Source organism: Eucyclogobius newberryi, unplaced genomic scaffold, assembly GCF_026437365.1.
Source record: "Eucyclogobius newberryi isolate DKJ021-1_F unplaced genomic scaffold, fEucNew1.0.hap1 SCAF_17, whole genome shotgun sequence".
In the NCBI taxonomy this organism is placed as follows: domain Eukaryota; kingdom Metazoa; phylum Chordata; class Actinopteri; order Gobiiformes; family Gobiidae; genus Eucyclogobius; species Eucyclogobius newberryi.
The window spans coordinates 1-72,089 of record NW_027315801.1 but is presented as its reverse complement, the minus strand read 5'-3'; the positions used below and the strand labels follow the sequence as shown (position 1 = coordinate 72,089).

Below are 72,089 nucleotides of genomic sequence, written 5' to 3'. Positions count from 1 at the left end.
TGCTCCTTCTGAGCCGCCGTTTGTACAATCGTTGCTTTCCACTGCTCACGATGCAGCTTTAAGTGAAGGAAGAAGATCGCTAAGTCCCCATTGGACCACGAAGCATCTAAAAACAGTTGTTTTAAATGCTGAAACGGGACAGTGATCACCTGACCTGCAACACTACAACCTGTCACTTAGATTGCCTCTATTTCAAAATCTATATTCCAGCTGGTAACCGGATTACTAACGCCAACGCATCGATTACTGACCATTTTAAAGGGGAAAAAAGTACATTTTAAAGTGACTAATGCTCGGCTATTCATGAATGTTTTTGTTAAAATCATGCATAAACTTAGAATAATGATGCAAATGTCTCTGTGAATACATTTGTGTATAAACCTGTACAGACACTAAAGCCATAATAACTAAAGGCTCGGGGGGAGAGTGACTGACCTCACAACGACAGTAAAGAGCAGTGGACCGTTTTAGAACAGCAGTAGAAACAAAAAAATGAATGTTTATTGGTTGGTTTGGATCACTCAAAGTCAGAATATTTCCATTTATTAATTATTTATTTTAATTCAAGGTAGGTGTGAAAAAATCTCACCATAACTGACAAATTTCGACACAATTGTAATGTCTTAAAGCATAATTTCATCCATCTGCGTTCTGATTGGCCGGCCAATGCTTATTAAAGGAGATCTGTTCTACAAAATTAACTTTAATAATGTATTGACCTCGTTACAACAGTGTTTCCTCACCATTCATTTACTCTAAGTTGTATTTAATCCTGTATTGTCCTGGAACTGCGACTCGAGTGCTCAGAAAAGTCCTGTTTTCTCCTGTCCCCGCCCACATCCCTGTACTTAGTGATGATTATTCAAAAAACACCTAAATAAATTGACTCTGATACCTGTAGAAAATTAAAAACATGTAATGACGATGAAATGCCACTGTGAAGAGGCGGGGCTTATCAGTTCCGCAGTTTTGTACAGGAAGTCAATAAACCTGCTTCTAATACTAAGCCGTTTTAGATGAATATTGCGGTTTAAAATGAACAAAGTGTAAAATCATGATCTACTTGTGTAATAGTGTAATACTGCGTAGCTCGAAAAAAGTACAGTACGTCTCCTTTAACGACCTCCAGCGTCATTTTAAACCCATAAATACTCAAATACCCAACTGCATATTACAGTATTTATCAAGCACAGAATACACATCCTTATATATATATATTTATGCTACATTTTAATTCTGGATTATCCCAAACTATAATGGCATTGTTGAAATCTTTACATTTACTCATCCACCGCTGTCTACTGTCCTGGACCGTCCTGGACCGTCCCATTATTCTGAACTCTCATCACGTGTAAAATATTGTACAGAATGGACCAATGGCAACGCGGCGTTAACTCTACTTCTATGAATGAACGTCGGGGCTAATGGCGCGTCTGTAACGTGCAGCTTCAGTCACTCCAGATGGCGCTGGCTTCACTGAGCGGGACTCGTGTTTCAGAATATACTCCATAAAAACCTTTCCTCGTCTCGTTATGTCATTTGTATTTGTCATTTGTGTGTTTGAATGTATTCGTTTACAAAGCCCTGAAGGTGTAAAATGGAAAGAAGAAGAAGTATGTTCTGTGGAGGCGATTGATGAGTAAAAGGCTAAATTAAGCTCGCTAGAGATGATTTTTTATTTTTTATTTGAGGAAATTGCATATGTGTGGACAAAGTATTACAATTATGTCTTTGGAATATTTTGATCCTGCAGAATTGTGTTACAACTTAAAATGTGCCTAATATTGTGGTCCAGGTTCATGTATGGCACAAAAAGTGAACGGTCTTGAATAATGAATACAAAAGTACTGCTAAAGTACTGCTTCCCTCACATGTTTAACAATATATAAATATTCACAAACCGCCGTTATCAGCTTTTGTTTTTGTCTCTCAATCCTATAATTCCACATTAATTTCAGTCGCCATTTTGTTTCCTTTTAAAATCAAGATTAACAAAAATAAATATCTCGATCTGAGAATATTATGTCAATTCAACAGAAACGTGTCTTTAAACATTTTAGTTGAGGTTTAATCGTCAGACAAATGTGAAATGTCTCTAAAACTAATCACAAAAGTGCAGCAATATCAATTTATACCCTTGAAGGTTGGAGCAGAAAATTGTTCAAAGTAAAAAACGCAAGGAAAAAAAGGCAATTAAAAATAAAAATGAACAATATTTTGTAAACTTTCATAATGAAAGTTTACAAAATATTGTTCATTTTTATTTTTAATTGCCTTTTTTTCCTTGCGTTTTTTACTTTGAACAATTTTCTGCTCCAACCTTCAAAACGACATTCACAATATTCTCTACATTGTGATATACTTCTATTTCTACAGCGGAGTTCATAGCAAGACTTTGTGTAAAATTTAACAAAAACAGTAACAAATATAGATAGAAATTTCCTTTTCTTCAGCAACGTATTTGAATAATGGTGTTTCATAGTCGTCCCTGTTGCTCTAAACTTTAAACTCTAAAACTAAATCATTGGAAAACATAAAAATGTGCAGCAGATGGCCTCAAAACATATCTATTCTGAGTGAAAATGTGATTTGAAAATTGCCTAAATTGGCCTAAAATGTGAACAAAACAACACTAATGTATCTATTGCTCTATGACCACATGTACGTACTTAAATTCAGTCATTCCTGTGCAGTAAAAATGACCGTTTAACTTGTCGTGGCAACAATTCCACAGAAAATGCCCTTAAAACGTATGAATTATCAGTTCATTTTTTGTCATGTATTCATCTGAATGTCACTAAATGGTTTCTATGCAACCGTCTTGACGCTGTAGCCTCACGACCTGTTCCAATCCCACAAATGTCCACGTCTGCCACGCCCAAACGTGCCTGTTTTACCACCACTTTCTGCCATTTTCAATCCGATGTCTATTATTTATAAGGTTTTATTAATAAGATGAGTGTTCTTTTTTCTTTGACGATGTCTTAAAACGTCAAAATAATTTAAAGAAAATGTTCAAACGTGCTTCGTAACACATTCGGATTTAATTGTGAGAAAACGAGCTGTTAATTAGTTTCCAGCCTCTTCACGTTAATCCAAATACTCGTGGAATACAAACTCTGAAATATTTGGCGTAATTTAGTTTAATTACCGTAATATCCGGACTATAAGTCGTGCCATAAATGCATAATAGCGAAGAAAAGAACATAATACAAGTAGCACTGGAGTATGAAATGCAGTGCAAGTGTCGCTCCGGAGTATAAGTATAAATATAAGTCGCCTAAAACTATGAAAAAAGGTGCAACTTATAGTCTGTAAAATACGGTAACACAAATCAAAGAGGCACTGCGTTACCTTTCTGATGTTCTCGCTCTTCCTAGTCAAAGTCGAGGTTTAACATCTCCATGGAGACGAGCGAGTGCACCCTGAACACCGGAAAGGTTTTGTAGTGCGACTTTATTAAAAACAAATGGAAAACGCAGCCGTAAACATAGTGAAAACACGTTGTGGGTTTGTCCATGTGTGAATGTGGATGTTCAGGTAATCACATGTGAAATAACATATTCTATTGTGCAATTGATTTATTTTTATAGTATTTAAAACATTGTACCAGTTGTGTAATTTGGAGGTGGGGCCTGGACTCCGGACGGCTTAGTAGTTCAAATGAATGGAAAAATGTCTACTAATAAAAAATAATAATTCACTTTTTTATTTTGTGTATGTGTTTTTATTTTTATGATGAGCCACAGGAAAAATCCGTTTTCACAATATTTTTTTTTAAAATTGATATTTGTGAACTCTGGATGGTTTATCTTTGACCACAAGGGGGCGGTATAGGATCATGATCTAATAATGACCAGTTCCTGTTAGTTTTTAAATGTATTTGATTTTATTATGCAAAACAATCATTATTTCTATAATACTAATAATAATCTTTGTTTTTTTCTAAATTTAAGAAGTATGACTGGTAATAATAACCATAATAATGTGTGATGACGCTTCCATTGTGTAAATAAACCAAAAATAAATAAGTAGAATCATTTGTAGAACTCGACTGCGTTATACTTATTTTAGCTCAAAGACTCATCTATTCTTGATCTAATTTTGACTTTGCAGCAGATGAGACAAAAACACTAAAGCATTTTGTAGAAGTTGTCGAAAGTCATTATTGTTCTACAAATATCACTGTTGTTTCTAGCTTCTCACATGGGGCCCTCTGATTGGCTGCTAGGTTTAAGGGCCAATATATCAGGAGGAGCTGGGAGCTCTTAAGTCTTTAAAAAAAGAAAGAAAAAAGTGCATATTTTGGCATTAAGATTACAAATAGTACACATTTCTAATTCGTTTTGACAAAAAAGATTGTATCTAAGTGTAATAATAATAATGTTAAACTTTGTAGAATTAATTATACTGTATTTGTAAACATTTGCCTCATTAACTTCACATTTATTAACTCTATACTATAACGAAACTACATTTAACAATAGCAGTAACATATTTGCAGCCTGTATGAATGAATAAATGTAAAAACCTTAATATCCGGCTCAGGCCTCGGTTTATATTTAAATATGACTGGATGAGCTGCACTTTATTGCCCTGTAGGGGACATGGTCTTCTGCATTTGACCCATCCTTCCATGTCCTTGAGGCCCCCGGTCAGGAGGGGGGGGGCCGCGGTGGCACAGAAAGAACATGCAAACTCTGCATTAAATCAAACCAGATGTTCCTCTTTCTTCACAGCTGGAAAGCAACCGACTCAACCAAGATCGATAGTGTTGTTGTTATGACGATATTACATTAGTTTATGCTACATTTATATCCAGGAAAAAGAAAAACTGCCCGTGAAATCTTCAGATAAAGCCAATTATGACATTATGGAACTACTCAACAGCTAAAACATACTCGTTGTAACCGATAATGTGATAGAGCCTTATTATCACAGTTATTACCATATCGGCCTGTTATTAAATATTTGGCCTATTACATTTAGAATGAGCTAAAATGATGACGTTATTCGCTGTTACGTTATTTGTTGGCCGCTATTACATTTTTGGCTTTTTACATTTTTGGCTTGTTACATCTAAATTGGCCGTTAGTACATTACTGTTTGCAACACATATTGCTTTAAAATGGGACATGGTTTTCTCTTATTAAAACCAATATCTTACACCATTATTACACATTAATACACAATTGTTTACATTGACGTCTCCAAAAACCATATATTACCAGTTGCTACAAGTCGCCGGTTCAACAGGAAAAACCGAGTAACAGCAGCAGCGGGACCTTCTGAATGACAAGTACACACGCTGTTGCTTTCTGTATATGTCTTTTATTTTCCTGATTGAAATGTATTGTCATATTTGTCATTCGTCACATTACATGATGCACCAGGTCTACTACACCCACAGGATACACAGAACATACACGAGGTTACCATGGGACAGGGAGTTAGCTCATTGCACTTACAACAGTGAATGGAACATCACTTGGAACTCTTATATTTTCACCCCATATTAAGCCCAAAGGGTCAATATATATATATATATATATATATATATATATATATATATATGCATCATATATATATATATATATATATATATATATATGCATCATATATATATATATATATATATATATATATATATATATATATATATATATATATATATATATATATATATTAAATTTGTACACGTCATCATTGTGCGAATCACCCCTTCTCTCCCCCTGACCATTCTCCAGGATAACGTTACAACACCGCCCCCCAGAGGAATTTGGTGGAAATGTCCCGCATTTTTGTTATTTTCTTCCAATTGTACAAACACAACAATAGAATCTCTACACAATATGACCCATATCTTTTCATGATTTTTATAATATATGTTTTGCCCACGTACGTTTCCAATTCATTTCATCCACAAAAAAACGGGATCCTTGTGCACTATGTGTGTGTTTATGACGTATATTCTTTACATTTTTGTTATTCAAAGTGGACTTATTATTTGGACGAGTTTTGGTATTTACACTGGAGGAAAATCAAAACGTTGCCCCCCGAAATGTTTTGGAAATAGGGCGAGGAATTTTGTCATGCATTTGCAGTACGAGTAAAGAATGGGACACCACCTCCCAATGGGCGACATAGAAACATAAACATTATATAGATTTTCTTTTCGTTCTTTTTTTTTTTCTAAAGTGGATTTGTTTTAGCATTCTCTCTTTTATACAACCTCTCACCTAAAAACACTTACTTTAAATATACTTTATGACATATTTATAGACTTGTGTGTAAAATCCCACAGCGGCAGGTTTGGCTATAGAATGAGCTGTCAGTGTGACCGATAGCATTAGCCACATTAGCCCGCGCTAACTACATGACGCGCTACCACGTTCTTCATACACAGCCTGGATTCAAATATTTCTGCAAAAAAACAAACAAAACGACTAAAACTGCGAGGTAATAGAAGGCGTGGGATTTATTGTGGCTGTAAGTTACTTTAAAAAGGTTCATCTTTTGGAAATTAAAATGGTACGTGTTTGTAGAACGTTCCATCGTCGCTCCTTTATCGTTTTTTAATGTCGTTGCCGTTCTATTTCCTTGCTGTTCCTCAGGGATCGAACTTGCCTCCGTTAAAGTTTACAGGAACAAACTTTTACTTCTTTGCAACAAAAGGTCCAATCTAACTTTACGCCTTGTTTCGCGATCAACAACGTTAAACAGTCTAGAATTTATTACACTGTATTTGTAAATGTCTCTTACACATTTACTTTATTAACTTATACTTTAGATTGCAATTAACCAGGGCAAACGTTAACGACACAATTGCAACCTGTATTATTTACAATTTGAAAGTAAAAACCGACTTGCTCGAGCCTAAAATAAAAAACTAACTAATAATAATTTTTTGCAATAATGAATGTACATTTCAAGCTACATATGCTAATTCTTTACTCCGTTTTTAAAAAAGGATCAACTTTGTACACGTTTGTGCTTAACCCTCGTAACCAGGCTGTGCACGGGCTGCTCCTCTGCTAAGGCCCAGACTGACAGCTTTGTTCCAGGAAGTAGAGCGAGACTCTCCAGCTCGACGGCGACGGTGAGCGAGGGCAGTAACGATGGCTTTCTTCACACACCAGTCTATTAGATTGGAAAGCCCTTGCTGCGATGCATATTTGTCTCATTGGCTCCGTTAACATCGAAAGGAAACACAAGATTGTAGAATGCATTTGAACACAGGCTTATTTAGAAATGACTGCAGCTGTGCTAGTTACACGCTCCCTCACACAGATTATTGCACCTTTTATTGTTCCTATCTTCTTATTCTTATGAGCTTCACCATCTTTTCTCCATTGCACTGGAGGGTTTTATGAACGCTGTCTTGCCACTGTAATGGAAACATTGGTCTGATACGAAACACTGCAACACAGCCTAGATTTATATTATTCTTGTTGCATATTTCATTATCAATGCCCTGATGGTCTACATAAAAGACTGATACAAATACCAATCTTTTTATTTATAAGTAACAAATACATGCTTTAAATTGTTAAAATGGATTTGAGAGGAGTCCCTCAGGGCTCTGTCTTCGCTCCCATAGTTTTTATTTATAAATATCTTCATTTATCCTCTACTGCTTGTTCCCGCAGTGACTGGAGCCAATATCTCTAAGATGTTTTCTCTTACTCAAATAATAAACTGTACATTCTGAACTAATGCACTAACAAACTCTTCCATTACAGTGGCAATCCCACAATAATATCTTGTCTTTCCTGAGGCAAAAGTTACATAAACTTAACTATTTTCCAAAACATACACCAAACAATTATCTTAATTTGGTCAACTTCAACTATTAAATATTTAAATAAAGCATTTATCCTTTGAGTAACTCTATATTATTTTGTAGGAGAATGGAGAAAGTTTACACTTGTACCTCACTGTAAACATATATCTTTTTTTTTAAATAAAGAACCTATATCGTTCAATGAGTGTCCAAATATTCCTCTATGTCCACTCTGTGATAAAAAATAAATAACACATTTAGTAAAACATTTGTAAAAAATAAACTCTTCAACACATTTGAGGTGGGATCATTTACAGTAGAATAGCTCTGTGTCGTTAAGAATGGCTCACGCTGTCAGAAACATACGTACTTATACTCCAACGCACGCATTCAGACAAACTCCAGCTTTTATATCATTATTATCATCATTAAATATACTCTAAAACTGTAATACTAACGCCACATTAACTGTGCACATTAAAGTCCAGCCAATCACGGTAAACGACAATCAATAGGTGCAAAACAAGAGGACGTTCTGGGCAAATACTTATAATATCATTGTATATTTGTATATTTGTATATCTCTGGACTTGATTTGGGTAAAAATACATACAGAACGCACCGATGACAACTGGGCATTGTGAAATATAACCGTTAAAGGGCTGATGTGTGTCATTTCAGTCAGAATCGTGTCAAATTGTTGAAGCTGTCGTCAGACGTTGTCAGTATTGCACCAGTTGCAGTTTGGTTCTTTCGGAGAAGGAGGGGATTCATTCATTTACATCGTTATATTATATACCGGAATAAACAGACAGACTCTCCTAGCAACAACTCTACATCGAATGCCAAAACAAAGCGTGTAATTTCGTGACTTTTCGCCCATTTTCCCGTTGGCGTTCCTGCGATTTCCGATCCATTGCATAGAACGACTGGAGATGAGAGGTCGCCTTACAGTACTTTCCCAGTTTCCCACCCACAAATATTCCATTTTTTGTCGATTTTCTCCCGTGATGAAGTCAAATACACGCACACGCACACGACCCGCCAAAACACGCATACTTTTTTTTGTTTCTTTTTACGTACAAACATTAGGAACAGAACGATAGTGAGTTGAGGTTTTTTCCATTTGCCGGGCAGCATGCGAAAGTCCCCAGCAAGCTTCACATTGAGACGATATACAGCGATATTCCGCAGTTTTCAAGAAGGCCTCTCAGTTTTTTTCGTCATTTTGGCCCATTTTTACGGTTGGATGCGCAGCGGCGGCGAGCGTTTCCCGCGGCGAGTGTTTCCCGCGGCGTTCGCACTCACGCTGCAAAGTCGGGAGCAGAAAGGAGGACACTGACCTGAGAGAAGTACAGTCTCTTTGACATATTCACTGTAAATACGTTGAAGGAATTGGGTTCTTGCCTGGTGACGACAATAAAAAAATCGACGCGACCCCGTGACGACGTATTTGGTCGGATGTGTTTTGTACAATTTTTTTTTTGTCTTTTTTTTTTACACGTGGTAAGAGTGTGCTTTCCCCGTGCGCGTTTCACTGTGCACATCTTGACGACACATGCGGCAACGTTGGTTTGTACAAGAATTGCTTTGAACGTAAAAAGGGACAAAAACCCCAATTCCTTCAAAATGGCGGGTTTCTGCGTTTGACTAAAGTCCGTTGTTTTAGCGACTGGTTTCAGTGCCTCCCTCCTGGGCCGGCAGCGCGCTCCATTCCTCCTCCATCATGATTGGCTTATTCTCAACCAATAGTGTTCTTCCTTGTACTTGAAGGTACCATTGGAGATTTGAGTTGTCGTCGTAAGCTAAGGTTTAGCTTAGCTCCGTGTTTGATTTTCACAACATTGTGCTCTTTCAAAATATTCTTATTTTTCTCTATTGCTTTTTATAAGTATTGATTAGAATAAACTCAGCAAAAAGTAAGGGATCGTAACAAAAAACTAAATTACAAATCAAAAATGAATGTAAACCGAGTATTCTCGCTGTGGCCAGTGTTCCAGCTGATATTGAGTAAAAAAAATACACTTTAAAATCAAGGTAAAAATAGAATTAAGGCGATTTTACAGCAACAAAAAATATCAAAAACAACAAACAATAAGTTAAAACGTACAGAGACAACACGATGAGCCAAATGTTGTGGAGTCACTTCCGCTGTCTCGATGGCTTTGTCATGGCTCCTGTATTCACAAGCGTTCCAAAAATTCCACATCAATCTTCGTATTTTTCTTTTTACGATGAGCGTTTCGTCGTCAGAGCTTCGATGTCCTCACGGCAATCTCAAAACAACAGTGACAGGTCTTAGAAATATGACGTCCCGTGCAATCAGTTCAACCACTTTCTCGATGGAAGAAAATGACATTTTTTAAAAGCAAAAAAGTATTTTCGCTTTTGTTCTTCTTCTTCTCTGGGTTTTGGTTGCAGAGATGCGCCGTGGAGATACGTGGAGTCTTCGAACTGGAATGTAAGCTAAAGACAGACCGTGGTGACATTTTGTATGTATCCGTTGCGCCGTAGCTGTTAGCTGTTAGCGTTGTCAACATTTCAAGGCATATTTTTGTACCAGAACAACTTCATTTTTGCGTTCTAATTTTAAGAAGACTTTAAAAAGAAGAGAGAGGTTGCTAGTTCGAGCGCTGAACCGCAAATCGAGGATCCTCTGAACCCTAAATCGTGACATATGTTCGCTCGTCTTAGCAGCGAACAGAACTCGACTGAACACATTTTCTTCGATAAAGCCGTGCGAAAATGATTCAGGCCTCCGGTGTCGTGGTATAGCAGCCTCTAGTGGTGAGAAGCGGAACGGTCTTTACGTGGTTTCGCGTTCCTTGCGGAAGTGGCAACCGGCGGCCATTTTGGAGTTTGAATGTTTGACGTTGAAGCTGGATTCTTTGGTTGTAGAAGCGGGTTTGACATAAACAACCCTCGGACTGTGGCGGCGATGGCTTGGTGTGATCTACGAAGAGAAAACGTACTAAAGTTAGACATTTGAGTGTGTCCCGGGTAAGAATGGTCAAGCCTCAGCGTTTAGTGAAGAGGAACCGTGGTAAGTGGAGGTCCCTATGTTCCCCGGGACCTTTGTGACCTATGTAGACCTGGGTTAGGGTTAGGGTCATATGCAGCTGTATGTTATGCTGTAAAACCATTATCTATGCACTGGGCTGTAGAACCTGAACCAGTAACATATGCTAGTATTAGCGTAGTTCCCCTGTTCATAGGAAAGGAGGAACATAGGTACTGGGGAACAAAGGTACCGGGGAACAAAGGTACCGGGGAAAATAGGTGCCGAGGAACATAGATACTGGGGAATATAGGGGCTGAGGAACATAGGTACTGGAGAACATAGATACTGGGGAATATAGGGGCTGAGGAACATAGGTACTGGGGAACATAGATACTGGGGAATATAGGGGCTGAGGAACATAGGTACTGGGGAACATAGATACTGGGGAATATAGGGGCTGAGGAACATAGGTACTGGGGAACATAGGTACTGGGGAACATAGGTACCGGGGAAAATAGATACTGGGGAATATAGGGGCTGAGGAACATAGATACTGGGGAACATAGGTACTGGGGAACATAGGTACTGGGGAATATAGGTACCGGGGAAAATAGATACTGGGGAATATAGGGGCTGAGGAACATAGGTACTGGAGAACATAGATACTGGGGAATATAGGGGCTGAGGAACATAGGTACTGGGGAACATAGATACTGGGGAATATAGGGGCTGAGGAACATAGGTACTGGGGAACATAGATACTGGGGAATATAGGGGCTGAGGAACATAGGTACTGGGGAACATAGGTACTGGGGAACATAGGTACCGGGGAAAATAGATACTGGGGAATATAGGGGCTGAGGAACATAGATACTGGGGAACATAGGTACTGGGGAACATAGGTACTGGGGAATATAGGTACCGGGGAAAATAGATACTGGGGAATATAGGGGCTGAGGAACATAGATACTGGGGAACATAGGTACTGGGGAACATAGGTACTGGGGAATATAGGGGCTGAGGAACATAGATACTGGGGAACATAGGTACGTAGACATGGTAGTCATTTGAAATTTGAATTTTCAGTCTGATGGTGCTGGCCTTGTTCATGGAAATAAAATACTAAAATAGACAAACTAGCAGACTGTTCTTCCCAAATAATGATAATAATCATCATCAACAACAACAACAACAACAACAACAACAACAACAAAAGCAGAGGAATAGAAGTGGGTTCAGTGACAAATGAACATTTAAAAGTAAACTAAGACTAATATAGATTCAGTCGAGGGAAGAAACAAATCATTCATTTCAATGTAGAAGAGCTGCAGCGTCACAACTGTTCAACTCCTACACGAGCAAACGCAGACGTTAGAAGTGATATTGTGTCAAAGTCAAACACAAGTAAACAAAGAAGAAGAAAGTGGTGCAACAGCCCACGTTTGTACGGTTTGTAGCGACAGCTGCGGCTAATGCTAACGCCGCATGCCACATATTAACATAACTAACTACAGAACAATTAGTTTACTTTTCTCGGGTAACAACATCTGTTAAGACTCAGCTGTGACTAACTCTGAATTAGTGCTCATAATTATGCTTAGAATACACATCATTTACCCGGAAAACGTCTTAAAAGTGGGAAAAGCCGTGCCAGACCAAACCCCCGAATATGACGCGTCGCCGACTGAATCCATCGTAAAGGAGTCAATAAATAACAAGGAAAATGTCTAAAAAACATGCTGGAAGTACATTTTGAATGAAGATGATGGAATGATGCAGATAATGGAACCACTACATGTACTAATGCTTATAAGAGCCATAGAACACAAAGCATGTCGTGCCACCAGAGCCTCACTCTGTGTCGGGCCCCGGGGTCGTGTTCAGCTGCTGTTCTTTTCTCTAGCATCTGTGACACCTCAGCCTTCATCCGAGATAATATCCGAGAGCGTGTTTGTGTTTGTATCGGAGGAAACTGGCATGAACGATCTTATGACGGGATCGGTTTAAATGGTTGAAAAGTGTGAACTCACTATCTCTGTTTCCTCGTGCGCTGAAACGAGAGAAACACGTCGGATTAGAACGCTGCAAAAACGATGTATTTCGGGCTTAAAACTCCTGCTGTGGACACGATCGGTGGATACTTTTGGAGTGTGCTTTTGGTGGAGGACGATCAAGGACTGGACTGAGATCAGACGCATGGAAACAATGACATTCAGACTTTGGTCCAAATGGGACTTTATTTTCATTGAAATGTGCCATAATTTTGTTGTTTTTTACGTCTAATTCTCTCTGTTCTTTTTGTCTTATGTGTTTTATGTGTGTTATGTGTGTTATGTGTTTTATGTGTGTTATGTGTGTTATGTGTGTTATGTGTTTTATGTGTGTTATGTGTGTTATGTGTGTTATGTGTTTTATGTGTGTTATGTGTGTTATGTGTGTTATGTGTGTTATGTGTTTTATGTGTTTTATGTGTGTTATGTGTTTTATGTGTTTTATGTGTGTTATGTGTTTTATGTGTGTTATGTGTTTTATGTGTGTTATGTGTGTTATGTGTTTTATGTGTGTTATGTGTTTTATGTGTTTTATGTGTGTTATGTGTTTTATGTGTGTTATGTGTGTTATGTGTGTTATGTGTGTTATGTGTGTTATGTGTTTTATGTGTGTTATGTGTTTTATGTGTGTTATGTGTGTTATGTGTGTTATGTGTGTTATGTGTGTTATGTGTGTTATGTGTGTTATGTGTGTTATGTGTTTTATGTGTGTTATGTGTTTTATGTGTGTTATGTGTGTTATGTGTGTTATGTGTTTTATGTGTGTTATGTGTGTTATGTGTGTTATGTGTGTTATGTGTTTTATGTGTGTTATGTGTGTTATGTGTTTTATGTGTGTTATGTGTTTTATGTGTGTTATGTGTGTTATGTGTTTTATGTGTGTTATGTGTGTTATGTGTGTTATGTGTGTTATGTGTTTTATGTGTGTTATGTGTGTTATGTGTGTTATGTGTTTTATCTGTTTTATGTGTGTTATGTGTTTTATGTGTGTTATGTGTGTTATGTGTTTTATGTGTTTTATGTGTGTTATGTGTGTTATGTGTGTTATGTGTGTTATGTGTGTTATGTGTGTTATGTGTGTTATGTGTGTTATGTGTTTTATGTGTGTTATGTGTTTTATGTGTGTTATGTGTTTTATGTGTGTTATGTGTGTTATGTGTTTTATGTGTGTTATGTGTTTTATGTGTGTTATGTGTGTTATGTGTTTTATGTGTGTTATGTGTGTTATGTGTGTTATGTGTGTTATGTGTTTTATGTGTGTTATGTGTGTTATGTGTGTTATGTGTTTTATGTGTGTTATGTGTGTTATGTGTGTTATGTGTTTTGTGTGTTATGTGTGTTATGTGTGTTATGTGTGTTATGTGTGTTATGTGTTTTATGTGTGTTATGTGTTTTAGATTAGATTAGATTTAGATTAGATTCAACTTTATTGTCATTGCACAGAGTACAGGTATTAAGACAACGAAATGCAGTTAGCATCAACCAGAAGTGCAAAACAGCAGTTAAAAGTGCAGAGTATGTAAAGTGAATCAGTGAATAAATACAGAATGTACAGTAGGGGGCACAATCACTGTGTGTGTGTGGCAGTCTACAGTCTCTGTATGTGCATGTCTGTGTGTGTGGGTGTGTGTGTGTGTGTGTGTGGGGGGGGGGGACATTGAGGTAGAGAGTTCAGCAGGATGACCGCTGCAGGGAGGAAGCTTTTCCTGAACCTGCTGGTCCGGGAACGTAGCACCCTGTAGCGCCTCCCGGAGGGGAGGAGGGCAAACAGTTGGTGGCTGGGGTGAGAGCTGTCTCTGACGATGCTGCGCGCCCTCCGCAGGCACCTCTTGCTCTGGACAGTCTCAATGGAGGGGAGTGAGGAACCTGTGATGCGTTGGGCGGTTTTCACCACCCTCTGGAGTGACTTCCGGTCCGCAGCAGAGCAGCTGCCATACCATACTGAGACACAGTTGGTAAGGATGCTCTCGATGGTGCAGCGGTAAAAGTTCACCAAGATCAGAGGAGACAGGTGGGCCTTCTTCAACCTCCTCAGGAAGAAGAGACGCTGGTGTGCCTTCTTGACCAGGGTTGAGGTGTTGAGAGACCAAGAGAGATCCTCGGAGATGTGGACACCCAGGAACTTGAAGCTGGTACACGCTCGACCTCCGTCCCGTCGATAAGGTTGGAGGTGTGTGTGCAACTCTTCTTCCTGAAGTCCACGATGAGCTCTTTGGTTTTCTTGGTATTGAAAGCCAGGTTGTTGGCGGCGCACCACTCTGCCAGATGCTGAACCTCTTTATGTGTGTTATTGTTATGTGTGTTATGTGTGTTATGTGTGTTATGTGTTCTATGTGTGTTTAATGTGTGTTATGTTTTATGTGTGTTATGTGTTTTATGTGTGTTATGTGTTTTATGTGTTTTATGTGTGTTATGTTCTGCTTCCTGCTTCCGAAGAGTGCACACGCTTTTTTGCTCGCTCCGCTTGCTATCGCTGCTTTCCTTATTTATTTTGCTTTTTAATCAGTTTTTGTCTTCCAAACATTTTTGCTTTAGACTTTTTCAAGTAAACCAAGGATTTTAAGAACATTTTTCCAGTTTTAACGACATATCTGACGCCAGCGACATGTCCGTGAGAAGAAGTGAGAAAGACTGTGAACGCTGTCGGAAATATCAACAAGAAATGAATGAGCTGAAAACACAGATATTTGTTTTGGAATCCGAAAAAGTTCTTCACGATACCATGCCTGTGTCAACCGACGGTAAGAAGAGCACACTTTTTACAAGAAAAACTGCTACTTTCAACCTAAACCGCAGTGACTCTGTGTCGTTTCCAAAACTGTCTAAAAACCAGAAAGACCAGGCTGTTTCTTGGAACAAACTTGGAGCAAAGCCTAAACGATACAAAGATAACGTGAAGTCACCTAAAATACAGCTCACCAACAGATTTTTACCACTTTCAGAGATGGAATTAAAAGAAAAAAGGAACGATGACGTGGCCAAAATACAGCGAGGAGGATCTGTGCCAAAAGCCAAGGTCACACGGATTGTTTTGATAGGAGACGGGGCGATAAGTCACGTGACGCATGAAAAGATAAACACACATTCTTTTCCAAGCGCCACTGTTTCTGAGATAACGTCACTCCTTCCAAATATTATTGCTAAGCATGGAGGAGCTAAACAGCTGATTGTGCACGTGGGTGCAGTGGACATGCGGCGGGAACAGACTGAAGTTTTGAAAAAAGACTTCTTGAAGTTATTCGACATGCTTGATAAAATGGAAATCAAAACTTTCATAAGTGGACCTCTTCCAAACATCGACAGGAGGATAAACAAGTTTAGCCGGCTTCTTCAGCTGAACACATGGCTGTCCAAAGAGTGTACCCCTAGAGGACTACACTACATTGAGAACTTCTATCTATTCTGGAAACGAGAGGACCTGTTTAAGAGAAATGGCCCCCACCTATGCAGAGGTGGAGTGAGAGTGCTGACAGAGAACCTGCTCCACGCTCTGAGGCATTGGACTGGGCCTGGACAGGGTCCTGAGCAGATAGTTAGAGAAGAGAGGAATGAGAGAAGAATTCCTGCTCCATCAGCCAGAGACCGAGCCAATGTTTCAACATCAAAAGCACCACAACCTCAGCCTCCACCAAAGGATTCATCAGCAGCTGCTCCACCACCACCAGCAAAGGATTCAGCTCCAGCTGCTCCGCATTCACCTCCACCGCCTCCAGCAAAGAAACAATCTTCAAAGGCCTTGGACCCATCTGTGACAAGCCCAACAACATCCCTGTCATCGCCCCTCCCTTCACACCAGCCCTGGGTTCCCCCTGCAACATCTACTCCCACTAAAGATTCATCATTCTCCTTCTCATCTCCACTCTCACCCATGGGCCTTCCCAGCCATTTTGAAAGTCTGATCAAATCAGGCATTAAGATGGCTCCACTCACGCCCAATATAGCAAGGGCTATGCCGACTACACCAACAAAAGCCCCACCACCCATCCCCCCTCGCCTCTCACCTGGTCCCAAACTCTCCTTGGCTACAAAAGCCCCACCACCCATCCAACCTCGTCTTTCACCTGGTATCTCCCATAGCTAGGATGCACTGGGTCTCAGCGTTGCCGGGACTTATTGTCACATTAAAAATCAAACCAACCCGGGGCCCTATGTAAAAAGAGCCCCCCCTAGTGCTATTTCTGTAGTCACATCATCACACAGATGGAAAAACAAAATGCGAGTCAGGCGGCCCGATCTGAGAAATGTGATTCATATTCCCTGTGAAAAGATAAAGCCCAGTCCCACTGAAACTAGTCTGAAACTTGCTGTGCTAAATGTCAGATCCTTATGTAACAAATCACTCTTAATTCATAATTTTATTTCTTCTTATAATCTTGATTTTATGTTTTTAACTGAAACATGGCTTGACAAAAACACAGGAAATGTAGTTCTGATAGAATCTGCTCCACCCAACTTTAAGTTTGAATCTGAAACACGAGAAAACAAAAAAGGGGGTGGAGTCTGTGCTGTCTTTAGAGATGAAATAATTACCCGCAGGTTGTCTTTTGGGGTGTTTTCATCATTTGAGTATGTATCCTTTAAAATGGAGCTAAAACGGTCTCCATCCATTCTCTTCATTGTTTTATACAAGCCTCTCCAGCACTGCCAACGTTTTATTGATGATTTTACTGAGATGCTTTCAGTCATATGCACAGACTTTGATGGTTTGGTCATTACAGGTGATTTCAACGTGCATGTTGATAATATTTGTGACAGAAACGCTAAAGAGCTTGATGCTGTCCTTGAAACCTTCAGTCTTACTCAGCATGTGAGAGGCCCCACCCACAGCAAAGGACACACTCTAGATCTCATAATTACAAAGGGGGTAAATATTTCAAATGTTAATGTGATCGATGTTGCTCTGTCTGATCATTTCTGTGTCTTCTTTGACCTGTCTGTTTCTCCCCAACCTTCGGTTGGTCCTGCAGTTGTTCAGAGGAGACACATAAGTGATGGCACAGGTGCACTGTTTATGGAAATGATAAACTTTGAAAATGTCTCATGTTCTAATGTAAATGATTTGTTGAACTCTGTTACATCTAGTGTTTTGAATGTTCTGGACACCATCGCCCCTATAAAGGCTAAAATGGTTAAAAATAAGCAGAAGGCGCCGTGGAGAAATGATGATTCGGTCAGGGCACAGAAAAGGGAGTGCCGCAGGGCCGAACGGAAATGGCGCAAGTCAAAGCTCCAGGTTCAAAAAGAGATTTACAAAGAAAAGCTGAACATGTACAACCTAATCTTATGTAGAACTAGGGAAAGATATTTTTCTGAAATAATTGGAAGCTGCAGTAACACCTCGCGTGTCCTGTTTGCCACAGTAAACAGATTAACAAACCCTCCAGCTCAGCTGCCGTTAGAACTCATTTCCACATCCAAGTGTAATGAGTTTGCATTATTCTTTAATGACAAAGTTCAGGGTATTAAAAATGCTATAAATCCCACAATGCAAAAAATTACCCTAAAACCACAAAGACACTTAGAGCTAACTCACTTTGCACCAGTAACTGACAAAACTGTCCATGAGATCATCACCAGTCTGAGTTCATCTACATGCTGCCTTGATGTGTTACCCACCAGATTTCTAAAGTCTGTGCTGAACAGTTTGTTAGCATCATCACTCACATAGTTAACATGTCGCTTCAATCTGGAACATTCCCAATGTCTTTGAAAACTGCGGTCATAAAGCCTCTCCTAAAGAAGAGCAGTCTTGATGCCGCAGTACTGAGTCATTACCGATCCATCTCTAATCTGCCATTTTGGGGCAAAGTCCTTGAAAAGGTTGTTTACCAACAGCTCACAGATTTCCTCTTAATAAACAACTCATTTGATGTTTTTCAGTCAGGTTTTAGACCTCATCACAGCACTGAGACTGCTCTTGTCAAGGTGACAAATGACATCCGCCTGAACACTGACACGGGCAAAGCCTCAGTCTTAATTCTGTTAGATCTGAGTGCTGCTTTTGACACTGTCGATCATGGGACCCTCTTACAGAGACTAGAGGACTGGGTGGGCATCACTGGCACTGCCCTAAACTGGTTAAGGTCCTATCAGGAAGACAGGAAGTACTTTGTTGAAATTGGTAGCTGTGTCTCAGACCACATGACCCTGACCTGTGGAGTGCCCCAAGGGTCAGTCCTGGGTCCCCTTCTGTTCAACCTCTACATGCTGCCGTTGGGTCAGTTGATACGCAGTGAAAATGTGTCCTATCACAATTATGCAGACGACACTCAGATCTATGTTTCACTATCGGCAGGTGACTATGGACCAGTAGATTCACTCTGTCACTGCATCCAACAGATCAGTTTGTGGATGCAAAACAACTTTCTCCAGCTGAACTCAGACAAGACTGAAATAATCGTTTTTGGCCCACAGAAACAAAGAGAAAGTGTTAGCGGTCACCTCCAGAGTCTCGCTCTAAAACCTACAAACCAAATTAGAAATCTGGGGGTAATAATGGACTCAGACTTGAACTTTAATAGCCACGTCAAATCAATAACATCAGCAGCTTTTTACCATCTAAAAAACATTGCCAAAATCAAAAATATAGTGTCAAAACCAGATTTAGAGAGACTTATCCATGCGTTTGTCTCCAGTAGATTAGACTACTGTAACGGCCTGCTCACTGGTCTCTCCAAACGAGCTGTAAAACAGCTGCAGTACATCCAGAACGCTGCTGCTCGGGTCCTGACCAGAACCAGGAAGTATGATCACATTAGTCCTGTTCTCAGGTCTCTGCACTGCCCCCTGTGGCTCAGAGAATAGACTTTAAAGCAGCTCTGCTTGTGTACAAGTCTCTCCATGGCCTAGCACCAAAGTACATCTTGGATATGTTAGTGCCATATGAACCATCTCGGACTCTGAGGACCTCAGGGACCGGCCTCCTGCTGGTGCCAGAGTCAGGACTAAACATGGACCGGCCTCCTGCTGGTGCCAGAGTCAGGACTAAACATGGACCGGCCTCCTGCTGGTGCCAGAGTCAGGACAAAACATGGACCGGCCTCCTGCTGGTGCCAGTGTCAGGACTAAACATGGGGAATCTGCGTTTCAGTTTTATGCAGCTAAAATCTGGAACAGTCTTCCTGAAGATGTGAGACAGGCTTCTACTCTGACAATGTTCAAATCTAAGCTAAAAACAGTTTTGTTTAGCTGCGCATATGACTGAAAGGATTTTTTCTTTGCACTCTTCTCTTTTGTTTGTGATTTTATTAGTTTAGAAAATCAGTTGGATTGATAATTTTTAATTTAGTTAATTTTATTGTATTTCTGTAATTTCTTTGTGATTTGAATGCATTTTTCCTGCTGTGTGAAGCACTTTGAATTGCCTTGTGTATGAAATGTGCTCTACAAATAAACTTGCCTTGCCTTGCCTATGTGTTTTATGTGTGTTATGTGTTTTATGTGTGTTATGTGTTTTATGTGTGTTATGTGTTTTATGTGTGTTATGTGTGTTATGTGTGTTATGTGTGTTATGTGTGTTATGTGTTTTATGTGTTTTATGTGTGTTGTGTGTTTTATGTGTGTTATGTGTGTTATGTGTTTTATGTGTGTTATGTGTTTTATGTGTGTTATGTGTGTTATGTGTTTTATGTGTTTTATGTGTGTTGTGTGTTTTATGTGTGTTATGTGTGTTATGTGTTTTATGTGTTTTATGTGTTTTATGTGTGTTATGTGTTTTATGTGTGTTATGTGTGTTATGTGTGTTATGTGTTTTATGTGTGTTATGTGTTTTATGTGTTTTATGTGTTTTATGTGTTTTATGTGTGTTATGTGTTTTATGTGTGTTATGTGTTTTATGTGTGTTATGTGTTTTATGTGTGTTATGTGTTTTATGTGTGTTATGTGTTTTATGTGTGTTATGTGTTTTATGTGTGTTATGTGTTTTATGTGTGTTATGTGTGTTATGTGTGTTATGTGTTTTATGTGTGTTATGTGTTTTATGTGTTTTATGTGTGTTATGTCTTTTATGTGTTTTATGTGTGTTATGTGTTTTATGTGTGTTATGTGTGTTATGTGTGTTATGTGTTTTATGTGTGTTATGTGTGTTATGTGTGTTATGTGTTTTATGTGTTTTATGTGTTTTATGTGTGTTATGTGTTTTATGTGTGTTGTGTGTTATGTGTTTTATGTGTGTTATGTGTTTTATGTGTGTTATGTGTTTTATGTGTGTTATGTGTTTTATGTGTTTTATGTGTGTTATGTGTTATGTGTTTTATGTGTTTTATGTGTTTTATGTGTGTTATGTGTTTTATGTGTGTTGTGTGTTATGTGTTTTATGTGTGTTATGTGTTTTATGTGTGTTATGTGTTTCATGTGTGTTATGTGTTTTATGTGTGTTATGTGTTTTATGTGTTTTATGTGTGTTATGTGTTTTATGTGTTTTATGTGTGTTATGTGTGTTATGTGTTTTATGTGTGTTATGTGTTTTATGTGTGTTATGTGTTTTATGTGTGTTATGTGTGTTATGTGTTTTATGTGTGTTATGTGTTTTATGTGTTTTATGTGTGTTATGTGTGTTATGTGTGTTATGTGTTTTATGTGTGTTATGTGTTTTATGTGTGTTATGTGTTTTATGTGTTTTATGTGTGTTATGTGTTTTATGTGTGTTATGTGTGTTATGTGTTTTATGTGTGTTATGTGTTTTATGTGTTTTATGTGTGTTATGTGTGTTATGTGTTTTATGTGTTTTATGTGTTTTATGTGTGTTATGTGTGTTATGTGTTTTATGTGTGTTATGTGTTTTATGTGTTTTATGTGTGTTATGTGTGTTATGTGTTTTATGTGTGTTATGTGTTTTATGTGTGCTATGTGTTTTATGTGTGTTATGTGTTTTATGTGTGTTATGTGTTTTATGTGTTTTATGTGTTTAAGTCTCATCTTGAGACCCATTTTTACTCTTTAATTTATTCACGAGCCGCACGCACCACGAGCGAGCGGCGCCGCTTCTCCTCCGCTGCACCGGCGTTTCCGTGTCCGATCACCGGCTCCACCACGAGCGGCACGCACCGCCACGAGCCGCACGCACCACGAGCGAGCGGCGCCGCTTCTCCTCCGCTGCACCGGCGTTTCCACGCCCGAACACCGGCTCCGCGCTCCCGCACCCGCCGCCCCGGAGGTCTGTACCTGGGCGAAGGTGTGGCCCCAGCCCGCCACAGGAGCAGACACGGAGAGCGGGGCACCGGCTCCACCCGGAGAAAAGCAGCCCCATACAACCAAGGTACAGCCCCGTTTCTCTGCTTTCCCCGCTCCATAGACGGGGGCGATCTGGTCACAAAACTGGACTCAAATGCGTCTTGATTGGGCTAGAGCAACGCCGGCGTCTGGTATGTGGACTGCCGCTTCTGTCCCAACGTCTTTGTTTTGTTAGTCGTTTCCATTGTTTTGTTTTGTTCCCGCGTCTCTGTGTTGTCTTCTGTCTACATCCCTGTTCCTTAACTTCATCGGACGTTACTGCAACGTCCATCGCTCATCTCCTCCCTCACTCCTGGACTATCTACTGCCCTAGCCGCCAGCTAACAGCTGGCTTAACACCTGCTGAGGTCCGTCATGGAATCGCGGGGCCTCCCTGCCGTGCAGACAAGGTCTGGGGCCAACGCCACTCACTCCACCAGCTTCAACACCCGGTCCACTGCTGCTTTTTCACAACTCTCTGCCCACCAGCTTCTAGTTAACCAGCCTCTAGCCACCGCCAACATTCTAACTGGATTACTCTCATCTGCTGCTACGTTCCATCTCCTCCTCAGACTATCACTCCCGCGCCTCCAGGCCACCGCTCCACCAACTTCTCGCCTACTCACCTACACCGCTGCTGACCTTCACCTCCTCAACCATAACCACCGTCTCCCAGCTGCTGCTGCCTCTGCAGCTAGCTCAGCTGGGATCCTTCGCCGGCCCCGCTACATCCACAGGGGCTCTGGTCTCTCCCATAACCAACACTCCAACGACGGCTCACCTATCCCCTCACTCTGGACTAGTTTTCGCCCTCCCGTCACCCCCACCTGCCGCACTGCCAACCTCAGCAACCTCCGCCCCCCCACCCCTGCGCCCCCATCCATCTCCGCGCCCCCATCCATCTCCCTTGCACTGCTGAACTGCCGCTCCCTCGCCAACAAATCACCTGTTATATCTGAACTACTACTGGACAATAACATTGACCTGCTTCTCCTCTGTGAAACATGGCAACAGCCCCTGGACTTCTATGCTCTCAACCAAGCCACTCCCTCCAACTACACTTACACTGCCAAACCCCGCCTCTCCGGGCGTGGGGGAGGTCTTGCTGTTATTCATAAAAAAATCTACATCCATCACTGAACTGAACCTCAACCTTCCATCCATCTCATCATTTGAATACCTCGCCTTCTCCCTCCCCAACTCTATCACCGCTATCCTGATCTATCGTCCCCCAAAGCCCCACCCCTCTTTCCTCACTGAATTGTCTGAACTCCTCACCATCGCATCCTCTCTCTCTGCCCGCCTCCTACTCACTGGTGACTTCAACATCCACATTGACTGCCCCAACGCCCCACTGACATCCGACTTCCTCTCTCTCCTGGACTGCTTCCATCTCACCCAACACATTGACTTCCCCACCCATACCAAAGGCCACACTCTGGACTTAGTCTGTTCCTCTCTCCTACCCATATCTAAGCCCCACCCCCTCCCCTTCCCACTCTCTGATCATCTCTGCATCCTTTTCTCCGCCCCCCTACCCTCGCCCCACAACCCCAAAAAACGCACCATCACCTACCGCAATATCAAGTCAGTCAACCCCCTCACGCTCTCCCAGCTCATATCCTCTGCTTTCCCCCCTGACTCCCCCCCCTCTTCCCCCGACGACTATGCTGTCATGCTCAACACCACCCTCTCCGACTCCCTTGACTCCCTAGCCCCCTGGAAAACCTCCTCCGTCTCATACATCAACCCCGCCCCCTGGTACACCCCTGAACTCCGCACCATGAAGCAGACTGGCCGCCAACTCGAACGACTCCTCAAAAGAACCCGCCTCACCGTCCACGCCGAAGCTTTCAAATTACACATCTCCTCCTACCGTGACGCTCTCCAAGCCGCCAAATCTGCCCACCTCTCCACCCTCATCAACAGCTCCCACCGGAGCCCTCGCACCCTGTTCTCCACCGTCAACAAGCTGCTCCAGCCACCGGACATCACTCCACCCTCCTCCCCTGACCTCTGCAACTCTTTCCTCCTTGCCTTCAATGACAAAATTTCCAAAATCAACAGCTCCATGACTGCCGTCTCCATTAACTCCATCACCACCCCCCCCCCCTGCCCCCCCCCTCTCCCTGACCACCCACCCTTCCCTCCCCTCACCACCTTCTCCTCTGTTAACTCCTCTCATATCATAGACCTCATCACCGCTTCCAAAACCACCACCTGCTCTCTCGACCCCCTCCCAACGACTCTAACCAAGGCCTGCCTCCCTGCTCTCATCCCCCATCTCACCACCCTCTTCAACCAGTCTTTATCCCTCGGCCATGTTCCTTCCATCTACAAACTGGCCTCCATCACCCCCATCCTCAAAAAACCCACCCTAGACTCCGCCAACCTCTCCAACTACCGCCCCATCTCCAACCTGCCGTTCCTCTCAAAAACGCTGGAACGCATCGTCGCCGCCCAACTTCACACCCACCTCCAGTCAAACAACCTCTATGAACCCCTCCAATCTGGCTTCCGCCCACTTCACAGCACTGAAACAGCCCTGGTCAAAGTACTCAACGATCTCCTCACCTCTGCAGACTCCGGGGCCCTCAACATCCTGTTACTACTAGACCTCAGCGCAGCCTTTGACACTATAAACCATTCCATCCTCCTACAAAGGCTGCGCCAACTGGGTGTTGAGGGCTCTGCACTTGACTGGCTCACATCCTACCTCACCAACAGGCAAGAGTTCATTTCCCTCTCCGGTCACTCATCCACCCTCTCCCCAGTAACGCAGGGGGTCCCCCAGGGCTCAGTCCTCGGCCCCCTCCTCTTCATCTGCTACATCTTCCCCCTTGGTCACATCCTCCGCCAACTCAACCTGGACTTTCACTGCTACGCTGACGACACCCAGATATACCTCACCACCAAATCCACCCAAAACCCTCCCCTCAGCCACATCCAAACCTGCATCTCTACAATAAAATCATGGCTCACTCTCAACTTCCTCAAACTGAACAGTGACAAAACAGAGCTCCTCCTCATTGGCACCAAATCCACTCTCAATAAAACTGGTCCCTTTTCACTCAGCATCGACACCTCGACCATCACTCCCTCTACCCTGGTACGCAATCTCGGTGTCATCATGGACCCCACCCTCTCCTTCACTCCCCATGTCAGCCACATTGTCAAGACCTCATACTTCCACCTCCGCCGCATCGCCAAAATCCGACACTGCCTCACCCTCCCCGCTGCTGAATCCCTCATCCATGCCCTCATCTCCTCCCGCCTCGACTACTGCACCTCCCTCCTCACTGGCATCTCCTCCCATTCCCTCCATAGACTCCAAATGGTCCAAAACTCCGCTGCTCGCCTCCTCACCCACACCCGCCTCCTCACCCACACCCGCCTCCTCACCCACACCCTCCTCACCCACACCCGCCTCCTCACCCACACCCTCCTCACCCACACCCGCCTCCTCACCCACACCCGCCTCCTCACCCACACCCGCCTCCTCACCCACACCCGCCTCCTCACCCACACCCGCCTCCTCACCCACACCCGCCTCCTCACCCACACCCGCCTCCTCACCCACACCCGCCTCCTCACCCACACCCGCCTCCTCACCCACACCCTCCTCACCCACACCCGCCTCCTCACCCACACCCGCCTCCTCACCCACACCCGCCTCCTCACCCACACCCGCCTCCTCACCCACACACGCCTCCTCACCCACACCCTCCTCACCCACACCCGCCTCCTCACCCACACCCTCCTCACCCACACCCGCCTCCTCACCCACACCCGCCTCCTCACCCACACCCTCCTCACCCACACCCGCCTCCTCACCCACACCCGCCTCCTCACCCACACCCTCCTCCTCACCCACACCCGCCTCCTCACCCACACCCGCCTCCTCACCCACACCCGCCTCCTCACCCACACCCGCCTCCTCACCCACACCCGCCTCCTCACCCACACCCGCCTCCTCACCCACACCCGCCTCCTCACCCACACCCGCCTCCTCACCCACACCCGCCTCCTCACCCACACCCGCCTCCTCACCCACACCCTCCTCACCCACACCCTCCTCCTCACCCACACCCGGTCCCGTGACCACATCACTCCCGTTCTCCGCTCTCTCCACTCTCTCCCCATCAAGCAGCGCATAAACTTTAAAATACTCCTCCTCACCTTCAAAGCTCTTCACCACCTTGCCCCCCCCTACCTGTCTGACCTCCTCATCCCCCACCGCCCCTCCCGAGCTCTCCGATCCTCCTCCTCTCTCACCCTGACTGCACCAACATCCCGACTCAAAACTTTTGGCGACAGAGCATTCTCCCGAACAGCACGCCGACTCTGGAACTCCCTCCCCCAACCTGTCCGCCACTCTCCCTCACTCACAACATTCAAATCCCGCCTAAAAACATACCTCTTCACCCAAGCCTATGACCTCCCCTACCCCTAGCCTCCTCTACCCCATTGCCTACTCTTCTACCCCCTGTTACATCCCCATCTTTTTCTCTCTACTTCTTCTGTCTTGTTCATTTTATCTGTATATTAATGTGTTCTGTACGTGTTGTCCCCCCTGTCTGTAAATACCCCCCCCTTTTTTATTATGTTCAGCGTCTTTGGGTCACTGAAAAGCACTATATAAATAAAAGTTATTATTATTATTATTATTATGTGTGTTATGTGTGTTATGTGTTTTATGTGTGTTATGTGTTTTATGTGTGTTATGTGTTTTATGTGTTTTATGTGTGTTATGTGTTTTATGTGTGTTATGTGTGTTATGTGTTTTATGTGTGTTATGTGTTTTATGTGTGTTATGTGTTTTATGTGTTTTATGTGTGTTATGTGTTTTATGTGTTTTATGTGTTTTATGTGTTTTATGTGTGTTATGTGTTTTTGTGTGTTATGTGTTTTATGTGTGTTATGTGTTTTTGTGTGTTATGTGTTTTATGTGTTTTATGTGTTTTATGTGTTTTATGTGTGTTATGTGTGTTATGTGTTTTATCTGTGTTTTATATGTGTTATGTGTTTTATGTGTGTTATGTGTTTTATGTGTGTTATGTGTTTTATGTGTGTTATGTGTGTTATGTGTTTTATCTGTGTTTTATGTGTGTTATGTGTTTTATCTGTGTTTTATGTGTGTTATGTGTTTTATGTGTGTTATGTGTGTTATGTGTTTTATCTGTGTTTTATGTGTGTTATGTGTTTTATGTGTGTTATGTGTTTTATCTGCGTTTTATATGTGTTATGTGTTTTATGTGTTTTATGTGTGTTATGTGTTTTATGTGTGTTATGTGTGTTATGTGTTTTATGTGTGTTATGTGTTTTATGTGTGTTATGTGTGTTATGTGTGTTATGTGTGTTATGTGTTTTATGTGTGTTATGTGTTTTATGTGTGTTATGTGTTTTATGTGTGTTATGTGTGTTATGTGTTTTATGTGTTTTATGTGTTTTATGTGTGTTATGTGTTTTATGTGTTTTATGTGTTTTATGTGTGTTATGTGTTTTTGTGTGTTATGTGTTTTATGTGTTTTATGTGTTTTATGTGTTTTATGTGTGTTATGTGTGTTATGTGTTTTTGTGTGTTATGTGTTTTATGTGTTTTATGTGTGTTATGTGTGTTATGTGTTTTATCTGTGTTTTATATGTGTTATGTGTGTTATGTGTTTTATGTGTGTTATGTGTGTTATGTGTGTTATGTGTGTTATGTGTTTTATCTGTGTTTTATGTGTGTTATGTGTGTTATGTGTTTTATGTGTGTTATGTGTTTTATGTGTGTTATGTGTTTTATGTGTGTTATGTGTGTTATGTGTTTTATGTGTTTTATGTGTGTTATGTGTGTTATGTGTTTTATCTGTGTTTTATGTGTGTTATGTGTTTTATGTGTGTTATGTGTGTTATGTGTTTTATCTGCGTTTTATATGTGTTATGTGTGTTATGTGTTTTATGTGTGTTATGTGTTTTATGTGTGTTATGTGTGTTATGTGTTTTATCTGTGTTTTATATGTGTTATGTGTGTTATGTGTTTTATGTGTTTTATGTGTGTTATGTGTGTTATGTGTTTTATCTGTGTTTTATGTGTGTTATGTGTGTTATGTGTTTTATGTGTGTTATGTGTTTTATGTGTGTTATGTGTTTTATGTGTGTTATGTGTGTTATGTGTTTTATGTGTTTTATGTGTGTTATGTGTGTTATGTGTTTTATCTGTGTTTTATGTGTGTTATGTGTTTTATGTGTGTTATGTGTGTTATGTGTTTTATCTGCGTTTTATATGTGTTATGTGTGTTATGTGTTTTATGTGTGTTATGTGTTTTATGTGTGTTATGTGTGTTATGTGTTTTATCTGTGTTTTATGTGTGTTATGTGTGTTATGTGTTTTATGTGTGTTATGTGTTTTATGTGTGTTATGTGTTTTATGTGTGTTATGTGTGTTATGTGTTTTATGTGTTTTATGTGTGTTATGTGTGTTATGTGTTTTATCTGTGTTTTATGTGTGTTATGTGTTTTATGTGTGTTATGTGTGTTATGTGTTTTATCTGTGTTTTATGTGTGTTATGTGTGTTATGTGTTTTATGTGTGTTATGTGTTTTATGTGTGTTATGTGTTTTATGTGTGTTATGTGTTTTATGTGTGTTATGTGTTTTATGTGTGTTATGTGTGTTATGTGTTTTATGTGTGTTATGTGTTTTATGTGTGTTATGTGTGTTATGTGTTTTATGTGTGTTATGTGTTTTATGTGTGTTATGTGTTTTATCTGCGTTTTATATGTGTTATGTGTGTTATGTGTTTTATGTGTGTTATGTGTTTTATGTGTGTTATGTGTGTTATGTGTTTTATGTGTGTTATCTGTTTTATGTGTGTTATGTGTGTTATGTGTGTTATGTGTGTTATGTGTTTTATGTGTGTTATGTGTTTTATGTGTGTTATGTGTTTTATGTGTGTTATGTGTTTTATGTGTGTTATGTGTTTTATCTGCGTTTTATATGTGTTATGTGTGTTATGTGTTTTATGTGTGTTATGTGTTTTATGTGTGTTATGTGTGTTATGTGTTTTATCTGTGTTTTATGTGTGGTGCAGGTGTCGCACAAGCACGTTTGAAAACACATACAAACACATACATGGAGCATGGTTCAACAGTGGGTGGATTTGACTGGAATGCGGATGCAGCGCTGCACAAACACAGTCTGAGCGCGTGTAAACTCACCCGGCTGCTCAGCGCTCCGCTCCGCAGCCTCAGTCTCTCCTCTTTTTAAAGTCTTCAGTTAAAAAAACGCTGCAGAAGTGAAAGCTGCTCTGGTATGATGCCTCAAGTTGTCAGAAGTTGTTCTAAAGCGGCGTGAAAATAAAGATGGTACTGTTTGTTCCTTCATTTGCTCAAAAAACAAAGCTTGATTAGCTTTGTCTTAAACTCACCTTTACGATTGTCACCTCAGAATAATGAGGTGAACTTTTTGCCAAATCCGGAAATCGCTGTCAGGGAAGAAAAAGCAGTTAACGCTCCGAACTTTACACTCAATACAAGAAAAACATGTTTAGGAATGAGAGCGAACCTTCTCCGAGTTTCCCGGCCTGCTCAGCGGCTGCTCCTGGAAGGATCTTGGACAACATTCCATCCCCCTCCATCCCGGGGACGCCTGCTGCTGCACTGCCGATGCCTCCGGGACGAGGGCCCGCTTTAGAGCCTGCAACCACGTCACAATGAACCACGTCACAGTGAACCACGTCACAGTGAACCACTTCAGCGATAACTACAGGAAAAGTGAATAAAGCTATATTTAAGGACTAGGAATGTCAAGATTATAAGGTTAATCGATGATCGTGATGATTTTAGTCTCAATGTAATCGTAAAGACTAAAAAATAACATATAATTGTGACATTTTTGGGAGAAAAAATATAATATTTGTCTTTTTTTTGTTCAATTAAACAAATTTCACAATATTAGGAGCAAAATTAAATCCTTGCTTCTCACTCTTTACTCAAAAAATGAACCTAAATGTAAAGTGATTTTTTTGTCTTCTGGTTTATGTCAAATTTTTGCAGTTTTGGTTCTGAATAATCGTTAATCGCAATGATTATTCTCACAATAATCGTTAAAACTGAAATTAGAAATCTAAAATCTTGGACAAACTCGTGATTCATCAGTTTGAATCAATAATATAGCTTTTTTTTAATCAAAGATCCTTCTGCCTGAATCTAAACATGCTCAACTCGTAAAGACTTTGGAGACTAAATGATGAGTTTGGAAAAGTCATCATAAACTTGACCAGAACTAGAGTAAAAAGAGAATAATCTGGTCTTTCAGTAGAAGAGTAGAAGGTCGTGTGTTACCGATCCCGGTGAGGGGCGGCTGCCCGGCCTTGTTGGTGGCGATGGGAGCTGCTTTGGCTCCTATGGCTGTGATCGGCGTAGCGTCGATCTTAGCCTGCGACGCACAACACACCAAACATCAGCATTTACCCCCCAAAACACAGAAAGACACAGCACTTTGTAAAAGGATTCTGGACATCGCGGCTCCAATCAACCAAAAAGAATATTCCGAGATGAAATGTAACAGAGGTGAAGCATTTATCATATTTTCTTTACATTTAAACGGTTTTCATGATATTATCTATCAATTTAACTATTCTAAGCTTTATATTTTTAGACTCAAACCTTAAAATAAAGGCTAAACTAAACTAAACTACAGTCTTATGTTAATAATAAGTGTAATATTTAGCTTGATTTGACTCATCTTGACATGTTACAGACTTTACTTTAGGGTCCACATATTAACTAACTAATAGTAATAGCCATAAGTGCTTAGTGAGTCTCTGTTTTTATTTATTCAGTGCTTTATTATGTTGTTTTTGTCTAAATCTATATTTTATTCAGCCCATAACTGTTTTATTCTGATTAAAGAGCTGTTCATTAGCACCATTAGCAATAGATGCTCGTGTATATGATTTACCAAAAACTAAAGTGTTACCCTTGAAATTAGATTTTAAACGGAGCGAGCTCTATTCAATGTGAGGTTAAAAATATATATTGAAAAATCAACTTGAAATTGGCGCAAATCTTACTGCACCTGAATTAAGACTAAAACCTCCTCGTTCTGTTGCCAAAACCTACAACTGAACTCGTCACAATCGACTCGAAAGTTCCTGAAAATAGAGATGAAAGTCTCTCTTTTCAGGACAAAATGCACTTATTTTATAAAAAAAACAAGTTCACGTTCTTCTTCTCACTCCTTTTGGATCTTGAATAAGAAACAATTGTAGAATTTTTGTTTCGTTTTGTTTTGGTGACTTTGGTGATGTACTTACTCTAAATAAATAAATTAAATAAATTAAATAAATTAAATAAATAAAATAAATTAAATAAATTAAATAAATTAAATAAATTAAATAAATTACATACATACAAATGCATCAAAAATAAATAACATGTTGACTCATTGAACATGGTTTTCTAACTTCCCTCTGGTAAAATAATCCATTCTGAGCAGATGCTGTGATTTTTTAAATAAAACTGCTAGAACTGCTTCTGTTTACATTTATTTCATGCACAAAGTCTGATGCAACAAAGGGAAAGACCGGGCACCAACGCGTCGCTCTCGTTTTACGGTTTCGCAGTATTTCCTTCTTCAAGTGACGTCTATCGAACCGAAGCCGAGTTTCATTTTCCATTTGTTCCGCCAGAAGCCGCAGCGGCATTTACGGCGATGCACGGGCCCCTGATCAATGCCTTTAATCTGACTGTGGGCTGAGGACCACGCCCCGAGCGAAGGCCTTCTGAATGGTAATAATTAATGCCGGATTTTCTATTGGCTGTTTATGGCTTCCTGTCAGTGCCGAGCTTTCACCCTGATTTCCTGAACAAATCTGCATAATTGTCCACATCGGGGCGTGTTGCCGAGCGCAGGCTTTCAGCTAATGGGGCGGCGATAAAGAGAAGTGGAAGAGGCATGAAGCAGGAGAAATGTATGATCTCGTGTTGGACGGGGTTTAGGGTTTGAACGGATGAAAAGGTGAAAAACAGGCAAAATATGAAGAATGGCTAAGAAAGACTTGGACGTTCAGTGTGTTTTCTCACTACGTGTTTTGCCCTGATTTATATCGTCATAAAAGCAAAAGACTTTCTGCATTTCCCCAACTCTTGGACACATTCGAACTTAAGAAGCGTCGTAAAGATAATAGTAAACAGCAGGACTAAAGTACGCTCTCCTCCTGCTTTGATTGTGCGACCCTCCTCTCTCCCCTCTCCCTCCTCTCTCCTCTCTCTCCTCTCCCTCCTCTCCCTCCTCTCCCTCCTCCTCTTCCTCCTCTTCTTCCCCATCTCCTTTGTGCATGTTCACACTTCAGCTGTGAGTGTCGCCTGCAGTGCGCAGCTTTATCTAAAATATCCTTTATGTATGTCCCTTAATGTTTCTGTAAAATCAAACTTAAAAATGCATTTGTCCATCAATCGTCCACTTACCATAGGAGACGATGTGGTCCCAGCAGGTCCGGTCTGCCTGGTCTGTCCCATAGCGCCTCCTGCTGGACCCATTTGTCCCATTTGTCCCATCTGTCCCATTTGTCCCATTTGTCCCATCTGTCCCATCTGTCCCATCTGTCCCATCTGCCCTGGTTTGTTTTGTCCTGGTCCTAGCCCCGTGCCTGGTCCCGCTGTGGAGGGCTGCTGCTGCGATCCAGGGGCAGCACCAACTCCGCCCTGGCCTTGTCTGGAGGCTTGTGTCTGGGCTTGTGTCTGCAGCGGAGCCCTCTGTCCCTGGGTTCCGTCCGTCTGAGAGCCAAGGCCGCCGCGACTGGAGCCGGACGGACCACCAGAAGGACCCTGCCCGCGGGTTGAACTACTCGATCTGGAGCCTAAGAAGATAATCCAAAAGAGCTTGTTTGTATTGGTAAAAGACATGGTCAAAATCATTTTCAAATATGATTATAGTCAGCGGGAAGAAATGGCCGTTGTTTTATTATTTTAAATCAAACGTTTAAAATGCTCAGTCGTCAGAATGATGATCAGCATTTGTTATAAAAATGCCAAATTCTTTGTGTAGAATAATGTTATAGCACTGACAAACTTATATTTCATCCCAAGGGACAAATAAAGCAACGCATTTGGACGCATGTGCAACGCATGTTGAAGCCTGACCCCTGGACTGTTGAAGCCTCTGACCCCTGGACTGTTGAAGCCTGAACCCTGGACTGTTGAAGCTTGAACCCTGGACTGTTGAAGCCCGACCCCTGGACTGTTGAAGCCTGAACCCTGGACTGTTGAAGCCCGACCCCTGGGGGTCACTCAGAGTCAAAAAATGACAAAATTTTGATTTGATTTTGCCTTCAAAGTAAAAAAAATAAGAATTTACCGACCGACCCACTTGAAAAATGTTGGGTCGGGTTACAGCAAACAGACAATCCAAATAACGTTTTTTTGGACTGAAAACAATGGCAAACGTGGGACTGGTGAGCTCTATTGTCATTGTGTTTTGAGATTTGGGAAGACACAATGAACGTGGACATAAAACAAGTGAAGAGCAGACAGAGATTTAATGACTCTTTCTACCTCGAGCTGAAGAATTTAGTGTGAGTAGATTCTCTGATAAAGTTAATTAAAAAGTGTTGATCCCTAAGGGGACGACTCGATGTAAATGTCAGGCGTCTCAAAAAATAATTATTATAATGATTTAAAAAAACAACACAAGAAAAATAAAAAGCTGTGGCCATGTTTTATCGTTTACCCAAACCAATGTGGTAAAATACAAGTACAATATTCTATACATTGTCTAACGCTAATGCTAATATGTGATATGTTTCTGATTTTCTAATAGGTTTATCAACTTCTACTGCTGTATAATAGACTTTTGAATGATGCTGCTCCTCTTCGAATTATTTCTTAAATTAGTGGGTTACTTCCTTTAAACCATTGCTTTAATTGAAATGAAAAGTAAACTTTGCCTCTTGTTAACACAGAATGCTAATACACTGTGTTGTTACCTGTCTGTCCCTGCATGTCTCCTGGAGGCTGAGATTTGCTCCTGGACGTGCGGTGTGGATCCCCCTGTCTCGATGACCTCTGTCCGTGGTGGTGCCCTGATGAATCCCGGGGATAATCTGAGGAATGGTAACTCCCGGAGCGTGACTCTCCCCTTCTGCCTGAAGACGAGGACCGTCCCGAGGGGTCGTGTCGCATAGAAGGGTCTTTGGGGTGGGCCTTGGAAGACCTGGAGGTAGAGATAGATGATAAGGAAAAAAATTACTATTCTTTTTTTGAATTACTATCTCAATCCGTTTAGCACTGGGCTTGCTCGTGCTACTGCTTTTACTACTACTTCTTCTATTACCACCACTGCTTCTACTTCTTCCAAAGCTCACTCTTGCTTCTCCTTCGCCTTTCTTCTGTTCACACTACTGAGGGATGGGTCCTACCTTGAAGGGCGTTGTTCGTCTGAGTGCCTGGAGGATGAGTGGCGGCCGGTGCTGCCATGCTGTCTCTGGTCGCGGGATGAGGTGTGTCTTCCGCTGTGGCTGTACTCCTCCTGAGGCCATAGGTCCTCTTCAGGTGGCTCATCGTAATCGTGGTACGTGTGTTTGACTCCGCCATGTCCCCTGCTTCGAGATGATGAGTGGCTGCCATAGTGTCGCGAACTGGGGCGGGGCTTCTCGAACCAGTCTGTCTCCTCCTGCCCCAAATGGTAGGCTTTGGAAACCGAGAGCAAGTCACAGTCAATCTCCATGTCGTTTGGAGACAGCGGCATGCAGGCTGAGAGTCGAGAAGAAGGCAGGAGGACGACCAACAGCATGCAACAGACGAGAGGAGCAGGAGACAGATAGAGAGAGGCAGAAATGAAAAAAAAAAAAAACACTTACAGTCATGCACTTCACACTACACATCAACTTGGAACATTACAAGACATGTAAAGATACAGACACTGCAGAGTAGTCCACTGTCGTAGCCATGTTGGAACTACAATATGAACAAACTTTCACTTCAAAGAGCTATGTTTGAATATTAAGATTTTAAATATGTATATTTTAGATATTTTACATACATATTGACACTTTTGTGTCATAACCTAGCAACTTTTTTTTAGAATGAAACTACACCTAACTATATTGAGCATCATACTATCAATTTCAAAAATAGGGGGCTCACTTTCCAGAATTTCTAAGGAGTTATCATTTAAGAGGAGTAATGTACAATTAAGAAACTGCTTTATTCTAAAATGTAAAAGTAAATGGGATTTCTCCACCTACAGCAGTCCAGACCAAGTTGAGCTAATGATCAAGTCATCACTGACAAGTTGCCCCAAGGCCATTGAACTATGGGCCAAATATGCATAATTAATTTCCTTAACAAGGAAATGATCAAATATACCTTAACCTTAATCTATTGTATTAAGAGTTGTTGCCTAATGACATCAAACACAGAATGCAGAAAAAAGATTAGACAGTGACTGCATGTTGGCACAATAAGGCTCAATAGAAATTGTACGAAATGGGCTGCTTTGCAGTGTGGAGAATGTAACATAAAAAGACATATAAATCAGACATAGTAAAAGATCAACCCTGTAAGAAAGAACACACAAGGCATCAGTGACGTGCAAAGACCTTGGACGTGACTCAGAGTTTAGAGGACGAAGGAAACGACCACGCCGACCATGCGAGAAGTAGACAGACTTGACGGACAGGCGAGCGGGCGGGCGGACGAACAAGACAGGCAGACAGACAGACAGTTGTCCATTCATAAGAGCTCCAAGTGATGGAAAACACCAGCATGCAACCACTAGCTCTGTCTTTGTGCCACAGGCTGCCTGTTCGTTAGGCCTTGCCTCTGGGTGGGTGGGGAGGCACTTAATAAAATGGTGGGGGCAGTAATAGAGACTGTGCGGGAGACCCTCGCACAATTACCTTCGCTGTCTGACACAGCGCAATGATAATCGTCTATTAAGTATGTGTCATCCGATTTGTAGACGTGTGTCCTGGGGAGGTCCCGAAAATGGTCCTGCACATCTGGGAGGGAATGACTGGACCCATACTGGCCATAATAGTATTGATATTTACTGCTTCGACCCTCGTAAGGATCTGGACCTAAACTCGATGACCGGCGTGAACTTATGAACCTCCCCATGGGACTGAGAGGAGTTTCTTCTTCAGAGTATTGCCTGGTTGGGTGGCGGCCCCGGCTATGGCCAGAGCGGTAGGACCGGTCGTCCCTTTCGTAGGAGCGACTGCGGTACCCTGAATAGTCCCGGGAAGATATTTTGTCCATGCCATAACCGTGGGAACGGGAGCGGCCATTGGGGGTGTAGTAAATCCGATCATCCTCGTCAAACATTGATCCGTAGTATCTGCTGATGTGACCAGAGCCAGTGTTGCTGTCGACAGTGTTCCGCTTGAAGCCGTAGTCCTCGATCAGTTGACGTCCTCTGATTTGGGACGAGGGATAGGCCCCACCCCCTGCTGTTGCTGAGGTGTATGCTGCCAGGTCTGCCTCCACGTCCCGGGCCTCTTCAATGGGGGAGAACTTGGAGATTTTCTGCTCAATGCTCCCCAGTTTACGGTGCTTGCTGCGCTTGGTGGACATGACGGCGGGTGCCAAGAGGCTTCTCTGCTTTTGTCGAATACCGCCATGTTTGAAGTCGTAGTCATACAAATAGGAGAATCCCCCACCCGTACCCCCTAGTGTTCCGTGCCTGTAGCTGCTCTTACCCCTGCCGTGCTGGTCGTACATGTCTTCCTGTAGTGCTGCTTCGTCCTCTGGAGCCCTGCCATAGGAGCCAGTGCCACCGCGCGTCGTGCTGCTGTGGACGTCTCCCGGGTATCGCCCTGTGCCGCCATGATGCATCATGTCCCCTGTTGTCGTGCCCAGCCCGTCTTTTGCCGTCAGCTCACTAACATCATCACACATCATGTAGTTTCTGGGTATGTTTTGCTCTAAGCCAGGGCCCCCATACATTGCATCTGTAGTGCTATATGTCGACGGACTGTCTACTGGATGCCCGTATGCATTGGAAACAGTTGAAGTGTATTGTCCATAAGAACTAGCTGTGGTAGTTGTATAGCCATAAGTATTAGCAGTAGTTGTAGTATACTGGCCATAGGAGGTAGGTGCGCTTGAAGTATATTGTCCGTAAGTACTAGGTGGCATGGCATACCCACCATAGCTGCTGGACACTGGAGCAGAATTGTAAGGGCCATAAGAGCTAGCCATAGTTGTAGTACCACCATATTGTCCATATGAAGGTGCTGCACTGGAATAGGTTGCATCTTGAGCAGTTGTTGTTACCACCACTGTCGGGTTGCTAAGAGTTTCATAATTTGTGGGCATCTTGTGCTCCAGATCGGCAAGAGTGGTCTGCCTCGGCCTTCCCGGATGCACTGTCAGGATATCAGCCTGGGGTTGGCCAGGATAAGGAGCAGTGGTTTGGCTGGGGTAGGAGGACACAGCACTTGGATATGGTGAGTTGTGGGTGGGGTACGGTGGCTGACCCGGGGGAGCGGGCGCAAAGCCAGTTGTGGTGTGCCCAGGCTGGGGTTGCGGGGCAGCTGGTATCCCCAGTTCTGTCTGGGGGTATGGGGGCTGGGCTTGGGGGTAAGTGTGAGAGGGATATGAGGATGGAGGCTGATAGGTAGGTCCAGGGGGAGGGGGGCCATGTGTCTGGAGAGGCGTTGGCTGCGGTAGCGCCTGGGATTGCGACACTGACGGGTAGGGAGGTTGGTTGTATGTTGAGGATTGGTAGGGGACACTTGATGGTTGGATGGGTGCTTGTTGTTGACTTTGCGGATACTGACATGACATGTATGAAGACGTGGGTGGGTACTGCGCCGCTGTGTTGAGGTCGCTGGGGAACTGGCTCAACGGCGCGGTACTTGGCCTCGTCGTCAGCAAACCATTAGTGTCATGCATACCCGAAGCTGCTAAACGGAGATTATTCAACTCACTGTCCGACATATAATCCCTAGTGTCCCCCATACACCTGAGGTAAGCAATATCCCTCCTCTCCCTCTCCTTCACCAATGTCTCTTTCCTCTGATGGATGCCTAACTCTAAGTATCGTAGCTTGGCATCAATTTCCTTCTCTTCCTCCTCCAGTTCGGCTTGCTGCTTGCGGAGCTTGGTGGACTCTTGCTCCACGGCTTTCAGTTCGTGGGTGAGGTCCTTGAGGAGGCTGGCTTTAGCTGCCAGACCTGATCGGGAGCTGGGCTTGAGGCTGGGCACGGCTGGCAGGTAGACTTGTTGTAGCGTGGGGGTCATCATAGGCAGGTGGTGCGAGGTTGCAACAGTCTCCTCAGGAGGTGGGCTAGGAAGGGTCCGCTTCACCTTACGGAGCAGGGAGCTCTGCTGCAACGCAGCCAACTGCAGAGAGAGACAGACCGAGAGATATAGGGGTGGGGGTAGGGGAGAGAGAACAGGAAATGGGGGCAAAAATGGATGGACAATGGGGGAAATTGGACAATTGGAAAGGTGGAAGATGGATTGAGTTATAAGGAACACAATTGAAAGAGACAAGATGTGATATGAAAATGTAAGACCGATTGGGAGAACAGGCAAAAGCATGCAGAGTTAGGGAGTGGTGTATAAGGAAGTAATGGGTGGCGTAAGAAGTCAGACAATGTTGAGACAAGATACAGTGTGATAAGTGATAAGCAATTGTTATAGGACAGATGCACAAGCAGAACCATTTGTGTAGGTAACATTTTTAGGGTAGAATTAGTGGCATGCAAATGCATTGGACATATGTAGCAATAAGGCAAACCAAGCAACAGATGCAACCCAAGAATTGAAATGCGTGAACATTTAGTGATTGTGGTGACATCATGAACAACACCCAAAGGCAGACATTGAGATAAGAATTATAGTTTGGATAGGTACATGTTAACAAATTGCATAGAAATGCATTGAGTGAAGGTGGAGATGAGAGTAAACAAACGGTGGGTGAGTTGAACGTGTTAGAGAAACAATATTGCCGACACAGGAGTTGGTGAAAGGGGAGTATGGGAAAGGAGGAAGAGAGGAAAACTCAAAAAGACAAAGAGGTCAAAGGACAGAAAGGACAAGACAACGTACAGACACGGACGAGACACAGGGAACAAGAGTGGAGTTTGTGTTAGCAGACATACAACACATGACAGTCACAGAGACTCAGAGAGTACTTGTATTAGTTCACAAAATGTATTTATTTCAAAACCATTTGTATGTATATATATATATATATATATATATATATTTTTTTTTTATTTTTTATTTGTTTAGCAAGTTTAAGATTTGTTAAACTAATTTAGCTAAATTGTTGATTACAGTTAGACAATATAAAGATGATTCTACATTTTTGTACCAGCCTTAGGCCTAGATTATTAGACAAACTGAACAAGTGGGAATAAAAATCTCAGTATATTGTAATATAACAATTGAGAACCATAATTTTACTTGATCAAAATAATGAAATCACTATTCCATGAGCTTGTTGACATAAACTAGAGATGCGATAATTTCATTTAAACAAATACAATGTATTACTTTGCTCTTAGTGATTAGTTTTAAAACTTTATGCGTAGGTAGATAGAAAAAATGTTCTTTTAAGACTATAATAAATGAAGTGGCAAAACTACTCAATAAGCAATCAGCAAAATGGTGGCTCATTATAAGTTCCATAAAACCACAGTGAATGAATATTGACTTGTAAAGAAAACATATTAAAAATGCTTTGAATCATTTCTCACTGCTGTTGTTGCTGTTGTTGCTGTTGTTGCTGTTGTTGCTGTTGTTGCTGTTGTTGCTGTTGTTGCTGTTGTGTTGAGCCTGAACTCGCTTGGAGAAGCAACAAGGCGAAACCATTATGTGAGATTGGATCTTATGAATAATTTAAAAATACGTTCCAATATCCAAAGTTCATAAAAGTGCATTAGTCAAGGGTTCTGTGCCACTCAAAACATCATACGTTTTTGGGAATACACTTTCTTTTAATGATACAATTGTAGTGGTGAGTATGTTGCTGTGAAGTCAAACGATTTGTAAAGATATATAAAGACATTATAATTAAAACATACAGCACTGTGCTAGGATTGTTTTGTTAATAACATTTATATTTTTGTTTAATTTTGCTGATTATCAACACATATAAAGATACACAAAACAGGAATATCTACATTACTACATTGACAAATAATATGACCAGTTTTGACCAGTTTACTTTTTGTTATCTGCAAGCCAGGAATATTTTGTTGTGTGTATGTGTTCACCTTCATAGACCCTAGTAAAACAACAACAACAAACAACTATAGAATTACAGAAACAAAACATCTAGAATCTTCTGAATTCCAGAAAAGCTAACATAGGTGAACATCTCATGTACTCTATCGCCTTTTTCATTCTCACTGGCTAAAATAAACTCACCATCTTCTTCCCTACTTTACTCTGATACTATAAATAACCAAGTGGTCATGAATGATGTGGTTAAGTGGCACGTCTTGTACATTCAGAGTTTTACTGTTATGGTCAGCAATTGCTCTCAGTCGAACAAGAGCTATTCATTCCAAGTAATGTGTTAAGTAAGTGCCACTTGACAGCATTTGTCCAAAGAATGTAATTAACAGTAAAAGCTAATGCAAAGACGGAGACGTTTATTCCACCTTCTGCACATGAGTGTGTTGAAGCTCTAGATACTATTATTAAGTTAAGTTCAACAAATATGTTTGATGCTTGTTAATGTATGACCAATTGTTATCTTTGTTAAAAAAAAATAATAATAATAATATACTAAGCCCAATACTAGAATTTGGGGCATTTATCCCATTTTCAAGTTCAGATTTATTTCCAATTCTCATACCCGTTGGATATCTATACTTAAGTACAAAAAGTACATTTGCAGTCCAATCTTACTATTCTATTCCAATAAAATTCCACACAGTAGTTTTGTACCAATTTGTGGACAAACAGCGGAATAATTTAGCATTTTGTACAAGACATATCTAAGCACTTGGCCCACAGTGACAGAGGAAACTTATCAATACATGCTTCCTAGTCTGCCAACGAATCATTTATTTTAAATGTTTTATATTGGACTAATTATTCTGATCCAAGAAATCAGTAAAATCCCACTTTCACTTATTAAATTAACCTATATATCTAGCCTTTTTCCAATTGGACAACAGCGAAGTTGTAGAAGGCAACACGTTTTATCAAATACCTTATTACTTCAAACCGCCCTCTACTCAGCTCCGGTTTGATTGTCGTTACCTGGTTCTGTAGCGCCTGCTGCTGGTAGAGGGCCAGCCGGGCCTTGGTGTGCTCGTCTGTGGTCGGGCTGAGCGGTTTAGGGTCCGACATGGACCTCTGGGTGCTCTTGATGGGCCTCGGCATGGACGGGTGTCGTTGAGGCGACTCAGCCGTGTACGACTTCTGCTGGGGCGTCACATGGGCCTTGTTCAACCTCTCGCTTGATAAGGACGTCTCCAAAAGTCGATGAGGCGACACCGGGGACACCGGCGAGTAGAGAACTTGGGGCGACTTGGGTGTACTTTGCTGTTGTCGGATTATACTTGATATTGATTCGTTGTGGATGTGGTTGTGAGGTTGGTAATTGATCTCCAAAGGATCGGGTCTGCGCCTTTCAAATTTAGCCGCATTAGCCGCAATCTGCTGCTGTTGTCTTTGGCTCAAAATCTCGCTGGATTGTTGAGTCCCGCTGCCTGTTGACGTTGAGTACGGGCTAACTGTAGTTGGGACACTAAGCTGCGGCGCTACAACCCCTTGCGATTGCGCCTCCGGGTCAGTTTGACAAGCCAAAGATTGTCCCTTCTGCGTTCTCTCAGGTCCAGAAATGTAGTGAACAATCTCGACTTTGTTTGGATCAGGGACAGTCACGTGGATGGCAGGAGAGACCCTTCCCAAATGTTCGACTTCGGTCTGGCAGGACATTTCGCGGATGGTTTGGATGGCGATGCTGGAGGAAATGGTCTTGTCGGCTTTGGGTTGGGTCGGCACGGTGGTGGTGGTGGAGGAGGTGGTGGTGCTGGTGGTTTCGGCGTGGCGGGAGTACCGGGAGCGCCTTCTCCGTACCGGGTGCTCTGTCTCAACCTTGTCCTCATCGTCGTCGGTCTGAACGGAACAGTCCACGCTGCGTCCACGTCTGCGGCTTCGAGGGCGCATCATGTACCTACCATAACATACAAATATTTATACTTCAAAACACTGGGTTAGATAATGCAAATCATTTATGTTCTTTTGCTCATTCATGTAGTGGTCCACTAGAGACATCCCAACTACTTTGGTCCTTACCCTGGGAAAATTACATGAGAATACTATTAAAATGTGAAATATTTCTCAAATAGGAATAAAAGGTATGAGAAAACTACTCTTTTTTAATCTAAAAGTGAATGTAAATTCAATGTGATTAAAAACTAGCGATCTTGTCCCCTGTTCTAAGGTGAATGTAGTAGATAATTTGATGTCTTGTAATATAAACCTGAGTTTTTATGTTAACAACTAGTTGAAATGATTTAACTCCAGATTGCAGTGTTTGATTTATTTAAAACATGGAACCAATTAGTTCAGAGGAATTGATCTTAACCTGAACTTGATAAAGAGCATTGATCAACTGACTCAACTACCCAATTAGTTTGTTAATGATATTTGTCAATTCCCTATTAAAACCTTTTTGCTGACATAGCTATTTTCCAATTGTATTGCATGTTTACTATCTTGTTTCAGAAATGCCTGAAGCTACAGTTATGGAGCCCAGTGGAATGAGCATTGCATTAGATTCTGTGTGAAGGATCAGATTTCAGAGTGCATTTGATGTGAGAACAAATCAATACAAACTGCTCTAAATCATGGAGTAAAAGTATAACATATTAGATGCAGAGCCACTGGGATTTTCTGAGTGGAAAATCTCCACTGAAGTCTCTTCTGTTGAATAAAACTGCCCCAGGCCTGAATCATAAATACACGACTCTGAGTCTGAATTCAGCCTTTTGAACATAAGAAAATCGACATAACATACAAGATCAAAACGCATGTCATACATATGCTCTGATGGCCACAGTTCATATAAAATTACCATGCTTTAGTTATTTGATATATATTAATAACTTCATTCATGGTGTGGCTTGAGCAGAGGCTCCCAATGGCAAAACAGTGGGATTGTGGGAGGGTGTATCCAACTTCACCAATTATGGAGTTTTGGCAGTTCTTGGTCCTATGAAGTTATGAAGTAGGAGTTTTTAATCAAATAAAAATAATGGAAAAGACTCCACTCCGCAGTTGACAGTCTATGTACCGCCCTGTATCTCTTTCTTAAAACAAGATCAATCTTCACAACGATTTCTGCCTGTTTTTGCGGTGAAAGTTTGTTTTTGCAGATTCAGTCCTTTCTCTACCTCTCTTCTGTGTCCTCATCGTCGGTCTGCACACAGCTGTCCACTGCGCGCCTGGGGGTCCCGTAGAAGTACACGTCCCCGTCGTCCCGGGACAGGCGGGTCATGGAGCTGTGTTTCCTCATGGCGCGGGCCTCCAGCTGCTCCTCCTGACTGCGCAGGCAAATCTCTGACGAGGAGTTGGGCAGGGAGCGTGAACCAGCGTGAGAGGAATCCATGTACGGGTGCACCGGCTGGCCACTCGCGTCAACCTACGGCCATGAAGAGGAGAAGCAGATTTGAGAGAGTTTTCATTCACATAAAAAGTAATACAAGAAACCAGAGGGCCTTTTGTTTTTAAAAAATGTTAGGTGTCTCATTTAGTTCTCCACCACCTCCATGCAACAATCTATTTCACAAGCATCTACAATACGATACAATTCTGTTCATGGCAATGCAACTGAAATGAATAAAGGATGCTCCCTTAATTCACTTATAATTTTTGGCTGTGGAATTAGAAATTGTTTCAAAAGTTTTCATTTGGACACTGTTTTTTGGAACTAAGACATTTCCACTACCTTCCAGAAGTCATGTTCATTTAGACATCACACCAAATATAGTTCAAATTAATATCATCTTATTCATCTATTGTTTGAAAAGTGCTAAACCATTGTTTACTTGCCACTAAAATATGATAAAACATTGTCTTTTCTGTATGATAATGTGACCAGCCCTTTCTCAGGAGACAATAAAGGATGATCTAATTAGCTCTAATTCCTTATCCTTATCTAAATACTGATGTAGTGCCAAGCAATGGACTTTCAACTTTTGGAACCCCCTAGTGGCTTTACCATTGCAAGCTTTATACATGATTAAACCCTATGGAGATGTGCAATTTACATATCAGTCATTATCTGAGCAGATTTATATGTCACATGTTAATTTCCATCTGTTGTCCCTAGACAGGCTACCAGGTACGAGTAAAGCTCACACATAAAACACAACCACATTAGGGGACCACAGACAAGAACAATGAAACATGTTGGTTGCCCTCTATTTGAAACACTGAAATAGATTAAATGGCAGCACAAATGATATTCGGGGACCTAATTAAGCAATATTGTGCCCTATTATATTAGTCACCTGTGCTGTCTTCTGCCTCTTCTGCTCCTCCAGCTGATGTTGTAGCTGCTGCTGTAGAGACTGGATCTGGTCGAGCTGAGACTTTTGCTGAGCCAACTGTTCCCTCTGAAGGACCAACTGCTTCTCCCGCTCGTGCTGCTGCTGCTGAAACACCTGCACACAGCCAGTGGGAAAAGGCCAATGCAAAATGCAACGAGAACAGAAAAGAAAAACCCAAAACAAAGTGGGTGACATAGGAACCGGGGGGTGGGGGAGGTGACACCAAAGTGCACAAACAAGGGAAACAAATGGACAACAAAGATGACAACATAAAAGAAGGAAAAGGGCACAAGACAAAGATAGTTAACCAATAGATAACTGTTGTTGTGTTTAAATGCCCTCCCCAGTCTCTGATAAAGGATGCTTTTTTTGACGTTTTTCCAAACTTAGCTTTTTTATTAAATTTTGTGATATTTTATGGCTTTTAGTTGCAGAAATATAACACATTTTTTTATATTATATTTGTTCTCAGTAGACTTGGTTATATTTTTATTTCAGGTTAAATGCAATGGAATACTTACTTATAGCTATATCAAGTATATTTTAAAGGTTTATTGGTCTCACAATCTCATATTTAGATCTAAGTGTAAAAAATAAATGTTCTGAATTGTTGTTAAGTGCTATTCAAAATGTATCCTGTTGTAATTATATTGCATGCACATTATTGTCTTTGTTTTTCCTGCATAAAGTGGTTGGAGAAATGTCATGTGAAGCATCTTATTTCAAAGAGTGAGTTGGCTAAATCAAGAAAGGATCTCTTGGGAAGAAATGTAGAATGGAGATATTGCTAGGGTCACATGGATTAGTTTATATTAGGACTCCAAGTTAGGGTCAAATGTGAAAAAAAGTGTAAAGAGCAAAAAGAGCAAATTAAATGCAGTGCAAATATTTAGCTGCCAGTTTATGTGTGGGCTTATTAGAAGGTTTCTTAAAGCGTTTGTGAAAAGCTGGCATGAGAAAGAGTTAGGGGTTTTGCTTGTTCTGCAGGTCGTGAGATGCATGTTAATAAGTCATCTCGAAGTGAACCATTCTTCCACACCTGTTTGACTGTTTTTACTTGAAAGACTTTCAACTGCTTGTTCTATTGGGACACAAGAGAAGTCATGTCATTCTTTTCAGTAATCAATTTAAATTTTAACATACAGTAATTCCCCAGTGTTTTTGACATGTTTTGGTTCATCTGCAATCACATTTCTGTTGTTGCATAAACACAGGCCATGAAATAGTAGCAGTAAATAAAGCATTGTATAACTTTAAAAACGTATACATACAAAAACAGGCATTCATACAATATGTTTTATATTGTGAGGAAAGTAAGTATTTGAACACCCTGCGATTTTGCAAGTTCTCCTACTTAGAAATGATTGAGGGGACTGAAATATTCATCGTAGGTGCATTTCCACTGTGAGAGACAGAATATAAATATTAAAAGATATGTCATGTTGGAAGACCCAGCCACGATTCATCTTCAGTGTTCTGACTGAGGGACGGTTGTTACTTTAAAATCTCTCAATACATGGCCCATTCATTCTCTCCTTAATGCAGTGGAGTTGTCCCTGTGCAGAAAAGCACCCCCAGAGCATGATGTTTCCACCCCCAGGATTCACAGTAGGGAAGGTGTTCTTGTGATGGTTCTCCTCCTCCTTCCTCCAAACAGGAATTTATACCAAAAAGTTCTATTTCGGTCTCATCTGACCACATGACTTTTTCCCATGGTCATTGGCAAACCTCAGACAGGCCTGGACCTGTGCTGACTAAAGCAGGGGAACCTTCTGTGTGATGCATGATCTTAAACCATGGACGGCATATTGTATTAACAATAATAACCTTTGAATCAACCAGTTCTGGGCAGATTCCTCATCTTTCTTATCATCATTGATACCCCACGAGGTGAGATCTTGCATGGAGCACCAGTCCGAGGGACATTGACATTGTCATCCTCCTTCCATTTTCTAACAATTGCTCCAACAAATGATCTTCTTTCACCAAGCTGCTTGCCAATTGCCCTGTAGCCGTTTCCAGCCTTGTGGAGGTCTACAATTTTGTTTCTGGTGTCTTTTGACAGCTCTTTGGCCTTGCCCGTGGGAGTAGTTGGAGTCTGACTAATTTGGAGGGTCTTTATGCAGCTAACAAACAGGTGTACGTTTTTAGAATATTTAGTAGAGTAGAGGTGACATTTTTAAAGGCAAGACTAACAGGTCTTTGAGAGAACTCTTACAGGTTTGGCAAGTTTTCAAATACTTATTTGCACCAATAACATACAAATAAATTATTCAAAAATCATACATTTCCAGATTTCTTTCTAAGATTCTGTCTCTCAATGCACTTACGATGAAAATGTCATACCCCTCCATAAATTCTAAGTTGGAGAACGTGTTAAATAGCAGAGTGTTCAAATACTTACTTTCCTCACTGTAAATAACCATACATACAGCATCGGTAACACACGCGCACCAATGCATGCAAATTAAAACTTAAAAATGAATTATAATTTGATAAATCATGACAAAATATACCATCAAAATGTTTCAAACAAACATCTAAAGTTTCTTTACACAGCGCATGCAATGACAAGCATGCACATAAAATATATTAGGGTTTAATTATCGTCTTTCAAGTACTAAGTACTTATGTCAGTGTTTATCCTACAAAAACACTTTTACATTTCAACATTTTTCCAAACCTTACCACAGTTACTCAAATTGCCCTTGAATCTTTATGGCATTTTGCCCCAATATATTGCTGTTTGACCAAAACACACAAAACAATTTGGGTTGCACAACACAGACAAGACAAAGGATATCTAAAATAATATAAGACAACAAAAATTTAAATTCAAAATAAGGGTCACGAGACAGACAATTACAACAAAAAATATGCAGGAACACAGACATCTACAAACAAACAACATACAAATCAAAACTACATATAACTGTCTTTCTACCTGTTCCTTGATAGTTTGCAGCTCGTGTAGCTCTCTCTGCACCAACATCTGTTCCTTCTCTCTGTGTAGCTTCAGTTCAATCCTCTCTCTCTCCAGTTCTTCTTGCAGTCGCAGTTGTCTCAGTTTCTCCAACTCAACTCGTTCTCTTTCCATTTGCAGCAGTTGTTCTTGCTGCCTGTGTAACCTTTCCGCGTCAGTTTCACCTTCTTTGTGGACAGCTCCGGGTGGTGGGAATGGCGGTAGACCTCCAGCGACAGGCACACCACCAGGGAGCCCAATAGGAGCTTGGGTTGGCGGATAGGCGTGCACTGCCGGAGGAGGCTGGACTGCTGCTTGCTGAGCAGTCGTTGCTTGCTTTTGACTGTTCAGGTGCGCTTGGGACAGATTAATCGGTTGCTGTTGTGCGTCTATAGGAATTTTCGTGGTTGATGGGGCTGCTTCCGAAGTCACTACAGCGCCTTTTCCAAGATATACCGGTTCCTCTTGTACAGAAGTTGTTGCTGGTGCACTAACTGGAGCTGCAACAGTTGAAATGGCTGGTGCTGTGTCTGTAGCGGTTGTTGTTTGTAATAGTCCGGGGGAAGGGTAGCGAACAGGAGTAGGTCCAGATAGGGGCATCCTTGGACTCATTGGAAGTCTAGTGAGGCTTGATAGTGGTACAGGTGTCATACTTGGGGAGGCAAAAGGCCGGTATACACCCCTTAGCAACGGGTGTAGTACTGAAGCTGGTTGAGTTGTTATGGGAAGTGTGGACGCAATTGGTGTTTGGATAGTTGAGTAGATCATTCCATCGGCGGAGCGGATTGCAGCAGGGTACATTGCCCTAAGACTAGCCTGCCTAGCATTGATGAGATTTGTTAACGCTTGATTATGTGTTATTGGCTTCCCGTCGAGTCCAATCAGCAGATTTGACCTCATACCAAGACTTGCTGCGAGTCTAGAACCAGGAGGACCAGTTGGCCTTCCCAAGCTTCCATATTGCATCAAATCTGGGTTACTTCCATATCGGTCCATTGAGTTTAGTGCCGCACACATCCTGCTGATTTCTCTTGCAGTTGTAGCACTGTATTGAGCTAGGTTTGCCTCTTGGAAACCGGCAATATCCCGAGCGGAATAGCCAAAGTCAGACATGTTGGACAATGAATTGTATCTTCTTATAGGTAAAGTTTGGGATGCTATGTCTCCACCTTGACGCAAATCATTGTATGAACCATATTGCATTCCTATATAACTTCCATATCCTGGTTTCATTCCTGTTACATCCATGCCTAGATCTGTCGGAGGCTGGAATTGCGGCTCCATTTTAGAGTGATATTGCATTTCGGCTTCTGCTAAATTTGTATCCGACATTGAAGGCTGCAGTCTTCCGGGATATGGTAGTGTATATGCTTTCCGCGCGTCCATAGGATATTCATGGTACCTTGGTTGCCGTTCAGAATCAGACTCATAAGACAAAGGTGGGGCTGATGGTGGTCTTATACCTTCTTTTTCTGGAGCACCGACACAGCTACCTCCAAATGGAAGTCGGTAAACAACATCGCAACATGCTGGTTGGCTATCCGGCTTGATTTGTCCACCTCTTAGATCCATTGCATCTTGCCCTTCTTCAACTTTAACTAATTGTGTTACAGCTCTTGCTTGATCTTGTCCATCCATCTGGACAACCATACCAGGTGGGCTCGGTTTTCCTCTTATTTCAACAGGTCCAGGGCCATATAATTCTGCGTTAATTGGTGAAACAGCACTCACGACTGCCGTGGCATTGCTAGTTTGGCTCACCATCAAATCCTTCTTCATCATTGGTGTGATTTGTCCGGTTAAGTTGAATCTGGCCAGTGCAGAGACTTGTTGATGATGCTGATGATGTTGCAGTTGTTGTTCAAGTAATTCTTGCTGCTTCTGTAACTTTTCTTGTTGTTTTTGAAGCTCTCTTTGCTGTATGCTCAAATCTTCAAGTTTAGCGTCAATCTTCGGTATGGTTGGATCAGCTGGTTTGCTTTGGGAGAGACATACAGCCGAACCGATTCCTTGTCCAAGATCAACCCTATTTTGAAGCGGGTCTCCGTAGATTGTAGGTTGCTTGGGTTGGTTCATAAACATTGACGCAGCTACAGTGACACTAACTGTTGTAGGTGTAGCAACTTCTTGTGTATTCAAATTCATTATAAGGGGTTGGACGATTGTTGAATGCCTGCCCAATTCCTGTCCACTGTGGTATCTTCGGCTTTCTGTCGCCAATGATGTCAGATCCATACCATGATCTGTCATAATTATTGGAGCATTTTTACCCAAAGTCCTCAAATCGACAACGCTTCCACCTTGAATCATTTGACCTTGCTCTACTCTTGAAGTTCCTGGCACTGTTGATATGCGACACAGAGAAATATTATCCATTGACATCGATCCCCTTGTATAGGTGCAAGCTGTAGTCACCATACTTGTTCCGACATTCACTTTCTCCACCCTCTGTGTACGGTAGAAACTTCTGGTTGGAGAATGTTGATATGGTGGTGTATCTGGAGGGCTTTCACATGGCGAGAAGTTTTCAAAAGTTGATTGACGACTGAATCTTGTGGGAGAAGACAGTGGAGAAGTTGCCGTATTGACTGTCAATGGCCTTGCTGGGCTTGCTGGTGGTGAATATGGCGAGTCTTGTGATGATTGTTGACGGAAAAGTCTTGGAGATACGGATCGGTGTCCTGTTTGGGTACTTTGCGCCATAACTGGAGATGTGGGCCCAGATCCTGTAGAGTCCCTCCGCAGAGCCGAATTGAATGTTTGAGTTGAAAATTCAGCTGTAGCCCTTCGAGGGGAACGTGTCGGACTTTGTAGTGGTGGTGACGGAGACAAAGGAGGGCTAGTGCTACGATAATACGTTGTATACTTTGGCGATCGTGGCTCAATTGTCCTTTCTGCTGCTGATGTTGCGCTCTCTCGTACTTGCACGCCTCTAGTATCTCCAACGCGTCTTGTAATGACTTCCCTCTGGCTGTAAGCTTGAGTAATTTCTGCAATTTTGCTGCAAACACTTGACACTGTAGCCGATGATGTTGCCGTACTCCCGGTATGCCTTCCGTACATACTTGACTGGGTAGTAGTCATAGTATGGCTTGAAGTTGTTTGTGAAATAGTAACTGCATCCCGGGCATAGACACCATAGGCAGCAATGGTAGTGGCAGCAACAGTTGGAGTAATGCCATTTTTTCCTGGTTGGACCTTTGATCTATCTTTATGTCCATCTTTTGCAGAAAAATGCTGGGTCACTCGCACATCCGGTATACGTCCGCCAGTTTCCGCAAACGATACTGGTGCTGACATTTGGGTAGGACTGGTTCCTGGCGTCAAAAGAGCATTACTTTGTTCGAGGAGTTTTGCAAACGCGGCGCTGGTATCTAGTAGTTGTTTGTCCTGGAATGCACTTTCAATTTCTAAATCAACTTGCTCGTCAGTGGCTTGTTGCATTTTTGTAATATTTTGAGATGTTTGGCGGATTTCTTCGTAAATGTCTGTCTCCGTTTCTACTGCTTCATTATCGTATCCAGTTTGTTCTTGGTCATAATCATCTTCCTCATCATCATAGCCTTGTCCGTTGACATCTTCATCATAATATTGTCTAACTTGTTGCTGCTGCTGTTGCTTTTGCTGTTTTTGAAGCAACTCAGCTTTTCTCATCATCTCCTCATAAACCTCTTCAGCACTTTTTAGTGGTTTAGCTGTTGAAGATTGCGCCGTCGTAGTAGTTGTACTTGAAGACTTCTCTACTTGTGAATATAGCGACATGAAAGTCGGCAAGTTGTAATCACCAGCAGATTTGTACTTTGTCTCATATCCCTCGGCTTCTGAATCTAAACTTTGAGGTGAATATTCAGATGCTGAAGACCGATGTAGTTCTTCCATTTCAGCAGCTTGCCTTAGCTCCTCTGTTGGTGATGCGTCTTCAATTGGTGATAAGTTACTTGGAGGCGTCTTGGATCTTTCCCGTCGCCTTTGTGCCCGTAACTCTTCCTTATCCCTTTTTGTTTTGCGGGCAGTACTTCTGATCCTTTGCTGCTCAACTTCCCGCATCTTCTCCTGTTCCCTCAACAACTCCTCTTCTTCTCTGAGCTCATCTTCCTCTGACGAATCTTCGATAGTCGGGAGAAGTGGACCATGCGACCTATGCCTCGCTTTTCTTTGTTGTTTCGCCTCTTCCAGTCTTTGCCTCCTGCTTGGGCTACTATCACTATCTTCCTCCATAGATGAGATGGATGTTGGAGATTGCCCCGAACCATATGACGATGAAGTAGGTGGTATGCTAGATGAGTAGTCACCTCTTGATCTCTCTTCTGGCGATCCTGTCAAGCTTTCCATTTCAAGTTCAGGCTCACGATCTAGACTCAAGTCATTTTCATTGCTTAGGTCCATATCTCTGTCTCTGTAGCTATTTGTATTGTTAAGCTCAATGGTCTTGAATCGTCGTAGCCCGCCTTGCGAAGCCATCATATCTTCTCCTTCCTCCAGCGAACCTTTGTAGACATCCGTACTTGATTTAGTCTCCTCTTCGAAGCTGCTGGAGTGATGTTGTAATCTTCTTTTCTCCTTCCCTGAGTCCCCAATGTGCTTGTGGTGACTTTTTTTGGGTTTCTGGTATCCATATCCCTCATCTTCATCCTCATCCTCCTCCAGTTCGTCCTCCTCAATGTCTTCATCTGCACTCATCTCCATAATTTGACGCCTCATGTACTCTTCATCCGTCATTTCTGTGGGTTCTGACTCTTTTTCCTTTTTCTTTTTGTCCTTTTTGTCCTCTTTGGCTTCCTTACGCTTGCTCTCCCATTCTGGTGTATCCTCTTCTTCTTCTTGAATCTCTTCGAGCTCCTCATCTGAATCGTAGGAGTCAGGCGGGATCGAAAGACTCCGCGGACGTAGGTCCCTGTCCCTATGTTTACGGCCCCTACGATCTGGTTTTTCCTCAGATAAACTTTTTTCCAGTAATGGCCGCATGCTGCTCTCCAGTTTGGTGATTTCAGAAGGACTTGGTGGAGATCCGCGAATAGTGATCAGCCCTCTTTCGCTGAGCTTCATCTCTTCTTCCTGGATCAGTCCGGTGATTTCGCTGTGGGAGCTGGAAATGCCGTCTGAGGAGTAACCGGTGTCACTCAGACTTTGGGGACTGCGGGACAAATCTGTGTTGCTGCTGCTCTTTGTGTCCTAAGAAAAATAGAGAAAAAATATACAAATACAACATTAGTTAGGGAAGAGACGATTTTTAGAGCTTTTTAATGACTGACCGTAGTTATCTAACCATATGTGACCGTTTGTTTTTTGTTTAAAGGGGTCCTATGACACCTTTCTGGTGGAGGGTCTGCAACCAGCTTGTCTCCTTGGAAGTGCTATTGCTTTGTCTGGAATGTTCCACAGTATTACATTAAACTTCTATCTAAATGGAACTTACGAGGTGAAGCAACCAGCCACAGTTACAGGTAAGATCTGTCTGTAAGAGGCATTCAATGTAAGAATTTATGTTTTTGAGCCATAAAAGCATCTATAATTACATATATGCAAAATAGATATGTTTAATGACATACGGGGAAAAGTTCAAGGCAAAGCAATAATGTCTAAATAGAGAGAAGCAGGTAGAAGACTCCATCAGAAAGGTACATTCTGCATCTTTAAGAGGAGCAATAATTAAATGCATACAGATGAAAATGTAGTAGAGAAAGTGATTTTTAGAGGATAATAGTATTACAGATATCAAAGTGGTTGACTGACAAAAATCAAAGGCTGTTGGTTCAACTCAAGCTCCTACATTTTGTCCTTGGCCAAAACATTTCACTCTACATATTGTGTCTGTGTGGTTTTGGCAGCTATGCTTGCATATATATATATATATATATATATATATATATATATATATATATATATATATATATATATATATATATATATATATCTACCCCCTCAGCCCCTGTGGAACTGAAAAGCTATGGAAAAAGTAAAATAATAAATAGTAAGAGCTAAGAATAACATACTGTGATAGCTTGTCACTGAGGGGAAATATTTTAAAATACAATTCATTTATAATTTTCTGTTCTTAAAATGCATTTCAGTATATAAAATATATATATATATATATATATATATATATATATATATATATATATATATATATAGGTGCACTAAAATGTTTTGAATCCACTTATCTTTTCATTTCAACAAAGTCCTTATGATCCAGTCCTGGTTTATATTCGCAGCATTTCTCCGTTTGAAAAGGCACAGAACAGCATTTCTCTGCCTGGCCTTGGGTTTAGCATATTGATAGCCTGCCAATCTCTCCATATTTCAAAAGGGACTCGCGGCGGCTGCTTATTAAGAAAAGGCCTTATTTCACCCGCTCTGCCCATGTCTGTCCTCCAGGTTCAGTGCTCAGTGCCACTTGCAGGCTCAGCGTTCTGCAGCGTAAAATCAATGCATGTCTCCCGAACAAAAATGGGAAATCAAACGAGGAAAAAACACTGATGAAGAGGACGAGGAATTATATTTTGTTTTATGGTGGTTACAGATAAAAATAATTGTCATTGGTAATGAGGAATCTTATTGAAAAAAACAACGCTTTAATTTTTAACTTTAAGCCGAAAAATGTAATATTGAAAGCTAAGTTTTCAATATTAAGCAGGATCAAAGAAGCAAATAATGAAACTGCTGATAAAAAAAACAAAGCATGAATGTGGCAAAAGTCTCTTAAAACAAATGAAAAGTGACTCTCCAGTGGTTGACAAAAATATTCTACAAGTAGGGCTGAATGGTTGCACAAAGACCGCATCAAAAGTGGGACTAAACTGGCACTAAACCTGGAACTAAATCAAGACTAGACCAGGGCTAAACCAGGGCTAGAATATGACCAAAACAAAGTTTACAGCAGGACTAAACTGGGCTCAAAACAGGACCAAACCACGTCAAAAAAGTGAAAACTGGTAAGTTCAGGTCAGTTTGTGTGCATTCACGCGTGTTATTTAAGTCCTTATTTAGTCCTAAATCGATCCCATTTCAGCCCTGATCATGTGGACTTGAAACATGAACAAAGCTAGTTCATTTTAAACTCTTTACAGAAGTCCAAATGTTTCCATGAGTTTTGCCCTCATGGAAAGTTAACAAACAATAACTGACATTAACAGAGTGACTTTTGCTGCTACAGTGATGCTAACAACGGCTAACATGCTAACAGCACTCTTCTTCATGGAGAATAAAACACCCGAATAGATGCTTTTACAATATATCTGTATCATGATTTTACATTGTTGCATGAACAAATGAGGTGCTGCTCAGAAATGAATCCATCCATCCATCCATCTTCTGCCGCTTTATCCGGGGCCGGGTCGCGGGGGCAGCAGTCTGAGCAGGGACTCCCAGACTTCCTTCTCCCCAGACACTTCCTCTAACTCCTCCGGGGGGATCCCGAGGCGTTCCCAGGCCAGCCGAGAGACATAGTCTCTTCAGCGTGTCCTGGGTCTTCCCCGGGGCCTCTTCCCGGTGGGACATGCCTGAAACACCTCCCGAGGGAGGCGCCCAGGAGGCATCCGGAACAGATGCCCGAGCCACCTCAGCTGGCTCCTCTCGACGTGGAGGAGCAGCGGCTCTACTCCGAGCTCCCCCCGTGTGGCCGAGCTCCTCACCTTATCTCTAAGGGAGCGCCCAGCCACACGGCGGAGGAAACTCATTTCGACCGCTTGTATCCGCGATCTTGTTCTTTCGGTCACTACCCAAAGCTCATGACCATAGGTGAGGTCAGAACGTAGACCGACCGGTAAATCGAGAGCTTTGCCTTTCGGCTCAGCTCCCTCTTCACCACAACAGACCGATCCGCCTGTCGATCTCACGCTCCATCCTTCCCTCACTCGTGAACAAGACCCCGAGATACTTGAACTCCTCCACTTGGGGCAAGGACACCCCACCCACCTGGAGAGGGCAAGCCACCTTTTTCCGGTCGAGAACCATGGCCTCGGATTTGGAGGCGCTGATTCTCATCCCAGCCGCTTCACACTCGGCTGCAAACCGTCCCAGTGCATGTTGCAGGTCCGGGTTTGATGGAGCCATCAGGACAACATCGTCTGCAAACAGCAGAGATGAGATCCTGTGGTCCCCAAACCGGACACCCTCCGACCCCTGACCACACCCTCCGACCCCTGACTGCGCCTAGAAATTCTGTCCATAAAAATTATGAACAGAACCGGTGACAAAGGGCAGCCCTGGCGGAGTCCAACATGCACTGGGAACAGGTCTGACTTACTGCCGGCAATGCGAACACAGCTCCTGCTCCGGTCATACAGGGACCGGACAGCCCTGAGCAAAGGGCCCCGGACCCCGTACTCCCGGAGCACCCCCCAAAGGACACCCCGAGGGACACTGTCGAAAGCCTTCTCCAGATCCACAAAGCACATGTGGACTGGTTGGGCAAACTCCCATGAGCCCTCGAGCACCCGATGGAGGGTATAGAGCTGGTCCAGTGTTCCACGACCGGGACGAAAACCACTCTGCTCCTCCTGAATCCGAGGTTCGACTATCGGTCGGATTCTCCTCTCCAGTACCTTGGAATAGACCTTACCCGGGAGGCTGAGGAGTGTGATCCCTCTGTAGTTGGAACACACCCTCCGGTCCCCCTTGAACAGAGGGACCACCACCCCAGTCTGCCAGTCCAGAGGCACGGTCCCCGAACGCCACGCAATGTTGCAGATACTTTAGGTACTCAGGGCGGATCTCATCCACCCCCGGAGCCCTGCCACCGAGGAGTTTGCGAACAACCTCAGTGACTTCAGCTTGGGTGATGGATGAGCCAGCCTCCGAGTCCCCGGTCTCTACTTCCTCTTCGGAAGACGTGACTGAGGGATTAAGGAGATCCTCAAAGTATTCCTTCCCCCGTCCGACGACATCCCCAGTCGAGGTCAGCAGGCCTCCACCCGCACCGTAAACGGTGTTGGTGAGACACTGCTTCTGCGGTTTGCCAGAATTTCTTTGGTGCTGACCGATAGTCCTCCTCCATGGCCTCCCCGAACTCCTCCCAGGCCCGGGTTTTTGCCTCTGCAACAGCACGAGCCGCGGCTCGCTTGGCCTGCCGATACCCTTCGATGACCTCCGGAGACCCACAAGCCAGAGTGGCCTGATAGGCCTCCTTCTTCAGACTGACGGCATCCCTTACTTCCGGTGTCCACCACCGGGTTCGGGGGTTGCCGCCACGACAGGCACCGGAGACCTTGCGACCACAACTCCGAGCAGCCGCATCAACAATGGAGGCGGAGAACATGGTCCACTCGGACTCAATGTCCCCAACCTCCCCCGGGACATGGGAGAAGCTCTCCCGGAGGTGCGAGTTGAATACCCTACTGACAGAGGGCTCCACTAGACGTTCCCAACAGACCCTCACAATGCGCTTGGGTCTGCCAAGTCTGTCCGGCTTCCTCCTCCGCCAGCGGATCCAACTCACCACCAGGTGGTGATCGGTTGACAACTCTGCCCCTCTCTTCACCCGAGTGTCCAAGACACGCGGCCGGAGGTCAGATGACACGACAACAAAGTCGATCATTGACCTCTGGCCTAGGGTGTCCTGGTGCCATCTGCACTGATGGACACCCTTGTGCTTGAACATGGTGTTCGTTATGGACAATCCGTGGCTAGCACAGAAGTCCAATAACTGAACACCGCTCGGGTTCAGATCGGGGAAGCCGTTCTTCCCGATCACCCCTCTCCAGGTGTCACTGTCATTGCCCACGTGGGCGTTGAAGTCCCCCAGTAGAACAACGGAGTCCCCGGTCGGTGCACTGTCCAGTACCCCTCCCAAGGACTCCAAGAAGGCCGGGTACTCTGCACTGCTGTTCGGCCGCCACAACAGTGAGAGACCTGTCCCCCACCCAAAGGCGGAGGGACGCAACCCTCTCGTTTACCGGGGTAAACTCCAACACGTGGCGGCTGAGCTGAGGGGCTATCAGCAAGCCCACACCAGCCCGCCGCCTCTCCCCGCGGGCAACACCAGAGAAGTGGAGCGTCCAGCCCCTCTCGAGGAGATGGTTCCAGAGCCCAAACTGTGCGTGGAGGTGAGGCCGACTATATCTGGTCGATATCGCTCAACCTCCCGCACAAGCTCAGGCTCTTTCCCCCCCAGCGAGGTGACATTCCATGTCCCCAGAGTTAGTCTCTGTGTCTGGAGATCTGGTCGCCGAGGCCCCTGCCGTCGACTGCCGCCCAGATCTCTCTGCACCGGCCCCTTGTGGATCCTCCTGCGGGTGGTGGGCCCACGGGAGGGCGGTCCCACGTCGCTCTTTCGGGCTGTGCCCGGCCGGGCCCCGTGGGGTAAGACCCGGCCACCAGGCGCTCGCCATGGAGCACCCATCCCAGGCCTGGCTCCAGGATGGGGCCCCGGTGACGCCGATCCAGGCGACGTAAACTGCCTTGTTCGTGTTGTCATCATAATGGGCTTCTGAACCGATCTTTGTCTAACCCGTCACCTAGGACCTGTTTGCCTTGGGAGACCCTACCAGGGGCATGAAGCCCCCGACAACATAGCTCCCGGGATCATTCGGGCACTCAAACCCCTCCACCACGTTAAGGTGTCGGTTCAAGGAGAGGTCAGAAATGAATATGAATGTTAAACTTACGTCATAGTGTTTGGACTTCTTGATTTCTTTGATCGGTGTGATTGGCTCCTTCTTCTTCATCTGCTTTTCTTTCTCCGGCTCAGTCTTGGGTTTCTCTTCTGTTTTGGTGGGTTTCGGTGCCTCCGGTGTAGTAGTGGTGGTAGTACCGCTCTTAGCCTCACTGGCAGATTTAGCAGCGATGGGCGTCGGCTGTTTCTGCCCTGGTTTAGCCCCCTGCGGTTGGGCAGTGCCGGTTTTGTGGAGCGGACTTTGTTGGGCTGATGGAGGTCCAGAGGGGGGGTGGTTGCGAGGCGAGCCCATGGGTTGGTGCTTGGGGGAGGGCAGCGGGACGGGCATGGGGGGCTCGTCCAAACCACCTCCAGACATGAGGCGCTGCGTCTGGCAGTTCAGGCATAGCCACTCCTTTTTCTGAAACACAAGAGAGGAGGATTTGTAAGATTTTTTTTATTTATTTTTTATATTATTTTAAATTTAAATTTCCAAAGATTTTTTTAAATTTTACCGTATTTTCCGCCATATAGGACGCACAGGATTTTAACGCGCACTGTCAATGAATGGTATTTTCCTTCATTCAGATTATAAGCCACACTGGACTATAAGGCGCATTAAGCGAAAGAAAACGTGTACCACACAAAATTGCTTTGAGGTCAGTAAGAACAACCAGAATTAATCCATATATAAGGTGCACGTTTTTTGAGAAAATTAAAGGCTTTTAAGTGTGCCTTATAGTGTGGAAAATACGGTACATTTTCTTTTACACTCTAGAGATAAACAGACAAGTAATGCATTAAAAGGAACATAAAGTAAAACAAAAATAATTATAATGAAATCAGTTCTGAAACTGCACGACTTAGATAACTTTGCCAGAAAGATGAAATATCACGTGTGAGTTCACAAGAAAATTCCTTCTTGTTAGGCTCCCGCTGATTCTTTGCAGTCTCACCAGTCGTTTGGACTGTAACCAATCACAGAGCAGCATTGTGGTTTGGGCGGAAGTCAAAACAAAAACTGTGGCGCAAACGGCTGCAATTCGGTATATTTTAGGAGAAATACAGATTAAATTTTTTCTCAATTGTGCACTTTGTACATTTGTGGATGAGAATGAGGACTGTGCTTACCTGAACACTGAATTGAACACAACTTAAATGTTTCAGCTTTTTCTTCAGTTGTGACCCTTCAATCAATCAGCATAATGTATTTTTTTTAACGTTACGAGGGCCCAGATTGATTCATGTGAAGAACTCAATTCAGAGACACAGCTCAATCTGACGTGAAGCAGCTTATGACAAACATTCAGTGCTTTTACTTGGTTAACATAAGATATCCATTGTGACCACATCTAAGTCAATATGCTAATCTATTCATCCAGTTTAGATTACATATAGATATAATCTCATTTAGTTCAAAGAAATCCTGAAACCATTCTATATTTCACCACTGCAAAATGGCATTGATTCCCTATTGCTACAGTCTCCCAAATATCTAACCATTTCTTCAGCTCAACTTGACACATTTGGAGAGCGGGAGTTGGAAATCCCTGCTGCAGTGTGAAGCAAATTAAAGCCGCGCAGTCGGACTCTCAGATGTGTTTTGGGCCCGGCGCCGCGGCAGAGCAAGCTAAGCAGAACTGACGTGTTCCTGTGAAAAGGCCAAGGCAGAGACGACAGCTGCAGCGCACTCCTATTAGACTCCGCTTCAATCATGCTAACGCTAACACATGGCTTACACTGAAGGAAACACTGTCTGCAGCCAGACTGAGCATGTTGGCAAACAACGAGAGTTGAGAAGACGGTGTCCTGTTGTGTCACACCAACAGACTTAGATGTAAGAATATGTAAAATGTCAAGTAAGTGTATATATGTTGACTCCTAGCACAAAGAAGAAGAAAAGAAACCTACATAATAACGTAAAAGTGGTAAATTGAGTTCAAATAAGCAGATACAGTAGGTCCTCTCCTCCTGCTGGAGAACTGCTGCAGGTGATGATCGTTCAACTGCAACACGGTATTTAAACCCAGTGGCGTCTCATTTCTGAAACAAACATGTGGAAAGACAAATCCCGTGGACATGGAGAAGATGTCAGTGTGTTTGAGAAGGGTCAAATCACTGGCATCAAGCAGAGAAAACATCTAAGAAGAAGCAGAATCTGATCTACTACAGATCTGAACCCGGTGAGAGTGTCTGGGACGAGCTGGAGAAGGCTTTGTGCAGTGGTCACTCTCTTCATCATCAACACAAGATCAACTGGTGGAAAAGAATTCAACACTGGATGGAAATAAGTCTTTTAATATCGCATAAGCGTATTGAAACTATACCACAGAGAATGTGTGTTGTAATTGAAGCTAAAGGCGGTTCTACCCAATATTAGAGCGTGTGACCCTTTTTTTTAACTTAAAAGGTCCAAACCAGTTCTAGGGCCAAAGAGGGAGAAATCCTTGATTCTTGGTTCTGCTGCTGTGGTGCTCGTCCAGGTTAAATGTACACTTTTGCAGTATATATATATATATATATTTTTAATAGACACATAGGCAAAAGATGGACCGGAATAGGCTGAGAAATGGAACTGGACTGGAATAAACATGGAAATTATTGGCAGAACTGTGACATTTCTGACAAACCTATTCACCAGTTCTGTGTCAAATAAAAAGCTGCTTTGATGCGTCCACTCTTAAACTCCCGTGTCCAGTTGAGAGGAATCCATTTTCTGTCACAATGGAACCACCCGGACGACTGGGGGATGACAGGCACATCTTTCATATCCTCACATTACTTTCTCACATATTTCCTGACACTATCTACCATAGTCCTTTATGTCCGTAGTACTCCCTCATTTGCGCTTGTTCACGTCTGCGCAGCCTGTATTGAAGCTGCACACCCTGGAGTCTCTTCTTCTATGGCCATCTGCGCAGTGAGCGTGCACTGGCTCAGAGTGCCCCCTGGCTGCAGCACTTAACCTACATTCAGAACAAGCGATGTGCTGGAAGAGTGGAGAGGAACAGCAGAAGTGGGACAAGCCTTTCTGATGCAGGCTATTCTTGTTGTCAATGATGTTGTATAATCCTACACCATTGATTAAGCTGTCATTATATGAACAGAATTGTAAGAGGGCTGAAAATAGTGTACGTAACATTTATATAAGGTGCGACAAGTCAAGTCAATTTGGAAAAAATCTTAGTATTTATTTTTTCCTGTAGCTTACATGCGTAGTGATAAAAATGTATCCCAAGTTTTTCATTATGTAATGTTATCAAATAAAAAAATGAGGCGTTTTATATGTTAAAAACTGCACCTATTATGAACAAAAAAAATATTAATGCCAGGGTTAAATGTCTTGCTTCATTTTGTTGACATATTACATACAAATCATTCACTATTTTGGATATCTAAGTATTTGAGTAAACCAAATTTTACAGAAAGTTGGCATTCATTTTTCGATCTTCATGTCCACAGCAGAATAAACATTTGTAATATGTATGACTGTTGACGTTTTAATGTATATAATCCTAAAACTCCTTTAAATTCCCATAACCTTTAAGTTCTCAATTTTCGCATTGAAAGTAAGTACGTTTTGTAAAGGTTTTTTTGGCCCTCAGCTTTGTGTGAAATGGGGATGAGAGAGAATGGAGGACGTGCAGTAAACAATTAGTTTCAAATAATTTCACGTTCTAAATATATTCAATTTGCAGTCTTTGTTTTGTGGTTGGACAAATAACAGACCTTGTTGCTACTATAAATGATGGGGTTCAAAATGAGAAGATTTCAGAATGATATGATATGTTTTGAGTGTAATTGTCACAAACACCATTGACTCATAGAACACAGCAGCTCAGGACAAAGTGAGTGACTCATCCTCTTGTTCACACTGCATCTGCTCAAAGCCCCTCTGTTCTTTCACACACATTTGTCTAACTTATACCTCCCATTGAGAGAGAGAGGGGAAGAGGGGCTATTTTTACCAGCTCTCCTCCCCGGGCCCCAGGCCCCACAGCTACTGCTACAGCCACTGCAGAAGAATAAGAAGACGAATCAGAACTCGCTCTTCAGAGGAGAAGCTATCAGCGAGCAGAGAACCAACCACAGGGAGGAGAACACAACTGTGCAATGGAAATGACAACGGAAATAGCATGAGGTGTGTGAAGAACACAACAACAGCAAATATCAGGCGTTGTGTGTTAAAGTCTCTGCAGTCTTGCAGTTAGCTAATGCTAGTGCTACGGGCTAGCAGGTTTTTGTGCTTGTAAAAGTTAGTTAATGAAGAAAAAAGAGAATATGTTTCTTTTTGGTGGTGAAGCGCCTCAGTTGACGATCACATTTACTGCAGCGAGGCGAGGGCTCCCTCTGAGACCAAGACTCCAGAATATCAAACACTGCTTGATATCAATGCCATGGTTCAAAGTTTCATCTCTGTCACGCTGTGAAACTCTGTTTCTGAGCTCTGATTACAACAAACAGTTTCCCCACAATCTGATGGTCAAGCTCATGCAGTGGCAGTGGACGCCAGCCTTAAAATGGTCCCATATTATACAAAAGGAGAGCAATGAACAAATTTGATTTGTTTGTTGTGTTTAAAACCAATTGAAAACTGAAAATTACTTCCAAATGGCAGTTGAAATCTCTCAATATAAAAAACCCTTTGAAACCTGGAGCACTACTGAAATCGAGGGATTTCACCAACTCATGTCAAAATAAAAGATCTTTGTTTGCAAAGTTTGATGAATTCTGGATTCTGGATCATTGTTCGGCTCAAATGTGCTGTTTGTTCCAGGACAGTTGGTGTGAATGACTAAACTCACAGTTATTTCACCATTTTAAAGCTAAGAAATAATGATGAAATGTGTTCAGTGTGAGTCTGGCCAGGGCGTCCCACAACCTCTTCCTCTTCCTGTCACGATTCATGACCACTGTCATAACCCACTGGAACTCACCTGTGTTGGCTTGTAGGACTCAAGAGTGAAGAGCAGTGAAATACATTCAGCAAATTGTCGTAGCTGGGAATTGAACTCACCTCTCAGTCTGCACCATTTTTTTAATTGTTAAATTGAGAAATAAAATAGAAAGAAGTAACACACCAAAAATAAAATATTCTATAACTACGGAGACAAAATTCAAAAAGGAAAAATAAAGAAGAAAACACTTAATAAAGGAATGTATTAGTAACCTAATTCATTCATATATATTACACAAATAAATAAATAATAATAATGTGATTACATAAAACACAAAAAAAACTCACATTGCTTTTAATTACTTTTTATGTTATAATATGCTAAAACAAGTTAGAAGTAGATTTAAGGGGGGGAAACATTTTCTTTGTTCTGTATGTACTGTCTTTAGGTGTTTTGTTCATGTTTTATTGTAACCTCGCTGCATGAAGTCTTTTAAAAGTTTGCTGTCTAGTTTGACCAAGGACACTTAAAGGAGCTGTATTTTTTTTTTTTTTTATAAAGTAAATGTAAATAAATTCATCTATCATAATGACCCAGAAACAGAGAATTATCCTTAAGGTGAAAATGAGTAAATTGTGCACTGTCCCCATCGAGTCTTTAATACTCCACAAAGCAGGAAGTGCACCGTTAGCATGCTAATGGCGGCGCGGTAATAAGCAAGAAGGTCCCAAAGGGGCCTTTCAGTGTGGAGTTTGCATGTTCTCCCCGTGTCTGCGTAGGTCTCCTCGACCACTAAAAACATGTCCAACAGACTCCTCCCCTCAGTGGGACATGCCCAGGGACGACAGGGGGAATTGGGCTACAACCTGGAACAAAGCGTCTCTCCTGATTAAGCTTAATGTATATTGTGCACTGTCCCTGTTTCAAATCAATAAACTAACTTATGTTTGTTAGCTTTGTTACGTAAACTCCAGTCTGGGCTCTGAAAGTTGTGAGAAGCACTTATAAACTCGTTTGGAGGCTCAGAATGAATTATGTAAGAGAGCTTTACTTTTGACAAAGAGCTTCGACTTAAAGGTAGTATGGACGATTTTTTTCAGCAATTTTTTTTATCATATTTCCTCGTGACGTGGATAAATCATTAGTCCTGCCACGTGTCAATCATAAAACGCACCTATCGCTCACCTGCAGCCGCGTCAGGCTCGTCCCACGTTTCCGCGTGCCTAAGCGCATGGATCTATCATAAGATAGTTCCCTCAGTGTACGGGGCAAAATGAAGACAGAGAAAGACAGTTCGAGCTGACGCAGAAGTGGACAGAAATCTACGGGAGACGAGAGATGTGATGCGCTCTGTTGCGCTAATAAACAAACGCACGTGTGTGTTGTATCAGTCCACACAGGGGAGTGGCATGTGCACGGGGGAGTGGCATGTGCACGGGGGAGTGGCATGTGCACGGGGGAGTGGCATGTCCACGGGGGAGTGGCATGTGCACGGGGGAGTGGCATGTCCACGGGGGAGTGGCATGAGCACGGGGGAGTGGCATGTGCACGGGGGAGTGGCATGTGCACGGGGGAGTGGCATGTGCACGGGGGAGTGGCATGTGCACGGGGGAGTGGCATGTGCACGGGGGAGGGGCATGTGCACGGGGGAGTGGCATGTGCACGGGGGAGTGGCATGTGCACGGGGGAGTGGCATGTGCACGGGGGAGTGGCATGTCCACGGGGGAGTGGCATGAGCACGGGGGAGTGGCATGAGCACGGGGGAGTGGCATGTGCACGGGGGAGTGGCATGTGCACGGGGGAGTGGCATGTGCACGGGGGAGTGGCATGTGCACGGGGGAGTGGCATGTGCACTTCCGCCTGCGTTCTCAAAACGACGAAAAATCGTCCATACCACCTTTAACTAGTTCTGTTTTTCACGCAGCGCCAGAAATGATAATCATGACCTTTTAGAGGAAAAATAAAGTTGTTCTTAATTACATTTTTAAAGTGATGTCCGTTCTGCTCATTCTTTCCTCCAAAAAGTGAACCTAAATGTAAAGTTTTTGCCGTTTACGTCAAATTGATCATTCAGAAAATGTTATTGCATAAAGCATGTCACATATTGAGGAGCAGTAATGTGTTAAGAAAACAAGAAAGATCAAGATCAGCGTCTTTGGGTCACTGAAAAGCGCTATATAAATAAAAGTTATTATTATTATTATTATTATGTGATTTTTAATAGTCGCGAAATTCAAATTCAAATTTGCTATCGTCGATAGCAGATATATAATATTGGAGGTTGCCATTCCAATCTGACAGCGATGAATGTGCTGCAGAGGTCAGTGAATCATGTGACCTGTCGCCCGGGGAAACAGAGCCATAAATCAGTTTGGTGCTGAAGAGTGTGTCTGAGCTTACGATGTGTGATAAAGTCCGATGACGTGTCCGGGATTCTGCTGATCAAACTCTTTCTCTCACCACAGTCGCACCAGCCACTCATTTAAAGGAGAAAATACTAATGTTGTTTAAAAATCGCTCTGTAACTTCTAGTACTTCTGGACTTTCTCCTTAGAGATGGATAACCTTTTATGCCTGTGGAATATTATATTAGCCAAAGGAACAAGATTTAAATGGATAACATTGTTTTTAAGTGCAATAAATAAATAAAGTCTTTAAAGTGTATTATTTGCAAGGTTTGGAGGGTAATATAATAAGTGTATTTGTTAAATTAATTTTCATCCCAAATCCAATTTACAGTATGTTCGTTATGCTGTGAAAAAGAAAACAAAAATGTAAACTACACCATAATGATTACAAAAAACAACAATCATTGTCAGAAAGAGAGAGAGGGGGAGAGGAGAGAGAGAGGGAGAAAGAGAGAGAGAGAGAGGAGAGAGAGAGAGAGAGGAGAGAGAGAGAAAGAGAGAGAGAGAGGAGAGAGAGAGAGGAGAGAGAGAGGAGAGAGAGAGAGAGAGAGGAGAGAGAGAGAGAGGAGAGAGAGAGAGAGAGAGGAGAGAGAGAGAGAGGAGAGAGAGAGGGGGAGAGAGAGAGAGGAGAGAGAGAGAGGAGAGAGAGAGGGGGAGAAAGAGAGAGAGAGAGGAGAGAGAGAGAGAGGAGAGAGAGAGAAAGAGAGAGAGGAGAGAGAGAGAGAGGAGAGAGAGAGAAAGAGAGAGAGAGAAAGAGAGAGAGAAAGAGAGAGAGAGAGGAGAGAGAGAGAGAGGAGAGAGAGAGAAAGAGAGAGAGGGAGAGAGAGAGAGAGAGAGGAGAGAGAGAGAGAGAGAGAGAGAGAGAGAGAGGAGAGAGAGAGAGAGGAGAGAGAGAGGGGGAGAGAGAGAGAGGAGAGAGAGAGAGAGGAGAGAGAGAGGGGGAGAGAGAGAGAGGAGAGAGAGAGAGGAGAGAGAGAGGGGGAGAAAGAGAGAGAGGAGAGAGAGAGAAAGAGAGAGAGGAGAGAGAGAGAGAGGAGAGAGAGAGAAAGAGAGAGAGAGAAAGAGAGAGAGAAAGAGAGAGAGAGAGAGGGAGAGAGAGAGAAAGAGAGAGAGAGAAAGAGAGAGAAAGAAAGCGAGAGAGAGGGAAAGAGAAAGAGAGAGAGAAAGAGAGAGATATTACAAAATCTGCATATTTACTATTAAAGTGTGTTATCAAGTCATTTAAATACAACAATAGTGTTTTTTAGTGTTGTTAATTTTGATGCTTTACATGAATAAAACTGGTCAGATTTTATTCGGAGCAAACTGAGCTCTAATATTCACTGAATATCCTATCAATATTTCACTTAAAAAATATTATTTGTCATTTCCTTTAATATGAATTTGACATAATTTACCGACATTTATACTTTGGTATCTGCTGATGAAACCTGTGTCATTTTCTCTTATGTTTATGTTTTATTTGTCCTGAAAGTTTTTTCTGGGTTCGTATGAAGAAATGTTTCTGTATATTTTTTACTTATACATTTGAACATAAAAACAACAACATTGTCCTGTTTTACGATTTCATTTAATTGGGATTTCTATGGGACTGTAACCATGGTGATCGTGCACGTCTGCTGTTACATCATATTGAGTATGAAACATGCGTTACATAAACAGCAGTAAAAGATGAGTTTCTGTCGTCCTCTGCATAAGCTCCACACGTCCCAGAATGCATGTGGCTTACATCATCTCTCTGTGGGAGGCTAACATTAGCGTTAGCATGGAACGCTCACAAACTCTTGTTTGAACCGAGACACAAGAGGAAAGCAGAGAAGTGGTTATTATGATGTCGTTTTTGTCCTGTATATGTCATATATATAATCATTTAAAAACATAAAACATGTTGTATTCGAATACAAGCATCACTCTGTGGACATTAACATTTTATTTCACTACTTTTTTTAATATGTCGAACTTAAACAAATTGAAAGGACACATATTTTGCATATATTTTGCATAGCTCCTCCCCCTGAGCCCGCCCCTCACAATCCTTGACGGGACGACTCCAGCGTGAAATGAGAAGACACATGTGCAAAACACTTAAGCCACTACACCCTCTGTCCTTCCTCTGTCTCTCCTCTGTCCTTCCTCTGTCTCTCCTCTGTCCTTCCTCTGTCCCTCCTCTGTCTCTCCTCCGTCTCTCCTCTGTCCCTCCTCTGTCTCTCCTCTGTCCCTCCTCTGTCTCTCCTCTGTCCTTCCTCTGTGTCTCCTCCGTCTCTCCTCTGTTTCTCCTCTGTCCCTCCTCTGTCCCTCCTCTGTCCCTCCTCTGTCTCTCCTCTGTCCTTCCTCTGTGTCTCCTCTGTCCCTCCTCTGTTTCTCCTCTGTCCCTCCTCTGTTTCTCCTCTGTCTCTCCTCTGTCCTTCCTCTGTGTCTCCTCTGTCTCTCCTCTGTCCTTCCTCTGTGTCTCCTCTGTCCCTCCTCTGTTTCTCCTCTGTCCCTCCTCTGTTTCTCCTCTGTCTCTCCTCTGTCCTTCCTCTGTGTCTCCTCTGTCTCTCCTCTGTCCTTCCTCTGTGTCTCCTCTGTCCCTCCTCTGTTTCTCCTCTGTCCCTCCTCTGTTTCTCCTCTGTCTCTCCTCTGTCCTTCCTCTGTCTCTCCTCTGTCCTTCCTCTGTCTCTCCTCTGTCCTTCCTCTGTCTCTCCTCTGTCCTTCCTCTGTCCCTCCTCTGTCTCTCCTCCGTCTCTCCTCTGTCCCTCCTCTGTCTCTCCTCTGTCCCTCCTCTGTCTCTCCTCTGTCCTTCCTCTGTGTCTCCTCCGTCTCTCCTCTGTTTCTCCTCTGTCCCTCCTCTGTCTCTCCTCTGTCCTTCCTCTGTGTCTCCTCTGTCCCTCCTCTGTTTCTCCTCTGTCCCTCCTCTGTTTCTCCTCTGTCTCTCCTCTGTCCTTCCTCTGTGTCTCCTCTGTCTCTCCTCTGTCCTTCCTCTGTGTCTCCTCTGTCCCTCCTCTGTTTCTCCTCTGTCCCTCCTCTGTTTCTCCTCTGTCTCTCCTCTGTCCTTCCTCTGTGTCTCCTCTGTCTCTCCTCTGTCCTTCCTCTGTGTCTCCTCTGTCCCTCCTCTGTTTCTCCTCTGTCCCTCCTCTGTTTCTCCTCTGTCTCTCCTCTGTCCTTCCTCTGTGTCTCCTCTGTCTCTCCTCTGTCCTTCCTCTGTGTCTCCTCTGTCCCTCCTCTGTTTCTCCTCTGTCCCTCCTCTGTTTCTCCTCTGTCTCTCCTCTGTCCTTCCTCTGTGTCTCCTCTGTCTCTCCTCTGTCCTTCCTCTGTCTCTCCTCTGTCCTTCCTCTGTCTCTCCTCTGTCCTTCCTCTGTCCCTCCTCTGTCCCTCCTCCGTCTCTCCTCTGTCCCTCCTCTGTCTCTCCTCTGTCCCTCCTCTGTCTCTCCTCTGTCCTTCCTCTGTGTCTCCTCCGTCTCTCCTCTGTTTCTCCTCTGTCCCTCCTCTGTCTCTCCTCTGTCCTTCCTCTGTGTCTCCTCTGTCCCTCCTCTGTTTCTCCTCTGTCCCTCCTCTGTTTCTCCTCTGTCTCTCCTCTGTCCTTCCTCTGTGTCTCCTCTGTCTCTCCTCTGTCCTTCCTCTGTGTCTCCTCTGTCCCTCCTCTGTTTCTCCTCTGTCCCTCCTCTGTCTCTCCTCTGTCCTTCCTCTGTGTCTCCTCTGTCTCTCCTCTGTCCTTCCTCTGTGTCTCCTCTGTCCCTCCTCTGTTTCTCCTCTGTCCCTCCTCTGTTTCTCCTCTGTCCCTCCTCTGACCCTCCTCTGTCCCTCCTCTGTCCCTCCTCTGTCTCTCCTCTGTCCTTCCTCAGTGTCTCCTCTGTCCCTCCTCTGTTTCTCCTCTGTCCCTCCTCCGTCTCTCCTCTGTCCTTCCTCTGTGTCTCCCCGGTCCCTCCTCTGTGTCTCCTCTGTCTCTCCTCTGTCCCTCCTGTCTCTCCTCTGTCCCTCCTATGTCTCTCCTCTGTCCTTTTTCTGTCTCTCCTCTGTCCTTCCTCTGTCCCTCCTCCGTCTCTCCTCTGTCCCTCCTCCGTCTCTCCTCTGTCCTTCCTCTGTGTCTCCCCGGTCCCTCCTCTGTGTCTCCTCTGTCCCTCCTCTGTTTCTCCTCTGTCCCTCCTCTGTCTCTCCTCTGTCCTTTTTCTGTCTCTCCTATGTCCCTCCTATGTCTCTCCTCTGTCCTTTTTCTGTCTCTCCTCTGTCCCTGAGTGTTAGTTTTAAACTTGCTCCTCTTATTTGGCGATATAAAGCGTATCAGAAGAATAAGTTTGCATTCGAACACGTATTTCATCTCTCAATCAGAACAAGAGAGAAGCTCTGCCATAATCTACTGGGCCGTCTCTTACATGTCTCTTACATGTCTCTGCATGTCTCTTACATGTCTCTGCATGTCTCTTACATGTCTCTTACATGTCTCTTACATGTCTCTGCATGTCTCTTACATGTCTCTTACATGTCTCTTACATGTCTCTGCATGTCTCTTACATGTCTCTGCATGTCTCTTACATGTCTCTTACATGTCTCTGCATGTCTCTTACATGTCTCTTACATGTCTCTTACATGTCTCTTACATGTCTCTGCATGTCTCTTACATGTCTCTGCATGTCTCTTACATGTCTCTTACATGTCTCTTACATGTCTCTTACATGTCTCTGCATGTCTCTTACATGTCTCTTACATGTCTCTGCATGTCTCTTACATGTCTCTTACATGTCTCTTACATGTCTCTTACATGTCTCTGCATGTCTCTTACATGTCTCTGCATGTCTCTTACATGTCTCTTACATGTCTCTTACATGTCTCTTACATGTCTCTTAGATGTCTCTTACATGTCTCTGCATGTCTCTTACATGTCTCTGCATGTCTCTTACATGTCTCTTACATGTCTCTTACATGTCTCTGCATGTCTCTTACATGTCTCTTACATGTCTCTTACATGTCTCTTACATGTCTCTGCATGTCTCTTACATGTCTCTTACATGTCTCTGCATGTCTCTTACATGTCTCTTACATGTCTCTTACATGTCTCTTACATGTCTCTGCATGTCTCTGCATGTCTCTGCATGTCTCTTACATGTCTCTTACATGTCTCTTACATGTCTCTGCATGTCTCTGCATGTCTCTGCATGTCTCTTACATGTCTCTTACATGTCTCTGCATGTCTCTGCATGTCTCTGCATGTCTCTTACATGTCTCTTACATGTCTCTTACATGTCTCTGCATGTCTCTGCATGTCTCTGCATGTCTCTTACATGTCTCTTACATGTCTCTGCATGTCTCTGCATGTCTCTGCATGTCTCTTACATGTCTCTTACATGTCTCTTACATGTCTCTGCATGTCTCTTACATGTCTCTTACATGTCTCTTACATGTCTCTGCATGTCTCTTACATGTCTCTTACATGTCTCTGCATGTCTCTGCATGTCTCTTACATGTCTCTTACATGTCTCTTACATGTCTCTGCATGTCTCTGCATGTCTCTTACATGTCTCTTACATGTCTCTGCATGTCTCTGCATGTCTCTTACATGTCTCTTACATGTCTCTTACATGTCTCTGCATGTCTCTTACATGTCTCTTACATGTCTCTTACATGTCTCTTACATGTCTCTGCATGTCTCTTACATGTCTCTTACATGTCTCTTACATGTCTCTTACATGTCTCTGCATGTCTCTTACATGTCTCTTACATGTCTCTTACATGTCTCTTACATGTCTCTGCATGTCTCTTACATGTCTCTTACATGTCTCTTACATGTCTCTGCATGTCTCTTACATGTCTCTGCATGTCTCTTACATGTCTCTTACATGTCTCTTACATGTCTCTGCATGTCTCTTACATGTCTCTTACATGTCTCTTACATGTCTCTGCATGTCTCTTACATGTCTCTTACATGTCTCTTACATGTCTCTGCATGTCTCTGCATGTCTCTTACATGTCTCTTACATGTCTCTGCATGTCTCTTACATGTCTCTTACATGTATCTGCATGTCGCTTACATGTCTCTTACATGTCTCTTACATGTCTCTGCATGTCTCTGCATGTCTCTTACATGTCTCTTACATGTCTCTGCATGTCTCTTACATGTCTCTTACATGTCTCTGCATGTCTCTTACATGTCTCTTAGATGTCTCTTACATGTCTCTGCATGTCTCTTACATGTCTCTTACATGTCTCTTACATGTCTCTGCATGTCTCTTACATGTCTCTTACATGTCTCTTACATGTCTCTGCATGTCTCTTACATGTCTCTTACATGTCTCTGCATGTCTCTTACATGTCTCTTACATGTCTCTTACATGTCTCTGCATGTCTCTGCATGTCTCTTACATGTCTCTTACATGTCTCTTACATGTCTCTGCATGTCTCTGCATGTCTCTGCATGTCTCTGCATGTCTCTTACATGTCTCTTACATGTCTCTTACATGTCTCTGCATGTCTCTGCATGTCTCTTACATGTCTCTTACATGTCTCTGCATGTCTCTTACATGTCTCTGCATGTCTCTGCATGTCTCTTAAATGTCTCTTACATGTCTCTTACATGTCTCTGCATGTCTCTTACATGTCTCTTACATGTCTCTTACATGTCTCTTACATGTCTCTTACATGTCTCTGCATGTCTCTTACATGTCTCTTACATGTCTCTTACATGTCTCTGCATGTCTCT

At 42.9% G+C, this 72,089-nt stretch overlaps 1 protein-coding gene across 1 annotated transcript; it reads right to left on the bottom strand.

Annotated features, from left to right (window-relative positions):
- Nucleotides 1–29,455: 29,455 nt before the first annotated feature.
- On the bottom strand, nt 29,456–58,539 carry bsna (bassoon presynaptic cytomatrix protein a). The gene is made up of 13 exons (XM_072448673.1): nt 58,127–58,539; nt 47,502–52,691; nt 45,597–45,638; nt 44,519–44,671; nt 43,400–43,647; nt 41,259–42,177; nt 35,930–38,378; nt 34,448–34,718; nt 34,016–34,242; nt 32,499–32,890; nt 30,372–30,465; nt 29,593–29,724; nt 29,456–29,512 (listed from the first exon to the last, which is right to left on the bottom strand). Exons 1-13 carry the CDS (start codon nt 58,490–58,492, stop codon nt 29,472–29,474), a joined length of 10,524 nt encoding a protein of 3,507 aa, XP_072304774.1. The 5' UTR covers nt 58,493–58,539; the 3' UTR covers nt 29,456–29,471.
- Nucleotides 58,540–72,089: the final 13,550 nt, after the last annotated feature.

Excerpts from the sequence above, each read along its gene's own strand:
- bsna (XM_072448673.1), bottom strand. The coding sequence starts at position 58,492 with ATGTCTGGAGGTGGTTTGGACGAGCCCCCCATGCCCGTCCCGCTGCCC. Across the intron at positions 34,719-35,929 it reads CGCTGTGTCAGACAGCGAAG|CCTACCATTTGGGGCAGGAG; the intron begins GTAATTGTGCGA and ends CGGTTTCCAAAG. Across the intron at positions 34,243-34,447 it reads GACGAACAACGCCCTTCAAG|GTCTTCCAAGGCCCACCCCA; the intron begins GTAGGACCCATC and ends CTCTACCTCCAG.